The sequence below is a fragment of the Oncorhynchus keta genome, unplaced genomic scaffold, assembly GCF_023373465.1.
Source record: "Oncorhynchus keta strain PuntledgeMale-10-30-2019 unplaced genomic scaffold, Oket_V2 Un_contig_2333_pilon_pilon, whole genome shotgun sequence".
NCBI classification, from domain to species: domain Eukaryota; kingdom Metazoa; phylum Chordata; class Actinopteri; order Salmoniformes; family Salmonidae; genus Oncorhynchus; species Oncorhynchus keta.
The window spans coordinates 1-55,151 of NW_026283324.1; the positions used below are offsets into that span (position 1 = coordinate 1).

The 55,151-nt window shown below is 45.6% G+C and overlaps 4 protein-coding genes across 6 annotated transcripts; 1 reads left to right on the forward strand and 3 right to left on the reverse strand.

Annotated features, from left to right (window-relative positions):
* Nucleotides 1-2,534: 2,534 nt before the first annotated feature.
* Nucleotides 2,535-3,809, reverse strand: LOC118381653 (acyl-CoA desaturase-like). The gene is made up of 3 exons (XM_052505352.1): nucleotides 3,770-3,809; nucleotides 3,341-3,601; nucleotides 2,535-2,701 (listed from the first exon to the last, which is right to left on the reverse strand). Exons 1-3 carry the CDS (start codon nucleotides 3,804-3,806, stop codon nucleotides 2,535-2,537), a joined length of 465 nt encoding a protein of 154 aa, XP_052361312.1. The 5' UTR covers nucleotides 3,807-3,809.
* A 12,553-nt stretch (nucleotides 3,810-16,362) lies between these two features.
* On the reverse strand, nucleotides 16,363-52,157 carry sec31b (SEC31 homolog B, COPII coat complex component). 3 transcript variants are annotated; one of them, XM_052505349.1, is made up of 27 exons: nucleotides 51,991-52,157; nucleotides 50,770-50,885; nucleotides 50,286-50,409; nucleotides 49,971-50,166; nucleotides 48,532-48,627; nucleotides 47,883-48,023; nucleotides 45,482-45,624; nucleotides 44,844-44,943; nucleotides 44,175-44,336; nucleotides 43,070-43,222; nucleotides 40,588-40,821; nucleotides 39,841-40,008; nucleotides 39,512-39,644; nucleotides 38,956-39,134; nucleotides 37,727-37,853; nucleotides 37,158-37,303; nucleotides 36,806-36,979; nucleotides 36,096-36,272; nucleotides 35,525-35,768; nucleotides 34,624-35,043; nucleotides 32,594-32,638; nucleotides 27,033-27,082; nucleotides 26,524-26,685; nucleotides 21,173-21,292; nucleotides 20,947-21,018; nucleotides 18,503-18,701; nucleotides 16,363-16,972 (listed from the first exon to the last, which is right to left on the reverse strand). In XM_052505349.1, the coding sequence occupies exons 2-26, from the start codon at nucleotides 50,846-50,848 to the stop codon at nucleotides 18,522-18,524; spliced, it is 3,825 nt and encodes a 1,274-aa protein (XP_052361309.1). In that variant the 5' UTR covers nucleotides 50,849-50,885; nucleotides 51,991-52,157; the 3' UTR covers nucleotides 16,363-16,972; nucleotides 18,503-18,521. The 3 variants fall into 3 exon arrangements, with proteins under 3 accessions (XP_052361309.1, XP_052361308.1, XP_052361307.1); XM_052505348.1 differs by lacking the exons at nucleotides 16,363-16,972; nucleotides 18,503-18,701; nucleotides 20,947-21,018; ... (1 more) ...; nucleotides 26,524-26,685; nucleotides 27,033-27,082 and having other exon boundaries at nucleotides 32,505-32,638; nucleotides 35,525-35,716; nucleotides 35,753-35,768; XM_052505347.1 differs by lacking the exons at nucleotides 16,363-16,972; nucleotides 18,503-18,701; nucleotides 20,947-21,018; ... (2 more) ...; nucleotides 27,033-27,082; nucleotides 51,991-52,157 and adding an exon at nucleotides 51,555-51,769 and having other exon boundaries at nucleotides 32,506-32,638.
* On the reverse strand, nucleotides 18,664-20,939 carry LOC127921725 (uncharacterized). Its single transcript, XM_052505351.1, has 3 exons — nucleotides 19,706-20,939; nucleotides 18,809-19,496; nucleotides 18,664-18,778 (listed from the first exon to the last, which is right to left on the reverse strand). Exons 1-3 carry the CDS (start codon nucleotides 20,069-20,071, stop codon nucleotides 18,702-18,704), a joined length of 1,131 nt encoding a protein of 376 aa, XP_052361311.1. The 5' UTR covers nucleotides 20,072-20,939; the 3' UTR covers nucleotides 18,664-18,701.
* Nucleotides 27,364-30,320, forward strand: LOC127921724 (mucin-4-like). The gene is made up of 6 exons (XM_052505350.1): nucleotides 27,364-27,400; nucleotides 27,439-27,552; nucleotides 28,047-28,160; nucleotides 28,789-28,940; nucleotides 29,437-29,702; nucleotides 29,740-30,320. Exons 2-6 carry the CDS (start codon nucleotides 27,500-27,502, stop codon nucleotides 30,145-30,147), a joined length of 993 nt encoding a protein of 330 aa, XP_052361310.1. The 5' UTR covers nucleotides 27,364-27,400; nucleotides 27,439-27,499; the 3' UTR covers nucleotides 30,148-30,320.
* Nucleotides 52,158-55,151: the final 2,994 nt, after the last annotated feature.

Below are 55,151 nucleotides of genomic sequence, written 5' to 3' on the forward strand. Positions count from 1 at the left end.
TTACTCTGTATAAGTATTCAGACCCTTTACTCTGTACTTTATAAGTATTCAGACCCTTTACTCTGTACTTTATAAGTATTCAGACCCTTTACTCTGTACTTTATAAGTATTCAGACCCTTTACTCTAAGACCCTTTACCCTTTACTCTAAGATTTAGATGCACTATTGTAAAGTGGCTGTTCCACTGGATGTCATAAGGTGAATGCACCAATTTGTAAGTCGCTCTGGATAAGAGCGTCTGCTAAATGACTTAAATGTAAATGTAAATGTATTTGGGGAGTTTCTCCCATTCTTCTCTGCAGATATTCTCAAGCCCTGTCAGGTTGGTTGGGGGAATGTCTCTGCACAGTTATTTACAGGTCTCTCCAGAGATGTTCGATCGGGTCCAAGTCCGGGCTCTGGCTGGGCCACTCAAGGACATTCAGAGACTTGTCCCGAAGCCATTCCTGCGTTGTCTTGGCTGTGTGCTTATGGTCATTGTCCTGTTGAAAGGTGAACCCTAGCCTCAGTCTGAGGTCCTGAGTATTCTGGAGCAAGTTTTCATCAAGGATCTCTCTGTACTTTGCTTTGTTCATCTCTGCCTCGATCCTGACTATTCTCCCAGTCCCTGCCACTGAAAAACGTCCCAATAACATGATGCTGCCACCACCATGCTTCACAGTAGGAATGGTTCCAGGTTTCCTCCAGACATGATGCTGCCACCACCATGCTTCACCGTAGGGATGGTTCCAGGTTTCCTCCAGACATGATGCTGCCACCACCATGCTTCACCATAGAGATGGTTCCAGGTTTCCACCAGACTTGATGCTGCCACCACCATGCTTCACCGTAGGGATGGTTCCAGGTTTCCTCCAGACATGATGCTGCCACCACCATGCTTCACCGTAGGGATGGTTCCAGGTTTCCTCCAGACATGATGCTGCCACCACCATGCTTCACCGTAGGGATGGTTCCAGGTTTCCTCCAGACATGATGCTGCCACCACCATGCTTCACCGTAGGGATGGTTCCAGGTTTCCTCCAGACATGATGCTGCCACCACCATGCTTCACCGTAGGGATGGTTCCAGGTTTCCTCCAGACATGATGCAGCCACCACTATGCTTCACCGCAGGAATGGTTCCAGGTTTCCTCCAGACATGATGCTGCCACCACCATGCTTCACCGTAGGGATGGTTCCAGGTTTCCTCCAGACATGATGCTGCCACCACCATGCTTCACCGTAGGGATGGTTCCAGGTTTCCTCCAGACATGATGCAGCCACCACTATGCTTCACCGCAGGAATGGTTCCAGGTTTCCTCCAGACATGATGCTGCCACCACCATGCTTCACCGTAGGGATGGTTCCAGGTTTCCTCCAGACATGATGCTGCCACCACCATGCTTCACCGTAGGGATGGTTCCAGGTTTCCTCCAGACATGATGCAGCCACCACTATGCTTCACCGCAGGAATGGTTCCAGGTTTCCTCCAGACATGATGCTGCCACCACCATGCTTCACCGTAGGGATGGTTCCAGGTTTCCTCCAGACATGATGCTGCCACCACCATGCTTCACCGTAGGGATGGTTCCAGGTTTCCAGGGCTGTCATGTGCCTTTTACTGAAGAGTGGCTTCTGTCTGGCCACTCGACCATAAAGGCCTGATTGGTGGAGTGCTGCAGAGATGGTTGTCCTTCTGGAAGGTTCTCCCATCTTCACAGAGGAACTCTGTAACTCTGTCAGTGTGACCATCGGGTTCGTCGTCACAGCCCTGACCAAGGCCCTTCTCCCCCGATCGCTCAGTTTGGCCGTGAGGCCAGCTACAACTAGAGTCTTGTTGGTTCCAAACTTCTTCCATTTAAGAATGATGGTGGACACTGTGTTTAAGGGGACCTTCAATGCTGCAGGGATGTTTTGGTACCCTTCCCCAGATCGGAGCCTCGACATAATCCTGTCTCAGAGCTCTAAGGACAATTCCTTCGACTTCATGGCTTGGTTTTTGCTCTGACATCATGCACTGTCAAATGTGGGACCTTATATAGACAGGTGTGGGTCTTTCCAAAAATCATGTCCAATCAATTGAATTTACCACAGGTTGATTCCAATCAAGTTGTAGAAACATCTCAAGGATGATCAATGGAAACAGGAGGCAGCTGAGCTAAACTTTGAGTCTCATAGCAAAAGGTCTGAATACTTATATAAATAAGTATATATATAGCAAAAATATCCCAAAACCCGTTTTCGCTTTGTCATTATGGGGTATTGTGTGTACACAAATATATTTCAACCCAATTTAGATTAAGGCTGTAACGTAACAAAATGTGGATAAAGTCAAGGGGTCTGAATCCTTTCCAAAGGCACTGTAAATTAGCATAATTTGAATGAACATTCTACATTACAGCCTGATCTCACGAGCAGCTCACATTCTGAGTGCATGCAGTCGTCTGCTTGACCAGGCTAACAGAATGATACTTCGGGAAAGTTTGTTCATCATAACAATGGAAGAGGTTTTTGTGTTTGTACCGCTATTGTCTGTCTTCTGATGTTCAACCCGGTTCAATAAAGGTGAAGTGGGAAAGACCCATGTTGTACCTGAAAGGCCATGGAGTTGGCAGTGGCAAGGAAGATTCTGAGAGGTAACGAGGCCTTGTACGACCTGTGGCTCCATAGCCGGTGAGCCCCCGCAGTCACTCCTAAAGCACTTGTTAAAAAGCAAAACACAACTGTGTGGAAAGAGAGAGAACAAAGAAGATAGAGGAACAGAATATGGTCAGATGACAACAGCTCCTCGCGCAGAATCATTTGCATGATAAAAAAGAGGAGACACGACCATAAACATGAATAGCATCAGGTGGCAGAGAATGGGTTCTGTACTCTCTGGTTTTCCTAAAAACATTCATTCATTCGTTTGCCATCTAATCCAGAAAAAGGGTCTGCTATTCCATAACAGAGTATAAACGAGCGATAGTGAATAATAATATACACCGTCAAACGGAGTGGAAGGTTTCACAGATTAGAATGTCTCTTTTCCATAGAATCATTCATTTGGAGTTTATCTCCGGGATACAATAATCATATTTGGAGTAAGAGTTTTTTTTGTATGAATGCATAATAACAATTGTTTCTAGAACCTTCTACATGTCTGGTTATGATAGTATTACATTTGCAGAGAAATGACAACCATCCGTGTTCACCAGCAGGGGAGAGAAAGAGGCAGGGAGTTTGCGCTACGCAGCACTGAAGACTGGAGAATCCAGCTGTGCTGTGTGCCCAATCCGAGGTGAACATTAACTACGCCATAAAAACAATACGAAAACTCAGTTCATTTGAAATAACAAGTGGGTTAGCTTTATCATACTTACACCAAGCCCAGGTCAAAACATGAGCAGATGGGACGAGGGTGATGCCGTACACGGCTCCAATGTGCAATAAAGTCATCAATATGATATTTCTCCACACGATTATCATTGAAGGTTTAGGACCTTCTTTCTCTTTGTACGTTTCATCAAACACATCATCTCTTTTTGTCGCCGATTCTGCGAGCACATCACCGTTCCTGTGTCTCCCCGGACCCTCGATCTCCGTGTCAGTCATCCTCGCCGTGATTTTGTTGATGAATGAAACTGGCAACGGAAAGCAGACATTTTGTTACCTTCAAAATAACGAGACAACACAACAGTCATAAAATAGTGGCGTGAATGTGAATTAAATGTAATGTTTCTGCAGAAATTGACATTTGTAACTAATGTCACTCGAAATTGTGGTTAAACGTTGCACGATGGTGACAAAACCTGTCTGTTGCTGGGTGGTGATGCTGAACACTGGCATCAAGACACCGCGTACATTAGTTGACTAATGTTGGATGAAACATCCCCGTATTATATTACATTAAAAATCAAACGTACCTTATGAAGACGACTTATGTTAATTGATGCGAACAAATATGACAGAATCCAGTTTCAAATGGTGGTAAACGGCACTGAATTGAAAATAATATAATAACACTGTGATGACCTAAGTTCCAGTGTTGCTGAAGCCGTTTACCTTGCTAGGTGCTCCGGGGTTTGGAGAAGATATTTGCGAGACTGTAATTGGACAAGCTGGGTTTGATACCACCTTTCTCGACTCGTTTCATTGGTTGCCCTGTTATCTGATGTTCACGTTGTTATAAGAACTTGTTAATAGAATATTCTCATAATTTACATAATAATATACTACAGTCTGGTTTTCATGTCTATGCATAGTCACATGTACAAATTACCTCGACTAATCTGTACCCCGGCACATTTACTCGGTACCGGTACCCCCTGTTTCATAGCCTCGTTATTGTTATTTTATTGTGTTACTTTTGTTTGTTTTTGTTTTGTTTTGTAAATATTTTCTTAACCATTTCTTGAACTGCACTGTTGGTTAAAATAGCTTGTAAATACGCATTTCACGGTAAGGTCTAAAAATGTTGTATTCGACGCATGTGACAAATACAGTTGAATATTGGATGGAGAAAGTGTTGACTTACTTTAGTCACATCTAATTAATACGATATTGATCAATAATAATCTATTGTACAGGTTTACACAAATATTTTAGATGTTTTATTGGATTGTCACTCTAGAAATGTAATGCAATACTGCAGTAGCCCATGCTAAAAACATCAAACGGTTGGTTTGGATCATCAGTGATAGCGACACTGTCAGCATGATGGGACTATCTGCAGCCATTAGATAGTAGATAGGCTACAGTCGTTCCTCCGCTCTCTGCTTCAGCTTTGCCATGTGTTGTTACTACGTCTCTAGTGCTGTGCTTCTCACACCTATATGATGAATTCCACAGGAAGCCTCTGAATGTCACACCACATTTCAGTGGTTTCGGTGGTTCATGCGCTTGGTGATAATAGGCATGTCTTTAATGTGCTTGATTCATTCATCATATCTTTTTTTTATATCACCACTTTCATTCAAACACTTAAGAAAGAGGAGAAGAATGCTTTGTCCATTGATACAGCCACACCCACACCCACACGGTTGCCCTGCAATGATGGGAATGCAGTGAGAGATGATGTCTAAGATTGCTTGATTTGGGCCGGAGCTGTCCCGACGAGCTCCGTACCCGGACACATTTTCTGGTAATTGCAAACCAGCTCCTCTATAAAACTAAGTAGCATGTCGCCGGCGCAGATTCACACACCGAGGCAAAACACGGTGATCAAAACGGAATGGAAGGCGGGATCTGTATTGAATATCAATGAAAATTGGGCATTCATTTCCTGATTCCGCTTTGTTGAAATTGATTTGCCGCTCGTCTGTGAAACTATGCATGACTGTAGGCTGTTCCAGATTGTGCCGATTGAAAATGCGCCAGCCTGAATGGCATGGTGTCAAATTAGGGTTTTTAAGGTCATGAAAGGTAATTGAAATGAGTTGAATAATTTTTGTTAATATAATTAATTAATGAAGGCACACTTTTAAATATGATCAATCACTTACAAATCAACATATCAGCCATTACCGGAAGGACCATTCATTGCGTGACTGTTGTACGCTGCGCATACGTGTGAGAGTATGAGTGGTCTGTTGCCGGAGGAGAGAGAGCGCGGCAATTCAGCAGCAGGTATAACATAATGACAGACAACAGACTAACTACCCTGAACTCAAATATAAACGCAACATGAAACAATTTAAAATATTTTTTACTGAGTTGACAGTTCATATAAGAAAATCAGTCAATTGAAATACATTCATTAGGCCCGAATCCGAATCTATAGATTTCACATGACTGGGAATACAAATATGCAACTGTTGGTCACAGATACCGTGTGGATCAGAAAACCAGTATCTGGCAGTGGCGCAACAAGTCCCCACCACATTCCCCCATTTTATCATTGGAATGTGATACAAACCAAGGAATATGTGTGCTTTAGGACCATGCAGACGTTTGGAGTGTTTATATTATTTTTATTATTATCTGTCTGGATTTTACAAAAAAAATATATATATATATTTGTGCATAGTTTACATAGACTTAGGTTGGAGTCATTAAAACTAGATTTTCAACCACTCCACAAATTTCTTGTTAACAAACTATAGTTTTGGCAAGTCGGTAAGAACATCTACTTTGTGCATGACACAAGTAATGTTTCCAACAATTGTTTACAGACTAATTATTTCACTTATAATTCACTGTATCACAATTCCAGTGGGTCAGAAGATTACATACACTAAGTTTAAACAGCTTGGAAAATTCCAGAAAATGATGTCATGGCTTTAGAAGCTTCTGATAGGCTAATTGACATAATTTGACTCAATTGGAGGTGTACCTGTGGATGTATTTCAAGGCCTTCCTTCAAACTCAGTGCCTCTTTGCTTGACATCATGGGAAAATCAAAAGAAATCAGCCAAGACCTCAGAAAAAAATTGTAGACCTCCACAAGTCGGGTTCATCTTTGGGAGCCTTTTCCAAACACCTGAAGATACCACGTTCATCTGTACAAACAATGGTACCAAGTATAAACACCATGGACCACGCAGCCGTCATACCGCTCAGGAAGGAGACGCGCTCTGTCTCCTAGAGATGAACATACTTTGTTGCGAAAAGGAAGGTACAAAAGTATCCATATCCACAGTAAAACAAGTCCTATATCGACATAACCTGAAAGGCTGCTCAGCAAGGAAGAAGCTACTGCTCCAAAACCGCCATAAAAAAGCCAGACTACGGTTTGCAACTGCACATGGTGACAAAGATCGTACTTTTTGGAGAAATGTCCTCTGGTCTGATGAAATTAAAGTAGAACTGTTTGGCCATAATGACCATCGTTATGTTTGGAGGAAAAGGGAGAGGCTTGCAAGAACACCATCCCAACCGTGAAGCACAGGGGTGGCAGCATCATGTTGTTGGGGTGCTTTGCTGCAGGAGGGACTGGTGCACTTCACAAAATAGATGGCATGAGGGAGGAAAATGATGGGGATATATTGAAGCAAAATCTCAAGACAATAGTCAGGAAGTTAAAGCTTGGTCGTGAATGGGTCTTCCAAATGGACAATGACCCCAAGCATACTTCCAAAGTTGTGGCAAAATGGCTTAAGGACAACAAAGTCAAGGTATTGGAGTGGCCATCACAAAGCCCTGACCTCAAGCCTATAGAACATTTATGGGCAGAACTGAAAAAGGGTGTGTGAGCAAGGAGGCCTACAAACCTGACTCAGTTACACCAGCTCTGTCAGGAGGAATGAGCCAAAATTCACCCAACTTATTGTGTGAAGCTTGTGGAAGGCTACCTGAAACATTTGACCCAAGTTAAACAATTTAAATGCCAAATACCTACCAAATACTAATTGAGTGTATGTAAACTTCTGACCCACTGGGAATGTGATGAAAGAAATAAAAGCTGAAATAAATCACTCTCTTCTATGATTCTGACATTTCACATTCTTAAAATGAATTGGTGATCCTATCTGACCAAAGACAGGGAATTTATACTAGGATTAAATGCCAGGAATTGTGAAAAACTGAGTTGAAATGTATTTGGCTGAGGTGTATGTAAACTTCCGATTTTAAACTGTATGTCCCCCCACTTCTAAAACCAATGTTGTGCCCCTTGTATCTGGTGTGACCACCATTTACCTAATGCAGCAAGACACATCTCATTCTCATGGAGTTGATCAGGCTGTTGATTGTGGACTGTGGAATGCTGTCCCACTCCTCTTCAATGGCTGTGCAAAGTTGCTGGATATTAGCGGGACCTGGAACACGCTGTCATACACATAGATCCACAGCATCCCAAACATGCTCAATGGGTGACAAGTCTGGTGAGAATGCAGGCTATGGAAGAACAAACACAGTTTCAGCTTCTAGGAATTGTGTCCAGATCCTTGTGACATAAGGCAGTGCATTATCATGCTGAAACATGAGGTAATGGCGGCGGATGAATGGCACGACAATGGACCTCAGGATCTCCTCACGGTATCTCTGTGCATTCAAACTGCCATCAATAAAATGCAATTGTGTTCATTGTCCACAGTTTATGCCTGCCCATACCATAACCCCACCGCAACTATTGGGCACTGTGTTCACAACGTTGACATCAACAAACGGCTCGCCCACACCACGCCATACACGTTGTCTGACATCTGCCTGGTACAGTTGAAACCGGGATTCAAGGTCAAGACCCTGGTGAGGACGACGAGCACACAAATGAGCTTCCCTGAGACGGTTTCTGACATTCAACTGTCCAGGTGGCTGGTGGCTGGTCTCAGACGATCCCGCAGGTGAAGAAGCCGAATGTGGAGGTCCTGGGTTGGCGTGGTTACACATGGTCTGCGGTTGTGAAGCCAGTTGGACGCACTGCCAAATTCTGGAGGCAGCTTATCGTAGAGAACATTAGATTCTGTAGCAACAGCTCTGGTGAACATTCCTGCAGTCAGCATGCCAATTGGACACTCCCACAAAACCTGAGACATAATAATAAAATAATAAATAATATGCCATTTAGCAGACGCTTTTATCCAAAGCGACTTACAGTCATATGTGCATACATTCTACGTATGGGTGGTCCCGGGAATCGAACCCACTACCCTGGCGTTACAAGCGCCATGCTCTACCAACTGAGCTACAGAAGGACCACATTGACATTGTGTTGTGTGACAAAACTGCACATTTTAGAGTGGCCTTTTATTGTCCCCAGCACAAGGTTCACCTGTGCAATGATCATACTGTTTAATCAGCTTCTTGATATGCCAGATCTGTCATGTGGATAGATTATCTTTTATTTCAGCTCATGAAACATGGGACCAACCTTTTACATGTTGCAGTCATATTTTTGTTCAGTGTAGATAGCCAATTCAAAACAACGTGTAGCAGTTATCTCGCTAGTTAATTATAACTAAGCATTAATGTCGTTGTCACCTTTCCACCCGCACTAGCCTTATTAAATCTGCACCGTTGGAAAACTGGGATTACCCTGTATTAAACCGTAGCCGTGGAATTGCGACAACAAAAAATGGTAAGAATTGACAAATGACTTGGTTGGTGGTACCCTAACTGGGGAGAACAGGCTCATGGTAATGACTGGAGTGGAATCAATGGAATGGTATCAAACACATCAAACACCTGGTTTCCATAGTTTCCAGGTGTTTGATGCCTGGATGACCAGGGATGTTGTCTGTTTAGTGAGTCCTCCAGATCAGAGGCTGAAGGGATGACCAGGGATGTTGTCTGTTTAGTGAGTCCTCCAGATCAGAGGCTGTAGGGATGACCAGGTATGTTGTCTGTTTAGTGAGTCCTCCAGATCAGAGGGGCAGGTATGTTATCTGGGATCCAGATCCAGGGTAGGGATGACCAGGTATGTCTGTTTAGTGAGTCCTCCAGATCAGAGGCAGTAGGGATGACAGGTATGTTGTCAGTGGTCCTCCAGATCAGAGGTTGACCTCTGTTTAGTGAGTCCACCAGATCAGAGGCTGTAGGGACGACCAGGTATGTTGTCTGTTTAGTGAGTCCACCAGATCAGAGGCTGTAGGGATGACCAGGTATGTTGTCTGTTTAGTGAGTCCTCCAGATCAGAGGCTGTAGGGATGACCAGGTATGTTGTCTGTTTAGTGAGTCCACCAGATCAGAGGCAGTATGGATGATGTTCTCTTGATAAGTGTGCGAATTGGACCATTTTCTATCCTGCTAAGCATTTCAAATGTAATGAGTACTTTTGGGTGTCAGGGAATATGGTATGGAGTAAAAAAGTACATAATTTTCTTTAGGAATGTTGTGAAGTAAAAGTAAAAGTTGTTAAAAATATAAATAATAAAGTACCCCAATAAACAACTTAAGTAAGTACTTTAAAGTATTTTTTACTTAAGTACTTTTCACCACTGCAGGATAGCCACTGGGTGTGTAGACTTTTGTTCAAGCCCTGCTCTAACCACATTGTAGCCTAAACATCAGCTGCTCAACAGGACCTTGATAAGCAGACTTGGGTATTTCAGGGATAGATCAAAAGTCAAGCCTGAACACCCAGGAGGTCTCCAGATGGAGTGTTTACCACATGTTGACAACATGCGACTAAGAGTGCAGGTCTACTTTGTGGAGGTTAAGTGCCTTGATCAATGGCACAACGGCCTACAGGGGATCAGACACCGTGTCAAACACTGTGACATCAGCTCAGGGATTCGATACAGCAACCTTTTGGTTACTAACACAATACTCTAACCACTGGGCTAGTTGCTAAGGGCTTGTAAGTAAGCATTTCACGGTAAGGTCTACCTACACCTGTTGTATTCAGCATTTCACGGTAAGGTCTACCTACACCTGTTGTATTCAGCATTTCACGGTAAGGTCTACCTACACCTGTTGTATTCAGCATTTCACGGTAAGGTCTACCTACACCTGTTGTATTCAGCATTTCACGGTAAGGTCTACCTACACCTGTTGTATTCAGCATTTCACGGTAAGGTCTACTACACCTGTTGTATTCAGCATTTCATTCAGCATTTCACAGTAAGGTCTACCTACACCTGTTGTATTCAGCATTTCACGGTAAGGTCTACAACACCTGTTGTATTCAGCATTTCACTGTTGTATTCAGGTCTACCTACACCTGTTGTATTCAGCATTTCACGGTACAGGTCTAGTCTACACCTGTTGTATTCAGCATTTCACGGTAAGGTCTACTACACCTGTTGTATTCAGCATTTCACGGTAAGGTCTACTACACCTGTTGTATTCAGCATTTCAAGGTAAGGTCTACTACACCTGTTGTATTCAGCATTTCACTGTAAGGTCTACCTACACCTGTTGGCATTTCTAGGTCTACTACACCTGTTGTATTCAGCATTTCACCTGTTGTAAGGTCTACCTACACCTGTTGTATTCAGCATTTCACTGTTGTATTCAGTAACCTGTTGTCATTTCACTGTGAGGTCTACACCTGTTGTATTCAGCATTTCACTGTAAGGTCTTCTACACCTGTTGTATTCAGCATTTCACTGTGAGGTCTACTACACCTGTTGTATTCAGTCACTAGGTCTTCTACACCTGTTGTATTCAGCATTTCACTGTAAGGTCTACTACACCTGTTGTATTCAGCATTTCACTGTGAGGTACAGGTCTAGGTCTACTACACCTGTTGTATTCAGCATTTCACTGTGAGGTCTACTACACCTGTTGTATTCAGCATTTCACGGTAAGGTCTACTACACCTGTTGTATTCAGCATTTCACTGTAAGGTCTACTACACCTGTTGTATTCAGCATTTCACCTGTTGGTAAGGTCTACCTACACCTGTTGTATTCAGTCTACTACACCTGTTGTATTCATTTCACTGTGAGGTCTACTACACCTGTTGTAAGGTCTACTACACCTGTTGTATTCAGCATTTCACTGTAAGGTCTCTACACCTGTTGTATTCAGCATTTCACTGTGAGGTCTTCTACACCTGTTGTATTCAGCATTTCACGGTAAGGTCTACTACACCTGTTGTATTCAGCATTTCACTGTAAGGTCTACTACACCTGTTGTATTCAGCATTTCACTGTGAGGTCTACTACACCTGTTGTATTCAGCATTTCACTGTGAGGTCTACTACACCTGTTGTATTCAGCATTTCACTGTAAGGTCTACTCTATTCAGTCTACTACCTGTTGTATTCAGCATTTCACTGTAAGGTCTACTACACCTGTTGTATTCAGCATTTCACTGTAAGGTCTACTACACCTGTTGTATTCAGCATTTCACTGTAAGGTCTACCTACACCTGTTGTATTCAGCATTTCACTGTGAGGTCTACTACACCTGTTGTATTCAGCATTTCACTGTAAGGTCTACTACACCTGTTGTATTCAGCATTTCACTGTAAGGTCTACTACACCTGTTGTATTCAGCATTTCACTGTAAGGTCTACTACACCTGTTGTATTCAGCATTTCACTGTAAGGTCTACCTACACCTGTTGTATTCATTTCACTGTGAGGTCTACTACACCTGTTGTATTCAGCATTTCACTGTAAGGTCTACCTACACCTGTTGTAGGTCTACTCAGCATTTCACTGTAAGGTCTACTACACCTGTTGTATTCAGCATTTCACTGTAAGGTCTACTACACCTGTTGTATTCAGCATTTCACTGTAAGGTCTACCTACACCTGTTGTATTCAGCATTTCACTGTGTAAGGTCTACCTACACCTGTTGTATTCAGCATTTCACTGTAAGGTCTACCTACACCTGTTGTATTCAGCATTTCACTGTAAGGTCTACCTACACCTGTTGTATTCAGCATTTCACTGTTGTAAGGTCTATTCAGCATTTCACTGTGAGGTCTACTACACCTGTTGTATTCAGCATTTCACGGTAAGGTCTATCTACACCTGTTGTATTCAGCATTTCACGGTAAGGTCTACTACACCTGTTGTATTCAGCATTTCACGGTAAGGTCTACTACACCTGTTGTATTCAGCATTTCACGGTAAGGTCTACCTACACCTGTTGTATTCAGCATTTCACGGTAAGGTCTACCTACACCTGTTGTATTCGGCGCAAATACATTTTTATTCGATTTACTTAACAGATCCACGGCTGTTCTATCTTTGTCTTTGAGACCAAAGCTCTCAGTAAATTGCAAGTGGAGGGTTCCCTAAAACCCAAAGCTGGCTAGAGCTCTAGGAATCATGTCTGGGTAGGACTATGAATGTAGATATTATCTGCTCCCCAAATGGCACTCTATTGCCGATATAGTGCTTAACTTGACCAGGGCCTTCTTTTCAAAAGTAGTGCACTATATAGGGAATATGGAGCCATTTGGGATATATACCATATGACTCTGACACACCCCAACAACACAATAAGACTGTGTTCATTTCCCATTGGTGAATGTAGGATAATTACATATGCATTGTTTTTGATGGAGGTTATGGTTACATCACCTCGTCAAGAAGAGGTTACTTTAGGTCATAATGGCACGAGGGCGGTTCACCTGGTAAAATCACCCGCACAAACAGTTTACGTCGTCTGATTCAAAACAACCAATCAGCAGCATTTCTTCAACATGTGTTCCCCTCTGACCAATCCTACGACATGCCTGCAAATTGAGTGAAAACCTTAGCAAGGCATCACGTCTGAAGTAAAAGAAAAAAAAGAATCCAAACTATAAATTACGGTCATTCCTATATGAGCTCATTGCGACGTCCCTACCCTAAACCCGAACCGTACCTATAATTTACATTCCCCTTGGATGATAGTGGCACAGATGGAACAATGAGCCAGATCTTTCACTGGCTGTATACATGTGAAGAAACCGGTTGGCGTTTCCACTCACTACCAAATATGGTGATAAGAGGAACCCCAATAGCCGGCTGTGGGAGAAGATGGAGCCAGATGGATTTTGGCCTACAATCTGCACATTTTCTCATCGATGAAACATTTGATCTCCATATGGTTTTCTGTTTCCAAAACTAGAGTCTGTAACAAACATAGTAGATGTAGATGTAGATTTTACGCTTTGCCAAATGTTTAAAAAAATTGCGTTGTTTAGTTGTGCAATAGCGAATTGTGTTATTGTACACGTACTCTTCAGAGTAGGCGTTCCCTTAACAGAAATATGCAAATAAACTCTAGAACACGCCAATAGGATCTCACTAGCACGTGCTTGGCTCTGCCCACCTCCTTCCTTGTTCCGCCCACTATGATTAATTTGCTCCCACTAGAAAGGACAGGTTCTGGTATATCTTGGGTTAGTTATAGAAATCTTTGATAGTGGGGTGACGTGTTCCCACCTTAAAACCTCCAGATTGGTTGTATGGCGATAGCTGAGTTTTGGCGCCATCTACCTGGCAAGACACAACATGACAAGGCAGAATATTTGTAGTGTCACGGTCTCGTAATTGGGTGATTCTGTAACGGAAAAAATAATAATAATAAAAACATTTAAAAAAAAGATTCTGTAACTACGGGCATTTCCATGTCCTCAGGTCAATTTTGGATATTTTATTTAAAAAAAAAATATATATATATCTATATATTCCTTATATGTTAAGTTCACACTACAAGCAGTTCCACACTGCCAGGTTCCACACTGGTTGGTTCCATGCTGTTGGTCCGCTCCATACTCACCACTCAGTTCAGCCTGACCTGCTGTTGTTAAGTCTCTCGTGCCATTCATTCATTCACCTCCTCTCCTGTAGACCCACATGTACATCAGCCTACTCTGCTGATGTATCAACCTTAAACAATCATAAATCCCTTTATACACTTTCTGCACTAAACATGGACACGTCCTTATTTATACAAGTCTGAATTATTATTATTCTTTTATTTCAAAACAAAATATATACAGCAAAGGATGGCAATGTAAGCGTCAATGGATTGGATAAATATTTTTGTGCAACAAATAATGAGCAGTGGGTGAGGTACTTCAATGTCTTCTGTTACCACATGATGTTCTCTGTTAGCTCTCTCTGGTCAACCTGTTTAACGGACTGACATCTCTTCAACCAACCTATAGTACAGAACTAAAGTAATACACAACAGGGTTTAACATAGTAAATTACATGACCAAAAGTATGTGGACACCCGCTTGTTGAACATCTCATTCCAAAATCATGGGCATTAATATGGAGTTGGTCCCTCCTTTGCTGCTATAACAGCCTCCACTCTTCTGGGAAGGCTTTCCACTAGATGTTGGAACATTGCTGCTATAACAGCCTCCACTCTTCTGGGAAGGCTTTCCACTAGATGTTGGAACATTGCTGCTATAACAGCCTCCACTCTTCTGGGAAGGCTTTCCACTAGATGTTGGAACATTGCTGCTATAACAGCCTCCACTCTTCTGGGAAGGCTTTCCACTAGATGTTGGAACATTGCTGCTATAACAGCCTCCACTCTTCTGGGAAGGCTTTCCACTAGATGTTGGAACATTGCTGCTATAACAGCCTCCACTCTTCTGGGAAGGCTTTCCACTAGATGTTGGAACATTGCTGCTATGACAGCCTCCACTCTTCTGGGAAGGCTTTCCACTAGATGTTGGAACATTGCTGCTATAACAGCCTCCACTCTTCTGGGAAGGCTTTCCACTAGATGTTGGAACATTGCTGCTATAACAGCCTCCACTCTTCTGGGAAGGCTTTCCACTAGATGTCGGAATATCAATACGGGGACATGCTTCCATTCAGCCACAAGAGCATTAGTGAGGTCGGGCACTGATGTTGGGCGATTAGGCCTGGCTCCCAGTCCGCGTTCCAATTTTTCTCAAAGGTGTTTGATGGAGATGAGGTCAGGGCTCTGTGCAGGCCAGTCAAGTTCCCCCACACAGATCTCGACAAACCATTTCTGTATGGACCTCGCTTTGTGCACGGGGGCATTGTTATCATGCTGAAACAGGAAAGGGCCACAAACTGCTGCCACAAAGTTGGAAGCACAGAATTGTCTAGAATGTCATTGTATGCTGTGGGGTTAAGATTTCCCTTCACTGGAACTAGGGGTTTCCACTGCTCCAGCTCTCAAACATTTGATTTAGCACATTAGATCGACAAATATTAAGTACATATGTAATCATAGGCCACTCCCAGTGAGAACAAAACACTACAATGGATCAGCTTTGGTGTGATCATTTCGTGCACAACCCCCCTGAAAAAGAACAAGGTGGTGTGGGAAGGTCGTTTCTATGGCTACGCACAATTAGAAACTAAATATAGGATGAAACAGGTTACATAAGAAATGTCTAATTGCTTATTAAAACAGGGGTAATGTCTAATTCCTTATTAAAACAGGGGTAATGTCTAATTCCTTATTAACACAGGGGTAATGTCTAATTCCTTATTAAAACAGGAGTAATGTCTAATTCCTTATTAAACACAGGAGTAATGTCTAATTCCTTATTAAAACAGGGGTAATGTCTAATTCCTTATTAAAACAGGGGTAATGTCTAATTCCTTATTAAACACAGGAGTAATGTCTAATTCCTTATTAAAACAGGGGTAATGTCTAATTCCTTATTAAACACAAGGGTAATGTCTAATTCCTTATTAAAACAGGGGTAATGTCTAATTCCTTATTAAAACAGGGGTAATGTCTAATTCCTTATTAAACACAGGAGTAATGTCTAATTCCTTATTAAAACAGGGGTAATGTCTAATTCCTTATTAAAACAGGGGTAATGTCTAATTCCTTATTAAAACAGGGGTAATGTCTAATTCCTTATTAAAACAGGGGTAATGTCTAATTCCTTATTAAAACAGGGGTAATGTCTAATTCCTTATTAAACACAGGGGTAATGTCTAATTCCTTATTAAACACAGGGAATTACTAATTCATGATGAAAAATGGGGAAATAGGAATTCATTATTAAACAGGGAAATCGTCAACAACAACAAAAATAGGGGGAGTGTAGCGTACGCACCACTTACAATTCACACAAATATTTCAAGATATTTATTCATGGGTTTCTTTGCCATAATTCATATTTCAGTCGATAACTGCCACGTTCTTCAATCAGCATGAAATGTCAAGTGTAACCACGCCAAAGCTGTTTACAGTGGTATGCTCATTACATTTTATACACAACAGAAGCCAGCACACTATAAACAGGGGGCGAAGCCAACAACCAGAACACACACACAGTTCTCATACAGTATCTCAATCACACAAGCTAGCTGACAGCAGTGGGCCGCTCTATAGTGACTGTAACGGGGACTGACTATAAAAAAAAACATCCAGCAACTCCACAAGAATCATCAAATTACATTCTGTTGTTGCATAGCTCTGGACCAGGGCGTAATGTGCAGCCTCTGACACCGCTGAGGCAACAAGCTGCACGTAACACCCTGGATCAGAGCTAGTTGTTGCAGTGCTTTGGCCTGAAAACATAAAATTAAGAGATGGCCCACTGGTCTGTAGAGCCCACTGGTCTGTAGAGCACACTGGTCTGTAGAGCACACTGGTCTGTAGAGCACACTGGTCTGTAGAGCACACTGGTCTGTAGAGCACACTGGTCTGTAGAGCACACTGGTCTGTAGAGCACACTGGTCTGTAGAGCCCACTGGTCTGTAGAGCACACTGGTCTGTAGAGCACACTGGTCTGCACACTGGTCTGTAGAGCACACTGGTCTGTAGAGCACACTGGTCTGTAGAGCACACTGGTCTGTAGAGCCCAGAGCCCACTGGTCTGTAGAGCACACTGGTCTGTAGAGCCCACTGGTCTGTAGAGCCCACACTGGTCTGTAGAGCACACTGGTCTGTAGAGCCACACTGGTCTGTAGAGCCCACTGGTCTGTAGAGCCCACTGGAGCACACTGGTCTGTAGAGCACACTGGTCTGTAGAGCACACTGGTCTGTAGAGCACACTGGTCTGTAGAGCACACTGGTCTGTAGAGCACACTGGTCTGTAGAGCACACTGGTCTGTAGAGCACACTGGTCTGTAGAGCACACTGGTCTGTAGAGCACACTGGTCTGTAGAGCACACTGGTCTGTAGAGCACACTGGTCTGTAGAGCACACTGGTAGAGCACACTGGTCTGTAGAGCACACTGGTCTGTAGAGCCCACTGGTCTGTAGAGCACACTGGTCTGTAGAGCACACTGGTCTGTAGAGCACACTGGTCTGTAGAGCACACTGGTCTGTAGAGCACACTGGTCTGTAGAGCACACTGGTCTGTAGAGCACACTGGTCTGTAGAGCACACTGGTCTGTAGAGCACACTGGTCTGTAGAGCACACTGGTATGTCAGTGAATAAAGTAACAATGTCAGCGCTGTGGTACAGTATGCATTACAAAAGTGTATATAACTCAGTCACTCTTCCTAACTATTGTAAAAATCAGCTGGACGTTGTGTGGTTTGTTAAGGAAAGATGAGGTAGGAAGGTGGACAAAAACAACCTTGTTCTCAGTCTTCCCTTAGTTGGATGAGTTACCATGTTCAGAACGACTGACAGCCAGAGAATCCAAGACCACATTGTTCAGAGACATTTGCGTATATCTTTCTCCACTCTCAAACATATGACATTAAAAATCCTCAGCGATCTTTACAATCCTCCCACATCAGTAACCCCCACCTCTTTAATATTTAACATCCGGTATCTTCCCATCGAAAAGCTAAAAGGACTCAACTTCTTTAGTATTATTGGGTGTTTTGCTGTTGATAACCACCACAGTGACTCGTCTTCTCAGAGAGAAGAACAGCTCGTCATCAGCCAAGTCAGAAACCTTTCAATGAGTCGGCTTTAGTCAAGCCAAAACCACACATCTGCAATCATGTTTTCTTTTCTTCTTTATCAAAGCACATTTCAACAGCTGAAAAATAAATAAATATCTAATCTATAACATTGTGATCCATCCATATGATAACACTGAAGGCTGTTTTATCTTGGTGTGTTTTTGAGTGTTCCAAATGGCACTCTACTCCCTATATAGAGCACTACTTTTGACAAGAGCCCTCGGGGCCCTCAATAGACCCCTCGGGGCCCTCATAAATCATAGGGCCCACAGGGCCCGTAAAGAGCCCATAGGGTCTGGTCAAAAGTAGAGCATTATAGGAAATCAGGTTTATTCTAGAAGCCTGCCTTGGTGTGGGATCAGTGGTCAGACGCCCAGCTTGTTGGCGATGGTCATGACCACTTTGAGGATGGGCATGAAGGCTTGGATCTCGCTGAAGTTGCTGCTGGTGACCACAGCAGTGTGGACCTCTAGGCCACGCTGGTAGTTGTGGCCCGCCACACAGCGGCTGATCTCATGTAAACCCCCCAGGATGTTGTTAGACAGCTACAGGATGAAGGGAGAATTTAAAGTTACTATAGGCATGTACACATTTCCTTCGGGTCTGTTATGGAGTGGACTAACTTGACTGGGTCTGTTATGTAGTGGAGCACCATGACTGGGTCTGTTATGGAGTGGAGCACCATGACTGGGTCTGTTATGTAGTGGACTAACTTGACTGAGTCTGTTATGTAGTGGAGCACCATGACTGGGTCTGTTATGTAGTGGAGTAACATGACTGGGTCTGTTATGTAGTGGAGCACCATGACTGGGTCTTATGTAGTGGAGCACCATGACTGGGTCTGTTATGGAGTGGAGCACCATGACTGGGTCTGTTATGGAGTGGAGCACCATGACTGGGTCTGTTATGGAGTGGAGTAACATGACTGGGTCTGTTATGTAGTGGAGTAACATGACTGGGTCTGTTATGGAGTGGACTAACATGACTGGGTCTGTTATGGAGTGGACTAACATGACTGGGTCTGTTATGGAGTGGACTAACATGACTGGGTCTGTTATGGAGTGGACTAACATGACTGGGTCTGTTATGGAGTGGACTAACTTGACTGGGTCTGTTATGGAGTGGAGCACCATGACTGGGTCTGTTATGTAATGGACTAACATGACTGGGTCTGTTATGGAGTGGAGCACCATGACTGGGTCTGTTATGGAGTGGAGCACCATGACTGGGTCTGTTATGGAGTGGAGCACCATGACTGGGTCTGTTATGGAGTGGAGCACCATGACTGGGTCTGTTATGGAGTGGAGCACCATGACTGGGTCTGTTATGGAGTGGACTAACTTGACTGGGTCTGTTATGGAGTGGAGCACCATGACTGGGTCTGTTATGTAATGGACTAACATGACTGGGTCTGTTATGTAGTGGAGCACCATGACTGGGTCTGTTATGGAGTGGAGCACCATGACTGGGTCTGTTATGGAGTGGAGCACCATGACTGGGTCTGTTATGGAGTGGAGCACCATGACTGGGTCTGTTATGAGTGGAGCACCATGACTGGGTCTGTTATGGAGTGGAGCACCATGACTGGGTCTGTTATGGAGTGGAGCACCATGACTGGGTCTGTTATGAAGTGGAGCACCATGACTGGGTCTGTTATGGAGTGGAGCACCATGACTGGGTCTGTTATGGAGTGGAGCACCATGACTGGGTCTGTTATGTAGTGGAGCACCATGACTGGGTCTGTTATGGTGTGGAGCACCATGACTGGGTCTGTTATGTAGTGGACTAACTTGACTGGGTCTGTTATGTAATGGACTAACATGACTGGGTCTGTTATGGAGTGGAGCACCATGACTGGGTCTGTTATGTAGTGGACTAACTTGACTGGATTAAAATGAGAACTAACTGACATCATGGTACAGGAGTCGCATTAATACAGAATTGTGTGATTTTCACGCAGAAAAGAAAGATGATAAAACGAATAAGAAATATCTTGCTGCGTTTTGAACAGCAAATCTAAAATGCTTCTTATTGTAATATCTGCTCTGCATCAGACTAATTTTGTGCTTCAGTTGCACTTCTCCCCTCAGATGAGACTTCAGGAAACGGCATTCTAATATATAATAATAATATATGCCATTTAGCAGACGCTTTTATCCAAAGCGACTTACAGTCATGTGTGCATACATTCTACGTATGGGTGGTCCCGGGAATCGAACCCACTACCCTGGCATTACAAGCGCCATGCTCTACCAACTGAGCTACAGAAGGACCACCACTGGGTCTGTTCTATCAGCAGACAGCGCTCTGACTGATGTGTAGCTACTTTTCCGTGTAGCCAACTTTTCTCTGGTAAAATACAAGATTAACTTCAAGCAAAACATTGGGAAATGTAGCTGGCTACATTCTCTCTCTATGCTAAACAGAAATATGATGGCCATGTATCGTTTTTGTAAAAAAAAAAAAAAGTGCTTTTTAATTGTAAACTCATTTACTTGTGTGGCTGCCAGCCAAATGGCGTTCCACTTCTGTTGTCTTCTGATGAAAATGAAGCTTTTTTGTGCCAGAATGTGTTGCACTAATGTATTTTCTGTGAAGGAAAACTATAGTTACATGTCCCTGATCACTCTATTGAAGCAAAAAACTAAAAACAGCCGACTTTCAATCTAAAACGCAGGTGAAATGTTTTAAAAACAGATTATTTTTTTGAAGGTGTGTGTTTTGAAACAGCAGATTTGTGAACTCTTAAGGCTGGGGCCCTGTGGTAGAGTATCTGCTCCGTGTTCTCACCATTTGCTCTCTCAGCTTGTCATACAGGTACCCAAGGCGTTTCGATGCATCGTCAAGTTTCCTTTTTGTCTGCTGAGGAAAATAAATAAATAAATATATTGAATATTAGGATGTCAGACTCGAACAGCAGCACCTTCAGAATGGCTCTGTGTGTCTTATGCAGATAGACGGGTAGAAGTCTTTTGAATCACAAGAGCCGATACTACCGTCTTGTGTAAAGACTTACTGGGTCTTGTGCGGCTAGCTGGCAGCGTTGTACCAGGCTGTCGAAGGTCTGCTTGAGGACCATGTGCTCTGCAGGGATCTCTCTCTGCTCCACCCTCTCAGCCGGCAGCGCCTGGAGGAGCTGAAGGGACACACTGGGGTTAGAGGTCTGTCTACCTATAAGTAACTGGTAGCCTGACTTTAGGGGTTAGAGATCTGACTACCTATAAGTAACTGGTAGCCTGACTTTAGGGGTTAGAGGTCTGTCTACCTATAAGTAACTGGTAGCCTGACTTTAGGAGTTAGAGGTCTGTCTACCTATAAGTAACTGGTAGCCTGACTTTAGGGGTTAGAGGTCTGTCTACCTATAAGTAACTGGTAGCCTGACTTTAGGAGTTAGAGGTCTGCCTACCTATAAGTAACTGGTAGCCTGACTTTAGGAGTTAGAGGTCTGTCTACCTATAAGTAACTGGTAGCCTGACTTTAGGAGTTAGAGGTCTGTCTACCTATAAGTAACTGGTAGCCTGACTTTAGGAGTTAGAGGTCTGTCTACCTATAAGTAACTGGTAGCCTGACTTTAGGAGTTAGAGGTCTGTCTACCTATAAGTAACTGGTAGCCTGACTTTAGGAGTTAGAGGTCTGCCTACCTATAAGTAACTAGTAGCCTGACTTTAGGGGTTAGAGGTCTGCCTACCTATAAGTAACTGGTAGCCTGACTTTAGCGGTTAGAGGTCTGACTACCTATAAGTAACTGGTAGCCTGACTTTAGGGGTTAGAGGTCTGCCTACCTATAAGTAACTGGTAGCCTGACTTTAGGGGTTAGAGGTCTGTCTACCTATAAGTAACTGGTAGCCTGACTTTAGGAGTTAGAGGTCTGCCTACCTATAAGTAACTGGTAGCCTGACTTTAGGGGTTAGAGGTCTGTCTACCTATAAGTAACTGGTAGCCTGACTTTAGGAGTTAGAGGTCTGACTACCTATAAGTAACTGGTAGCCTGACTTTAGGGGTTAGAGGTCTGTCTACCTATAAGTAACTGGTAGCCTGACTTTAGGGGTTAGAGGTCTGTCTACCTATAAGTAACTGGTAGCCTGACTTTAGGAGTTAGAGGTCTGCCTACCTATAAGTAACTGGTAGCCTGACTTTAGGAGTTAGAGGTCTGACTACCTATAAGTAACTGGTAGCCTGACTTTAGGGGTTAGAGGTCTGCCTACCTATAAGTAACTGGTAGCCTGACTTTAGGGGTTAGAGGTCTGCCTACCTATAAGTAACTGGTAGCCTGACTTTAGGGGTTAGAGGTCTGTCTACCTATAAGTAACTGGTAGCCTGACTTTAGGAGTTAGAGGTCTGCCTACCTATAAGTAACTGGTAGCCTGACTTTAGGAGTTAGAGGTCTGTCTACCTATAAGTAACTGGTAGCCTGACTTTAGGGGTTAGAGGTCTGCCTACCTATAAGTAACTGGTAGCCTGACTTTAGGGGTTAGAGGTCTGCCTACCTATAAGTAACTGGTAGCCTGACTTTAGGGGTTAGAGGTCTGCCTACCTATAAGTAACTGGTAGCCTGACTTTAGGGGTTAGAGGTCTGCCTACCTATAAGTAACTGGTAGCCTGACTTTAGGGGTTAGAGGTCTGACTACCTATAAGTAACTGGTAGCCTGACTTTAGGGGTTGACTACCTATAAGTAACTGGTAGCCTGACTTTAGGGGTTAGAGGTCTGCCTACCTATAAGTAACTGGTAGCCTGACTTTAGGGGTTAGAGGTCTGCCTACCTATAAGTAACTGGTAGCCTGACTTTAGGGGTTAGAGGTCTGCCTACCTATCTTTAGGGGTTGAGGTCTGACTACCTATAAGTAACTGGTAGCCTGACTTTAGGGGTTAGAGGTCTGTCTACCTATAAGTAACTGGTAGCCTGACTTTAGGGGTTAGAGGTCTGCCTACCTATAAGTAACTGGTAGCCTGACTTTAGGGGTTAGAGGTCTGTCTACCTATAAGTAACTGGTAGCCTGACTTTGAGGTCTGCCTACCTATAAGTAACTGGTAGCCTGACTTTAGGGGTTAGAGGTCTGCCTACCTATAAGTAACTGGTAGCCTGACTTTAGGGGTTAGAGGTCTGCCTACCTATAAGTAACTGGTAGCCTGACTTTAGGGGTTAGAGATCTGACTACCTATAAGTAACTGGTAGCCTGACTTTAGGGGTTAGAGGTCTGTCTACCTATAAGTAACTGGTAGCCTGACTTTAGGGGTTAGAGGTCTGTCTACCTATAAGTAACTGGTAGCCTGACTTTAGGGGTTAGAGGTCTGCCTACCTATAAGTAACTGGTAGCCTGACTTTAGGGGTTAGAGGTCTGTCTACCTATAAGTAACTGGTAGCCTGACTTTAGGGGTTAGAGGTCTGCCTACCTATAAGTAACTGGTAGCCTGACTTTAGGGGTTAGAGGTCTGCCTACCTATAAGTAACTGGTAGCCTGACTTTAGGGGTTAGAGGTCTGCCTACCTATAAGTAACTGGTAGCCTGACTTTAGGGGTTAGAGGTCTGCCTACCTATAAGTAACTGGTAGCCTGACTTTAGGGGTTAGAGATCTGCCTGCCTATAAGTAACTGGTAGCCTGACTTTAGGGGTTAGAGGTCTGTCTAGCTATAAGTAACTGGTAGCCTGACTTTAGGGGTTAGAGGTCTGACTACCTATAAGTAACTGGTAGCCTGACTTTAGGGGTTAGAGATCTGCCTGCCTATAAGTAACTGGTAGCCTGACTTTAGGGGTTAGAGATCTGCCTGCCTATAAGTAACTGGTAGCCTGACTTTAGGGGTTAGAGGTCTGCCTACCTATAAGTAACTGGTAGCCTGACTTTAGGGGTTAGAGATCTGACTACCTATAAGTAACTGGTAGCCTGACTTTAGGGGTTAGAGATCTGACTACCTATAAGTAACTGGTAGCCTGACTTTAGGGGTTAGAGGTCTGCCTACCTATAAGTAACTGGTAGCCTGACTTTAGGGGTTAGAGGTCTGCCTACCTATAAGTAACTGGTAGCCTGACTTTAGGGGTTAGAGGTCTGCCTACCTATAAGTAACTGGTAGCCTGACTTTAGGGGTTAGAGGTCTGCCTGCCTATAAGTAACTGGTAGCCTGACTTTAGGGGTTAGAGGTCTGCCTGCCTATAAGTAACTGGTAGCCTGACTTTAGGGGTTAGAGGTCGGCCTGGCAGGCCTTTAATAAGAAAGTAAATGGCAGCCTGACTTTAGGGGTTAGAGGTCTGCCTACCTATAAGTAACTGGTAGCCTGACTTTAGGGGTTAGAGGTCTGTCTACCTATAAGTAACTGGTAGCCTGACTTTAGGAGTTAGAGGTCTGCCTACCTATAAGTAACTGGTAGCCTGACTTTAGGGGTTAGAGGTCTGTCTACCTATAAGTAACTGGTAGCCTGACTTTAGGGGTTAGAGGTCTGCCTACCTATAAGTAACTGGTAGCCTGACTTTAGGGGTTAGAGGTCTGCCTACCTATAAGTAACTGGTAGCCTGACTTTAGGGGTTAGAGGTCTGCCTACCTATAAGTAACTGGTAGCCTGACTTTAGGGGTTAGAGGTCTGCCTACCTATAAGTAACTGGTAGCCTGACTTTAGGGGTTAGAGGTCTGACTACCTATAAGTAACTGGTAGCCTGACTTTAGGGGTTAGAGGTCTGCCTACCTATAAGTAACTGGTAGCCTGACTTTAGGGGTTAGAGGTCTGCCTACCTATAAGTAACTGGTAGCCTGACTTTAGGGGTTAGAGGTCTGCCTACCTATAAGTAACTGGTAGCCTGACTTTAGGGGTTAGAGATCTGACTACCTATAAGTAACTGGTAGCCTGACTTTAGGGGTTAGAGGTCTGTCTACCTATAAGTAACTGGTAGCCTGACTTTAGGGGTTAGAGGTCTGGTCTGCCTGACTACCTATAAGTAACTGGTAGCCTGACTTTAGGGGTTAGAGGTCTGTCTACCTATAAGTAACTGGTAGCCTGACTTTAGGGGTTAGAGGTCTGCCTACCTATAAGTAACTGGTAGCCTGACTTTAGGGGTTAGAGGTCTGCCTACCTATAAGTAACTGGTAGCCTGACTTTAGGGGTTAGAGGTCTGCCTACCTATAAGTAACTGGTAGCCTGACTTTAGGGGTTAGAGATCTGACTACCTATAAGTAACTGGTAGCCTGACTTTAGGGGTTAGAGGTCTGTGGTAGCCTGACTTTAGGGGTTAGAGGTCTGTCTACCTATAAGTAACTGGTAGCCTGACTTTAGGGGTTAGAGGTCTGCCTACCTATAAGTAACTGGTAGCCTGACTTTAGGGGTTAGAGGTCTGCCTACCTATAAGTAACTGGTAGCCTGACTTTAGGGGTTAGAGGTCTGCCTACCTATAAGTAACTGGTAGCCTGACTTTAGGGGTTAGAGGTCTGCCTACCTATAAGTAACTGGTAGCCTGACTTTAGGGGTTAGAGGTCTGCCTACCTATAAGTAACTGGTAGCCTGACTTTAGGGGTTAGAGGTCTGCCTACCTATAAGTAACTGGTAGCCTGACTTTAGGGGTTAGAGGTCTGCCTACCTATAAGTAACTGGTAGCCTGACCTGACTTAACTAGCCTGACTTTAGGGGTTAGAGATCTGGGTTAGTTAGAGATCTGCCTGCCTATAAGTAACTGGTAGCCTGACTTTAGGGGTTAGAGGTCTGTCTAGCTATAAGTAACTGGTAGCCTGACTTTAGGGGTTAGAGGTCTGACTACCTATAAGTAACTGGTAGCCTGACTTTAGGGGTTAGAGATCTGCCTACCTATAAGTAACTGGTAGCCTGACTTTAGGGGTTAGAGGTCTGCCTACCTATAAGTAACTGGTAGCCTGACTTTAGGGGTTAGAGGTCTGCCTACCTATAAGTAACTGGTAGCCTGACTTTAGGGGTTAGAGGTCTGCCTACCTATAAGTAACTGGTAGCCTGACTTTAGGGGTTAGAGGTCTGCCTGCCTATAAGTAACTGGTAGCCTGACTTTAGGGGTTAGAGGTCTGCCTGCCTATAAGTAACTGGTAGCCTGACTTTAGGGGTTAGAGGTCGGCCTGGCAGGCCTTTAATAAGAAAGTAAATGGCAGCCTGACTTTAGGGGTTAGAGGTCGGCCTGGCAGGCCTTTAATAAGAAAGTAAATGGCAGCCTGACTTTAGGGGTTAGAGGTCAGGCTGCCAAGTCTTTAATAAGAAAGTAAATGGTATCCTGAATTTAGGGGTTAGAGGTCAGGCTGCCAGGCCTTTAATATAAAGTAAATGGTACTGGGTTAGGTTGGCACTAGTCTCATGCTACCAGAAATCCCACTGTATTCTGGCTCCAGAACTGGGCATGGAGAAACACAGAAGAGGTTGTCACTGACCTGTACGCTGGGCTCCTGAGGGGCCCCTGGGGGGAACTGCTGCGTGCGGCTGGGGTCGTGGCCCTGCTGTCCTTGGGGCTGATGATGATGACCCTCCATGGGGAAACCCCCCATAACAGGGGCGGTGATGGGAGCCGGAGGGGTGTAGTTGTCTGGGACAACCTGAGACGCAGACAGAACACAGATTCACACACTGGCAGGTTTATTATTACAGACATAAAAGCTTCACCTACTGGTTAACATACAGCTAAGATCTTACTGCATGTTTAAACACATGAAAGTACTGAAATAGCAAAGACCCGTCTACAACATCTGGAGAACAAGGATTCACTGAATACTGGTTTACATACAACTAAGATTGTAGCTATTAACATTTCCAAGATGGTCTACTGGTCCTGGACTGGGTTGGACAAATTGGAACTGGTCCACATTTCTCCAGTCTGAGCTAGTCCATGTTATCAGAGAGGATGGGGAATCCGGTATGAAGGTCATTTATCCAGAGGAGATACCTTTTTCTTCCTAGAACCCCCTCGTACTGCTGGTGGGTCATTCCATCCATCTTGTCCTATAGATAGTGAAAGATTAATATAATAGTCAGCCACAAAACACCTGATGCTTTTTAAGAATCCAGACAGCAGCCAAAGCCAAGAGCCTAGAGACCTGGAGATCCATGGAAAGTTCTGGGACATTAAGCTGAGCAGGGTTATTTCTCAATCTCTTAGGAGGATAAATTAGTCTTAAAAATCACTTTCAACTCTGAAAAACAAAAAAAGGTATTTCCACTTGAGTAGCAACAAACAGGTCACTTCAACAGACAGCAGGCCACGGCCAGGCAGCAGGTCACTTCAACAGATAGCAGGCCACGGCCAGGCAGCAGGTCACTTCAACAGACAGCAGGCCACAGCCAGGCAGCAGGTCACTTCAACAGACAGCAGGCCACAGCCAGGCAGCAGGTCACTTCAACAGACAGCGGGCCATGGCCAGGCAGCAGGTCACTTCAACAGACAGCGGGCCACGGCCAGGCAGCAGGTCACTTCAACAGACAGCAGGCCACAGCCAGGCAGCAGGTCACTTCAACAGACAGCAGGCCACGGCCAGGCAGCAGGTCACTTCAACAGACAGCAGGCCACGGCCAGGCAGCAGGTCACTTCAACAGACAGCAGGCCACGGCCAGGCAGCAGGTCACTTCAACAGACAGCAGGCCACGGCCAGGCAGCAGGTCACTTCAACAGACAGCAGGCCACAGCCAGGCAGCAGGTCACTTCAACAGACAGCAGGCTACGGCCAGGCAGCAGGTCACTTCAACAGACAGCAGGCCACAGCCAGGCAGCAGGTCACTTCAACAGACAGCAGGCCACGGCCAGGCAGCAGGTCACTTCAACAGACAGCAGGCCACAGCCAGGCAGCAGGTCACTTCAACAGACAGCAGGCCACAGCCAGGCAGCAGGTCACTTCAACAGACAGCAGGCCACAGCCAGGCAGCAGGTCACTTCAACAGACAGCAGGCCACGGCCAGGCAGCAGGTCACTTCAACAGACAGCGGGCCACAGCCAGGCAGCAGGTCACTTCAACAGACAGCAGGCCACGGCCAGGCAGCAGGTCACTTCAACAGACAGCAGGCCACGGCCAGGCAGCAGGTCACTTCAACAGACAGCGGGCCACGGCCAGGCAGCAGGTCACTTCAACAGACAGCGGGCCACAGCCAGGCAGCAGGTCACTTCAACAGACAGCGGGCCACGGCCAGGCAGCAGGTCACTTCAACAGATAGCAGGCCACAGCCAGGCAGCAGGTCACTTCAACAGACAGCAGGCCACAGCCAGGTAGCAGGTCACTTCAACAGACAGCAGGCCACAGCCAGGCAGCAGGTCACTTCAACAGACAGCAGGCCACGGCCAGGCAGCAGGTCACTTCAACAGACAGCAGGCCACGGCCAGGCAGCAGGTCACTTCAACAGATAGCAGGCCACGGCCAGGCAGCAGGTCACTTCAACAGACAGCGGGCCACGGCCAGGCAGCAGGTCACTTCAACAGACAGCGGGCCACGGCCAGGCAGCAGGTCACTTCAACAGACAGCAGGCCACGGCCAGGCAGCAGGTCACTTCAACAGACAGCAGGCCACAGCCAGGCAGCAGGTCACTTCAACAGACAGCAGGCCACGGCCAGGTAGCAGGTCACTTCAACAGACAGCAGGCCACAGCCAGGTAGCAGGTCACTTCAACAGACAGCAGGCCACGGCCAGGTAGCAGGTCACTTCAACAGACAGCAGGTCACTTCAACAGACAGCAGGCCACGGCCAGGCAGCAGGTCACTTCAACAGACAGCAGGCCACGGCCAGGCAGCAGGTCACTTCAACAGACAGCAGGCCACGGCCAGGCAGCAGGTCACTTCAACAGACAGCAGGCCACGGCCAGGCAGCAGGTCACTTCAACAGACAGCAGGTCACAGCCAGGCAGCAGGTCACTTCAACAGACAGCAGGCCACTTCAACAGACAGCAGGTCACAGCCAGGCAGCAGGTCACTTCAACAGACAGCAGGCCACTTCAACAGACAGCAGGCCACAGCCAGGCAGCAGGTCACTTCAACAGACAGCAGGCCACGGCCAGGTAGCAGGTCACTTCAACAGACAGCAGGCCACAGCCAGGCAGCAGGTCACTTCAACAGACAGCAGGCCACAGCCAGGTAGCAGGTCACTTCAACAGACAGCAGGCCACGGCCAGGCAGCAGGTCACTTCAACAGACAGCAGGCCACGGCCAGGCAGCAGGTCACTTCAACAGACAGCAGGCCACAGCCAGGCAGCAGGTCACTTCAACAGACAGCAGGTCACAGCCAGGCAGCAGGTCACTTCAACAGACAGCAGGTCACAGCCAGGCAGCAGGTCACTTCAACAGACAGCGGGCCACAGCCAGGCAGCAGGTCACTTCAACAGACAGCAGGCCACGGCCAGGCAGCAGGTCACTTCAACAGACAGCAGGCCACAGCCAGGCAGCAGGTCACTTCAACAGACAGCAGGTCACAGCCAGGCAGCAGGTCACTTCAACAGACAGCAGGCCACGGCCAGGCAGCAGGTCACTTCAACAGATAGCAGGCCACAGCCAGGCAGCAGGTCACTTCAACAGACAGCAGGCCACGGCCAGGCAGCAGGTCACTTCAACAGACAGCAGGCCACAGCCAGGCAGCAGGTCACTTCAACAGACAGCAGGCCACGGCCGGCAGCAGGTCACTTCAACAGACAGCAGGCCACAGCCAGGCAGCAGGTCACTTCAACAGACAGCAGGCCACAGCCAGGCAGCAGGTCACTTCAACAGACAGCAGGCCACAGCCAGGCAGCAGGTCACTTCAACAGACAGCAGGCCACAGCCAGGCAGCAGGTCACTTCAACAGACAGCAGGCCACAGCCAGGTAGCAGGACACTTCAACAGACAGCAGGCCACGGCCAGGCAGCAGGTCACTTCAACAGACAGCAGGCCACGGCCAGGCAGCAGGTCACTTCAACAGACAGCAGGCCACGGCCAGGCAGCAGGTCACTTCAACAGACAGCAGGCCACAGCCAGGCAGCAGGTCACTTCAACAGACAGCAGGTCACGGCCAGGCAGCATCACAGTGCAGTTAGATTGGACACACTGACTGACAATAACACATTATTGTTGTTGCATTATCTTCACTACTTGGTATAGTACTGTGGTAAATTTACATTTTTTAGTACTCAAATATCAAACTTAAAACAGATATTTCAGTATTAAATGAGTAAATGTAAATCACCAACAACAGTGATTTAGCATGGATTATTTCACTACATCGTTACATTGTTTGTTATAAATCAAAGACCGGCTCAACACGTTCCTGTAAAATCATGTGACGGCACAAGACCTTTCTACATGTCTGCATTAACACAGTCTTATCCCACCATATCTAAACCTAGCCCTGTCTTATCCCACCATACCTAAACCTAGCCCTGTCTTATCCCACCATACCTAAACCTAGCCCTGTCTTATCCCACCATACCTAAACCTAGCCCTGTCTTATCCCACCATACCTAAACCTAGCCCTGTCTTATCCCACCATACCTAAACCTAGCCCTGTCTTATCCCACCATACCTAAACCTAGCCCTGTCTTATCCCACCATACCTAAACCTAGCCCTGTCTTATCCCACCATACCTAAACCTAGCCCTGTCTTATCCCACCATACCTAAACCTAGCCCTGTCTTATCCCACCATACCTAAACCTAGCCCTGTCTTATCCCACCATACCTAAACCTAGCCCTGTCTTATCCCACCATACCTAAACCTAGCCCTGTCTTATCCCACCATACCTAAACCTAGCCCTGTCTTATCCCACCATACCTAAACCTAGTCCTGTCTTATCCCTCCATATCTAAACCTAGCCCTGTCTTATCCCACCATATCTAAACCTAGTCCTGTCTTATCCCTCCATATCTAAACCTGGCCCTGTCTTATCCCACCACATCTAAACCTAGCCCTGTCTTATCCCACCATATCTAAACCTAGCCCTGTCTTATCCCACCATACCTAAACCTAGTCCTGTCTTATCCCTCCATATCTAAACCTAGCCCTGTCTTATCCCACCATATCTAAACCTAGTCCTGTCTTATCCCTCCATATCTAAACCTGGCCCTGTCTTATCCCACCACATCTAAACCTATTCCTGTCTTATCCCACCATATCTAAACCTAGCCCTGTCTTATCCCACCATATCTAAACCTAGCCCTGTCTGCATTAACACAGTCTTATCCCACCATATCTAAACCTAGCCCTGTCTTATCCCACCATATCTAAACCTGGCCCTGTCTTATCCCACCATATCTAAACCTAGTCCTGTCTTATCCCACCATATCTAAACCTAGTCCTGTCTTATCCCACCATATCTAAACCTAGTCCTGTCTTATCCCTCCATATCTAAACCTAGCCCTGTCTTATCCCTCCATATCTAAACCTAGCCCTGTCTTATCCCACCATATCTAAACCTAGCCCTGTCTTATCCCACCATATCTAAACCTAGTCCTGTCTTATCCCTCCATATCTAAACCTAGCCCCGTCTTATCCCACCATACCTAAATCTAGCCCCGTCTTATCCCACCATATCTAAACCTAGCCCTGTCTTATCCCACCATATCTAAACCTAGCCCCGTCTTATCCCACCATACCTAAACCTAGCCCTGTCTTATCCCACCATACCTAAACCTAGCCCTGTCTTATCCCACCATATCTAAACCTAGCCCTGTCTTATCCCACCATATCTAAACCTAGCCCTGTCTTATCCCACCATATCTAAACCTAGCCCTGTCTTATCCCACCATATCTAAACCTAGCCCTGTCTTATCCCACCATATCTAAACCTAGCCCTGTCTTATCCCACCATATCTAAACCTGGCCCTGTCTTATCCCACCATATCTAAATCTAGCCCCGTCTTATCCCACCATATCTAAACCTAGCCCTGTCTTATCCCACCATATCTAAACCTAGCCCTGTCTTATCCCACCATATCTAAACCTAGCCCTGTCTTATCCCACCATACCTAAACCTAGCCCTGTCTTATCCCACCATATCTAAACCTAGCCCTGTCTTATCCCACCATATCTAAACCTAGCCCTGTCTTATCCCACCATATCTAAACCTAGCCCTGTCTTATCCCACCATAGCCCTGTCTGCATTAACAGTCTTATCCCACCATATCTAAACCTAGCCCTGTCTTATCCCACCATAGCCCTGTCTGCATTAACAGTCTTATCCCACCATATCTAAACCTATCCCTGTCTGCATTAACAGTCTTATCCCACCATATCTAAACCTATCCCTGTCTGCATTAAGTCTTATCCCACCACATCCAAACCTATCCCTGTCTGCATTAACAGTCTTATCCCACCATATCCCTGTCTGCATTAACAGTCTTATCCCACCATATCCAGACCTATCCCTGTCTGCATTAACAGTCTTATCACACCATATCCCTGTCAGCATTAACAGTCTTATCCCACCATATCCCTGTCTGCATTAACAGTCTTATCCCACCACATCCAAACCTATCCCTGTCTGTCACTCTCACTGTCACCTTCATCATCGTCAACAAGGGGAGTACTCAGCCAAGGGAAGTATCCTGAAAGTTAAACAAGGGGGATCAGCTCAATCAGAAGCATTTAGAAATTAACGTTATTCACGTCTCAAATCTCACTACACATGATTTAGTATTTATGAAAGAGACAAGTGTTAAAGAAGGAATGGTGGATTCTTGTTTAAGCATAAATGAATAAAGATATGATTAAAGATGACTATCATAACAGATAAACAGTGATGTTACAGGCCTGTGTCCCAAATTACACCCCATTCCCTTTATAGTACGAGCCCCAGTCAACAGTAGGGTCCTACCGACCGTACGATCCCCGGTCAACAGTAGGGTCCTACTAACGGTACGAGCCCCAGTCAACAGTAGGGTCCTACCGACCGTACGATCCCCGGTCAACAGTAGGGTCCTACCTACGGTACGATCCCCGGTCAACAGTAGGGTCCTACCTACGGTACGATCCCCGGTCAACAGTAGGGTCCTACTAACGGTACAATCCCAGGTCAACAGTAGGGTCCTACCGACCGTACGATCCCAGGTCAACAGTAGGGTCCTACTGACGGTACGAGCCCAGGTCAACAGTAGGGTCCTACTGACGGTACGAGCCCAGGTCAACAGTAGGGTCCTACCGACCGTACGAGCCCAGGTCAACAGTAGGGTCCTACTGACGGTACGAGCCCAGGTCAACAGTAGGGTCCTACCAACGGTACGAGCCCAGGTCAACAGTAGGGTCCTACCGACGGTACGAGCCCAGGTCAAAAGTAGGGTCCTACCAACGGTACGAGCCCAGGTCAACAGTAGGGTCCTACCGACCGTACGATCCCAGGTCAACAGTAGGGTCCTACTGACGGTACGAGCCCAGGTCAACAGTAGGGTCCTACTAACGGTACGATCCCAGGTCAACAGTAGGGTCCTACTGACCGTACGATCCCCGGTCAACAGTAGGGTCCTACTAACGGTACGAGCCCAGGTCAACAGTAGGGTCTTACTGACGGTATGAGCCCAGGTCAACAGTAGGGTCCTACTGACCGTACGAGCCCAGGTCAACAGTAGGGTCCTACTGACCGTACGAGCCCAGGTCAACAGTAGGGTCCTCCTGACCGTACGAGCCCAGGTCAACAGTAGTGCACTACACTGACCGTACGAGCCCAGGTCTACAGTAGGGTCCTACCGACCGTACGATCCCCGGTCAACAGTAGGGTCCTACCGACCGTACGATCCCAGGTCAACAGTAGGGTCCTACTAACGGTACGAGCCCAGGTCAACAGTAGGGTCCTACCGACGGTACGAGCCCAGGTCAACAGTAGGGTCCTACCGACGGTACGAGCCCAGGTCAACAGTAGGGTCCTACCGACGGTACGATCCCAGGTCAACAGTAGGGTCCTACTGACGGTATGAGCCCAGGTCAACAGTAGGGTCCTCCTGACCGTACGAGCCCAGGTCAACAGTAGTGCACTACACTGACCGTACGAGCCCAGGTCTACAGTAGGGTCCTACCGACCGTACGATCCCCGGTCAACAGTAGGGTCCTACCGACCGTACGATCCCAGGTCAACAGTAGGGTCCTACTAACGGTACGAGCCCAGGTCAACAGTAGGGTCCTACCAACGGTACGAGCCCAGGTCAACAGTAGGGTCCTACTGACGGTACGAGCCCAGGTCAACAGTAGGGTCCTACTGACGGTATGAGCCCAGGTCAACAGTAGGGTCCTACTGACGGTATGAGCCCAGGTCAACAGTAGGGTCCTACTAACGGTACGAGCCCAGGTCAACAGTAGGGTCCTACTGACCGTACGAGCCCAGGTCAACAGTAGGGTCCTACTGACGGTATGAGCCCAGGTCAACAGTAGGGTCCTACTGACCGTACGAGCCCAGGTCAACAGTAGGGTCCTACTGACGGTATGAGCCCAGGTCAACAGTAGGGTCCTACCGACCGTACGAGCCCAGGTCAACAGTAGTGCACTATACCAGGCATAGGATGGCATTTGGGAAGCAACACATGAATTGCATCATGGTCAGTACCTGTAGGAGGAGGAGCAACCGACGGAGCAGAGAAGGACTTGACGGCCGGGGCTCCAGGACCTCCTTGTGGGTACCCAGGTCCCAGGGGTGGGTACGGACCAGAGGGGGGACCTGCAGGTGGGCCCTGGCTGTGAAGGTGAGACCCCCCTGGTGGGTACATGCCGACGGGGGCCCCAGGCTGCTGGTAGCTGGGTGGCATGGGGCCTGAAGGGAGCGAGGTGGGGGTGAAGCCTGACGGAGGTGGCCCTGGGCTGGGCATGGTGGGGAGGCCGCCAGGGGCAGAGAACGGAGGCAGGGGGGGTCCAGATAGACTGGAGCCTGGCATAGCAGGTCCTGGAGGGAAGGCAGAGAGGCCGGGGCCACCTAGTCCTGCAGACATGGGCTGCTGTTGTGGCTGGAATGGCTGGAGTGGAGAGAACCCTGAGCAGACAGGAGACAGACATGTTACATCAAGACCAGTCTGGAGTAGTGTCTGGCAGGTGACAGAGTAGTACCTGGTTCAGCAGGGCACAGCTTGTATATTACGTTCAGATTGAAACATGTTTGTTCTACATAATATATTTCTATGTCACATACACAAGTACAGTGCTTCTACACCTGCATTGCTTGCTGTTGGGGGTTTTATGCTGGGTTTCTGTACAGCACTTTGAGATATCAGCTGATGTACGAAGGAAGGGCTTTATAAATACATTTGATCTGATACAGTGAAATGCCTTTCTTACAAGCTCCAAACCCAACAATGCAGCAATCAATATCAAATGTAGCACTAAAAATAACAGTGTGGAACAAAAACACAGGATAGAAAAACAACCAGATGAAGTCAGTAAGTATCCTACACACAGGGTCAGCTCCAGACATAACACCTGCTGAACACGGCCCTGGACGGAGGGCGCGTGCCTACCTGGGGCAGTGGCAGGATGTTGAGGGTAGGCTGGCCGTAGTCCTGTACGTGGCAGCCCACTAGGTGGAGGAGCAGGGGAGGAGGGTGGCAGACCGCCATACGAAGGAGGAGGCGGCCCTCTGGAGAGAGCAGCAGCTTGAGGAGTGAAGACTGTCGTCATAGGAGGCTGGCCACCCACTGACATCACAGGAAGAGGAGGCTGGCCACCCACTGACATCACAGGAAGAGGAGGCTGGTAGGGCCCCTGGAGAGGAACATCATTTACACACAGCCGGCGTCCCAAAAACGGCACCTTATTCCCTTTATAGTGAACTACTTCAACAGTAGACTGGAACGCAGCCACAGAAACACACACGAGAGAATAACAATATACCAAGCTGATGTTTCACACCATGAACTCTAGCAACTGCTATGATATCTTCAAGTGGAGATTAGATTCATCGATGTATACATCAATGGAAATACATCTGTTTACTTTGTGTTTTATAGTCCTCAATCTTTTGTGTGTTTATTGTTGCATTCTCAAGGCTGAGGCAAAAGTGTCAAATAAAACGCATTCATTCCTAAATACCGGTGTCTGTGCCGGTGGTTGTGCTTGGACGGGGACAGCAGGGGCCTGAGCGGGGGCAGGGTCGCCCCCAGTCACCCTGACTCTGTTGTAAGGGAACGGTGGGGGCTGCTGCCCCACTGCAGCTCCTCCCTCTCCCTGGGCGTGGAACAGCCGGTCTCTCATCATCATGATGCAAGCCTGCAGGAGGACAAACACCACAGAACAACAACAGTTATAATAGTACTGGAAATATGTCAAACAGTGTGATGTGTCAGCCTGCCCGAAGGGGGTCAACTATAAACCAGGGAGTTAGCAGGCTAACTTACCCATTTCAAGCTTATCAAAAAAACATTATAATAATAAATCATAATATTTAGGCATGGTTTTATTGACTCAACAGCCAAGAACACATGGATGTTTAGCTTTGTTAATGAACCAGAAAATGTGTAATAATTTCTGGTTGTTTATCGTAGTAAGCTGGTTAACTCATTGATCCTGCTCTGCAGTACAGCCCTCTGGAGTAACAGATGGAGGGACCAACCCCTTTCTGGACCACAACAACATTAAAGTTCTCTTTCATCAGGCAAGATCAACGAAGCACAACTTGCATGTTAAAATGCAGGTCTGAACAGGATCCCAGGAGAGAGAAAACATGGGGTATTTGAAGCACGATGACACGTTTACATCATTTCCTGGTTGATAAGGTATCTGAAGAGGAGTGGGAGGTTTACCTGGTCTGAGGTGTCTGGCAGGTAGGACAGGGCTGTAGCCAGGCTGCCTTGTGATGCTAGGAGACCAGCGTAGTGAGTCAGCTTGTCAGCCAGGACAGGACTCTGTACAGCCACCTCGCTGTTCCTCAGACGCTCAACAGACTTACGCAGAACCATCATCTTCTCTACCAAGTCCTGGCGGTCAATCACACAGACGACATAATGTTACCACCTGGTTACTACCACGTCAATAGAGATGGTATCTGTGGCCAGTTATCACATCATCATAACGCTTGGGTTCACTTGGAAAAGTGACTTCCATGGTTAAATTAAGGATAAATATATAGATAGATATAAAAAAACGATTTCTTACCTCTAAAACCAGGGGAGATGAGCAGTCCCTCTGCAGGGCCCAGCATTCCACTAGTTTCTCAATGTTCCCAGAGCAAATGTAACAGAGACATGCCTGCAGGCAGCGTTTCTCTGTCCTCTCCCCCTCCAGACGCGACCCCAGGGTCTCTACAGTACCAGGAGAGGGTGGGAGAGCAAGGAAGAGAGGGGAGAGAGGAGGAGAGGTTAGATAGAAGATGTAACAGATCAGTTATAGTCCAACCAGGAGAAAGGGAGGGAGGGGTTAGGAACAGGAAACAGAAGAGCTACACAGCACAGAGATCAGTTATAGTCCAACCAGGAGAAAGGGAGGTGAGGGGTTAGGAACAGGAAACAGAAGAGCTACACAGCACAGAGATCAGTTATAGTCCAACCAGGAGAAAGGGAGGGGAGGGGTTAGGAACAGGAAACAGAAGAGACCATCAGGTACAATCAGGTCTCTCTTCTGAAATAGATTTCTAGTGACTTGCAGAAATAAGCACTGAACTCAAGGTAAAAACAAGTCGGGGTTTACTGATGCCTTTGTTACGATCCTCAACATCTTGTTCTTACCACACAGATGAGCAAACTCTTTGGGGTGAGCGTAGGTCAGGAGAGCAGCGAGAGCCTCCTTCCAGTTCTCCAAGGCACAGCTCTGCACGATGTCTCCCCAGTTCTGGGTCACCACGGATGAGATCAGCTGAGGACGGTCGACAGTAAACTTAACCAGGTTGTATGTATTCATGCTGACTCAGTAAAATCAGATTATTTTGCACTGTTGATATAAAATAACTATATTCTGAACTAAACTAACTTTGCTAGCTAGTAATCAAGTCATACAAATATGATATAAATCAAAATAGCCGTGAGGGTAAGTCCCAAATGTCCCCCCGTCTTACCATAGAGATGCTGTTCCTCCCCCAGGTATGTGTCTTACCATAGAGATGCTTGCATAGACATGCCCTCTGTCTTCCAGGAATGTCCCCCCTGTCTTACTATAGAGATGCTGGTCCCCCTGTCTTACCATAGAGATGCTGTTCCCCCTGTCTTCTGCTCCCCCTGTCTTACCATAGAGAGGTCTTACCATAGAGATGCCCCCCCGTCTTACCATAGAGATGCTGTTCCTCTGCTCGTCCAGGTGTCCCCCCGTCTTACCATAGAGATGCTGTTCCTCTGCTCGTCCAGGAATGTCCCCCCTGTCTTACTATAGAGATGCTGTTCCCCCTGTCTTACCATAGAGATGCTGGTCCCCCCTGTCTTACCATAGAGATGCTGTTCCTCTGCTCGTCCAGGTGTCCCCCCTGTCTTAGCATAGAGATGCTGGTCCAGGAATGTCCCCCCTGTCTTACTATAGAGATGCTGTCCCCCTGTCTTACCATAGAGATGCTGGTCCCCCCCTGTCTTACCATAGAGATGCTGTTCCTCCCGTCCAGGTGTCCCCCCGTCTTACCATAGAGATGCTGTTCCTCTGCTCATCCAGGTATGCCCCCCTGTCTTACCATAGAGATGCTGTTCCTCTGCCATCCTGTCTTACCATAGAGATGCTGTTCCTCTGGTCCAGGTATGTCCCCCTGTCTTACCATAGAGATGCTGTTCCTCTGCTCGTCCAGGTATGTCCCCCTGTCTTACCATAGAGATGCTGTCCCCCCTGTCTTACCATAGAGATGCTGGTCCCCCTGTCTTACCATAGAGATGCTGGTCCCCCCTGTCTTACCATAGAGATGCTGTTCCCCCCTGTCTTACCATAGAGATGCTGGTCCCCCCTGTCTTACCATAGAGATGCTGTTCCCCCCCTGTCTTACCATAGAGATGCTGTTCCTCTGCCCGTCCAGGTATGTCTGCTGGGTCCTCTGCAGTAGCTCCTGTCCTCCACTGATCGCCAGCAGGATGGCCTCAGCGTAGCGCCCCTCGTTCAGACACAGGTCCACCGCTCCCTCAAAGTTTCCCACCAGCAGAGCCTGGCTGATCAGACCATCTGCATCTAATACAACAGGAGCATAAAGCAACTGAATGAGATACGGGAGAGTTACAGTCATACAAAAGGGCCAGTTACCAGGACAACAGATTCATATTAAGACAAAAAAAAAAGAAAAAAAAAAGATTTTACGTTGAACATTCTTTTTTTTATTTCGGGAAACCAGTTTATTTAACAGATTTCACAGGAAGGCAAGCTGAGAACAACTTCTCATTTACATTTGGATAGGCCAAGATAATCCTTCTAATTTAAGATTTAGATGCAAATTGTATTTGTGATGTTCCTGGATGTTATAAACCAGTCCGTACTGTTTAGATTTCACAGGAAGAGAGAGCTGAAGTCACATCCAACTGCTGTGATACTGAAGGGAAGACGAGCAGTACCTGCTGAGACAGGGATCGGGAAGCTGATCTTCTTCTCCTTGTCTTGTGGTGGGATCTGACTGAAAAAGTCAGAGGGCGAGGATGAACCCGGAGTCTTGGTGGAGTCAACCTCATCCCCGGATTCTTCTGACCTCTGGAAACGAAACGAGGACAACGTACTTTTATGGAAGGTTGGTGGCAGGATTCATGTTGTTAAGAAAAGAGACCACATATCAGTTCTGAAACTCGTCACTGCCCTCTAGTGGACGGTGGAAGAACAGCAGTCTAGATGAGAAGTAGGACTACTATAAAAGAGAATGGGCTATGTAGAGGTTTGTTCCTGGACTGACCTGAGTAGAGAGAAGCTGTATCTTCTCAGCCAGATCGTTGGCATCCACTCCATGTCCGTTAGGCTGCAGGTTCTTCCCCAAGCAGGTGGATATCTTTCTCTCTAAATCCTCTTTGCTGAAACCCAAAAGTCTCAGGAATTTGACCCGGGCTTCATCTTCAAAGTTGACCTGCAAACATCAGGAGGCGGACAACATTAGAAACCTAAACAACCCTTGCAGAACTTGTGTTCATCGTATGTTGGTCTTGGCTCCCGAGTGCCTTTCTATCCAAATACATTGTACAGAGAAGCCTACTGTTCATGGAACTGCATCATCTCCATAGGTGTTCTGTGAGTCCTACTACTGTCCAGTCAGAAGGACAGACGGGGACACAGATAACTACACTTTTTACAAACATTTAGGCAATTAAGCAACTTTTCTACTTTAACGAGGGTCAGATGAATTCATGGATACCATTTTAGCATGCTAACAGTTCCAGGAGACTTCCAGTCATTGTGCTAACGCTAGTTAGCAATGGCTCCTGAAACTACCTTCAAAACTGCATGCAGAGGCAAAAAATGGTATCCATGAGATCATATGACTCTGGGTGAGGAGAAAAAGGGATTAAATGACAAAAATGTCACTGTCTCCATAATGTTACATTGTTTGACCCTGGGGTATGTAGAAAAGTTGCTTAATTGCCAAAATCATCCATTATTCCTTTAAAAATGAACCTTTCGTGCCACTGTGCAGTGTCATAACACCTACCAGGAGAAACCTCCATATGTCCTGTTCAGAGTCTGTGGGGGCCTTGTGGATCTTGGCCTGGCAGTAGTCTGACAAGGATCCAGATTGCAGAGCAGCCTGCAGCTCCCTGGAACGTTGGAGGAGCTCTGTTTCCGTGGTGACCTGGCTCACAAACACCTGCCTGGGGACAGGGACGGGCTGTGGGCTCTGGACTGGAGCCTTAGGACTCTCAAAGGTGATCAGCTTCCCACCAAACTACAAGGAGAAGAGGATGGGGGGGTACTATTACTATGATGCAGTTATAATACATTGTAAGACTTGTCATAAGCACGTACTGTCCCTTTAAGAGTAGAGCGTGACCAAAGAGAAGCACTTTACGTCATTCCTAAGAATAGACTTTAACCGTGTGTTTCCACCATAATCCGCAGGTCGTCATGCCTAAGAATAGACTTTAACCGTGTGTTTCCACCATAATCCGCAGGTCGTCATGCCTAAGAATAGACTTTAACCGTGTGTTTCCACCATAATCCGCAGGTCGTCATGCCTAAGAATAGACTTTAACCGTGTGTCTCCACCATAATCCGCAGGTCGTCATGCCTAAGAATAGACTTTAACCGTGTGTTTCCACCATAATCCACAGGTTGTCATGCCTAAGAATAGACTTTAACCGTGTGTTTCCACCATAATCCACAGGTTGTCATTCCTAAGAATAGACTTTAACCGTGTGTTTCCACCATAAGGAAGTACAGTTCCCGCTCAGCCCAGTCAAAACTGTTCGCTGCTCTGGCCCCCCAATGGTGGAACAAACTCCCTCACGACGCCAGGACAGTTGTCACCTTCCGGAGACACCTGCTCTTCAAGAATAGACCCCCCTTTTAAGATTTAGATGCACTATTGTGTGTGTTCCACTGGATGTCATAAGGTGAATGCCACATTTGGTCTGTCATGCCTAATGTAAATAGTCATGCCTAAGAACAGACTTTAACCGTATGTTTCCACCATAATCCGCAGGCCGTCATGCCTAAGAATAGACTTTAACCGTGTGTTTCCACCATAATCCACAGGTTGTCATGCCTAAGATTAGACTTTAACCGTGTGTTTCCACCATAATCCGCAGGCTGTCATGCCTAAGAATAGACTTTAACCGTGTGTTTCCACCATAATCCACAGGTTGTCATGCCTAAGAATAGACTTTAACCGTGTGTTTCCACCATAATCCGCAGGTCGTCATGCCTAAGAATAGACTTTAACCGTGTGTTTCCACCATAATCCGCAGGTTGTCATGCCTAACAATAGACTTTAACCGTGTGTTTCCACCATAATCCGCAGGTCGTCATGCCTAAGAATAGACTTTAACCGTGTGTTTCCACCATAATCCACGGGTTGTCATGTCTAAGAATAGACTTTAACCATGTGTTTCCACCATAATCCACAGGTTGTCATGCCTAAGAATAGACTTTAACCGTGTGTTTCCACCATAATCCGCAGGTCGTCATGCCTAAGAATAGACTTTAACCGTGTGTTTCCACCATAATCCACAGGTTGTCATGCCTAAGAATAGACTTTAACCGTGTGTTTCCACCATAATCCGCAGGTCGTCATGCCTAAGAATAGACTTTAACCGTGTTTCCACCATAATCCGCAGGTTGTCATGCCTAACAATAGACTTTAACCGTGTGTTTCCACCATAATCCGCAGGTCGTCATGCCTAAGAATAGACTTTAACCGTGTGTTTCCACCATAATCCACAGGTCGTCATGCCTAAGAATAGACTTTAACCGTGTGTTTCCACCATAATCCACAGGTCGTCATGCCTAAGAATAGACTTTAACCGTGTGTTTCCACCATAATCCACAGGTCGTCATGCCTAAGAATAGACTTTAACCGTGTGTTTCCACCATAATCCACAGGTCGTCATGCCTAAGAATAGACTTTAACCGTGTGTTTCCACCATAATCCACAGGGTCATGTCTAAGAATAGACTTTAACCGTGTGTTTCCACCATAATAGTCATGCCTAAGAATAGACTTTAACCGTGTGTTTCCACCATAATCCACAGGTCGTCATGCCTAAGAATAGACTTTAACCGTGTGTTTCCACCATAATCCACAGGTTGTCATGCCTAAGAATAGACTTTAACCGTGTGTTTCCACCATAATCCACAGGTTGTCATGCCTAAGAATAGACTTTAACCGTGTGTTTCCACCATAATCCACAGGTCGTCATGCCTAAGAATAGACTTTAACCGTGTGTTTCCACCATAATCCACAGGTTGTCATGCCTAAGAATAGACTTTAACCGTGTGTTTCCACCATAATCCACAGGTCGTCATGCCTAAAATAGACTTTAACCGTGTGTTTCCACCATAATCCACAGGTGCCTCATGCCTTACTGATTAAACATATCGGGGTTCCTCACAATAGGCATTTACTGATGTTATTTACCTTTTGAAATACAAAAAAAAAATGATATAAAAAGCAACAAAAAAGTACATTGCACTTACAGCGAATGAGGCTCCTACGGGCCTACGAACCCACTTGGGGGGCTTCTTCAGCGGAGCGACGAGGGTGGTCTGAGGGGTGGGTTGGGGAACTTGCAGAGGGGGCAGCACCTGGCCTGTCCCAAACGGATCCATGGTGTCAAAGGACGAGGAGATCTGTGGGAAAGCACCACACAAAGACTGCATTCCAATCTAAATATTATGTAAAGGAAAGATAAATGACCAGAGGTCTTTCAATTATTTGTTATTTTTTAACCTTTATTTAAGTCGGCAAGTCAGTTAAGAACAAATTGTTATTTTCAATGACGGCCTGGGAACAGTGGGTTAACTGGTCTAGGAACAGTGGGTTAACTGGTCTAGGAACAGTGGGTTAACTGGTCAGGAACAGTGGGTTAACTGGTCTAGGAACAGTGGGTTAACTGGTCGAACAGTGGGTTAAATGGTCTAGGAACAGTGGGTTAACCAGTCTAGGAACAGTGGGTTAACTGGTCTACGGAAAATTTACTACAACATATTATTCCATAAATGGGTAACTACTTTTGAACAGTCAGAAGTAGGTAACTGGTCTAGGAACAGTGGGTTAACTGGTCCCCTGGAACAGTGGGTTAACTGGTCTAGTAACAGTGGGTTAACTGGTCTAGGAACAGTGGGTTAACTGTTTTAGCATTTAGCAGAACATTCTTATCCAGAACAGTGGACTCCCAGCTGCAACACTGGATTGTGGGTGGTTTCCTTTAGACAGTAAACAGACATGGGTCACAGATAGAGCTGTAAGACAGATGGAACTCTCTAACCCTGATCAGCCCTGCCTGCTGCTACAACCATACCAGGCTTCCTCCCATCACGCAAAATGTTACTACAATCATATCTATTCCATAAATAGTAAACTACTTTTGTCCCCTGGTCAGAAGTAGTGCACTACTTTTGTCCCCTGGTCAGAAGTAGTGCACTACATAGGAAACAGGGAGCCTTTGACGTTTTAGCATTTAGCAGACATTCTTATCCAGAACGACTCCCAGCGGCAACACTGGATTGTGGGTGGTTTCCTTTAGACAGTAAACAGACATGGGTCACAGATAGAGCTGTAAGACAGATGGAGGCTCTCTACCTGATCAGCCCTGCTCTGCTGCTGGGCCTCCAGGCTTCCTCCCATCACGCTGTACACACTGATCCAGCCGTCAAACGAGGCCGCCGACAGCAGCGCTGGGTTCCTGGGACACCACTGGATGTCAAAGCACCACTGGTTGGTCGTTGGTAATTCATAGATCACCTAGAGAGACGGGAGAGAGAGAGATTGGATCACCACGACATTGTAGAAACAGATCACCTAGAGAGACGGGAGAGAGAGAGATTGGATCACCACGACATTGTAGAAACAGATCACCGAGAGAGATTGGATCACCACGACATTGTAGAAACAGATCACCTAGAGAGACGGGGAGAGAGAGAGATTGGATCACCACAACATTGTAGAAACAGATCACCTAGAGAGACGGGGAGAGAGAGATTGGATCACCACAACATTGTAGAAACAGATCACCTAGAGAGACGGGAGAGAGAGAGATTGGATCACCACGACATTGTAGAAACAGATCACCTAGAGAGACGGGAGAGAGAGAGATTGGATCGCCACAACATTGTAGAAACAGATCACCTAGACAACAGAGGCATCTGAAGAAGCCCTGGGCAGGGAAAGATGGCGGGGGCTTTGTGATGGGAGGCCATATGCACCACATGACACCATGAGGTCTTTAGAACAGAGCAGAAAAGCAGGTACCTCTCCAGTGTTTGGGTTCCAGCAGAGGATCCTGTTGTCTTTAGCACTACTGAGCAACAGCTCTGGGTCTGCTTGGCTCCACGCTATGGACAGAAGTCCCCTGAGGAGGAAAAACACCAAGCCTTAATCACCGACGGTCGAGGCTCTCTCTTTTAACTTCAACTATGAAACGACAACAGCCGCCGAGCTAGAAGAACTCATTGTATTTTATTAATCCATTAAAAAAAAGGAAAATGTGAACACCGATAAAAACACAACCAACGACATACAGACAATTAAAGTGGCACAACACTAAAGTATAAAAAAAAATGTAAATAAATGTTTGATTATGTGGATTACTATGGTTAGATATCGGCTGAATGTAAAACTAGAGAGCTGCACAGTTTCTCTCTAGAAAGTGCAGCTCTTTCCTACACAGGGGTGGGGATAGGGTACATTTTACATACCTTCTATGTTTTACTAAATAAGTATAAAGCTATTTTACTGTTATATTGTTATATTGTTGTATACTGCACTGTTGGAGCTAGAAACATGAAGTACTTAGCTCCACCTGCCATAACAGAGACCATATCATCACCATCATCACACATAACAATTCCAGTTAAAGTGATGTGTGGCACAACGTCCCAGAGGCTCACCTTGTGTGGTTCTCCAGGACTTTGAGAGGGGACGTGGCAAAGCGCAGGTCCCACATCTGAATGACTGGCATGCGGTCATCTTCTGAGGCCAGGACCAACTGGGTGGCCACCTCAGGGTGCCAGAGCATCCCTGAACAGTGCATCTATAACACAACCCCACATCAGACCAGAGCATCTACAACACAACACTACATCAGACCAGAGCATCCCTGAACAGTGCATCTATAACACAACCCCACATCAGACCAGAGCATCTACAACACTACATCAGACCAGAGCATCCCTGAACAGTGCATCTACAACACAACACTACATCAGACCAGAGCATCCCTGAACAGTGCATCTATAACACAACACTACATCAGACCAGAGCATCCCTGAACAGTGCATCTACAACACAACACTACATCAGACCAGAGCATCCCTGAACAGTGCATCTATAACAACACTACATCAGACCAGAGCATCCCTGAACAGTGCATCTATAACACAACACTACATCAGACCAGAGCATCCCCGAACAGTGCATCTACAACACTACATCAGACCAGAGCATCCCTGAACAGTGCTTCTATAACACAACACTACATCAGACCAGGGCATCCCTGAACAGTGCATCTATAACACTACATCAGACCAGAGCATCCCTGAACAGTGCATCTATAACACTATATCAGACCAGAGCATCCCTAAACAGTGCATCTACAACACAACACTACATCAGACCAGAGCATCCCTGAACAGTGCATCTACAACACAACACTACATCAGACCAGAGCATCCCTGAACAGTGCATCTATAACACTACATCAGACCAGAGCATCCCTGAACAGTGCATCTACAACACAACACTACATCAGACCAGGGCATCCCTAAACAGTGCATCTATAACACTACATCAGACCAGAGCATCCCTAAACAGTGCATCTATAACACTACATCAGACCAGAGCATCCCAGACCAGAGCATCTATAACACAACACTACATCAGACCAGAGCATCCCTAAACAGTGCATCTATAACACAACACTACATCAGACCAGGGCATCCCTGAACAGTGCATCTATAACACAACATCAGACCAGGGCATCTACGATACTACATCAGACCAGAGCATCCCTAAACAGTGCATCTACAACACTACATCAGACCAGAGCATCCCTGAACAGTGCATCTATAACACAACACTACATCAGACCAGAGCATCCCTGAACAGTGCATCTACAACACAACATCAGACCAGGGCATCTACGATACTACATCAGACCAGAGCATCCCTAAACAGTGCATCTACAACACTACATCAGACCAGAGCATCCCTGAACAGTGCATCTATAACACAACACTACATCAGACCAGAGCATCCCTGAACAGTGCATCTATAACACAACACTACATCAGACCAGAGCATCCCTAAACAGTGCATCTATAACACAACACTACATCAGACCAGAGCATCCCTTAACAGTGCATCTATAACACAACACTACATCAGACCAGAGCATCCCTAACAGTGCATCTATAACACTACATCAGACCAGAGCATCCCTGAACAGTGCATCTATAACACAACACCACATCAGAACAGAGCATCTATAACACAACACTACATCAGACCAGGGCATCCCTGAACAGTGCATCTATAACACTACATCAGACCAGAGCATCCCTGAACAGTGCATCTACAACACAACATCAGACCAGCATCTAGATACTACATCAGACCAGAGCATCCCTAAACAGTGCATCTACAACACTACATCAGAGCAGAGCATCCCTGAACAGTGCATCTACAACACAACACTACATCAGACCAGAGCATCCCTAAACAGTGCATCTACAACACAACACTACATCAGACCAGAGCATCCCTAAACAGTGCATCTACAACACTACATCAGACCAGAGCATCCCTAAACAGTGCATCTATAACACAACACTACATCAGACCAGAGCATCCCTAAACAGTGCATCTACAACACTACATCAGACCAGAGCATCCCTAAACAGTGCATCTATAACACAACACTACATCAGACCAGAGCATCCCTTAACAGAGCATCTACAACACTACATCAGACCAGAGCATCCCGAAACAGAGCATTTTCAACACACCAGAGCATCTACAACACCAGACCATACTCACCCTGTTGCTGTGGTCACCAATCTACTGTACCCATCCGGTTGCAGTGGTCACTAATCTACTGTACTCACTAATCTACTGTACCCACCCTGTTGCTGTGGTCACCAATCTACTGTACCCACCCGGTTGCTGTGGTCACCAATCTACTGTACTCACTAGTCTACTGTACTCACTAGTCTACTGTACTCACCCGGTTGCTGTGGTCACCAATCTACTGTACTCACTAGTCTACTGTACTCACTAGTCTACTGTACTCACCCGGTTGCTGTGGTCACTAATCTTGATGATGGGCTCGTTCTTCCTCAGGTCCCAGACCACTGCTTTCCCACTGGGGTTTGCAGAGGCCAGGATGTGTTGCACCTGTCTGTTCCACGACACTACACTGATATCTTCAGGAGGCTAGGTGGATGGGGAGAGAAGGAACAGCACTGTTACAAATATAGGTATTCCTCCAGGAATTATTGAGTGGAGAAGGTCACGGCACACATTTTAGAGATAAATACATTTTTTTATTTTATTTCACATCAAAAAGCAAAGCTAAAATTCCCAACACTGCCACACTGTGGAAGACTATTGTCACAGGCTATTTCTCTGAGACTTCAGTAATATCTTGATAGGGGGAAGTGTTAGGTTATTTAACCTTCCCATCAGCCCACACATGTTAAAGCCACCACACACCAGACAACACCAGACACACACACAACCAGACCACACACACACAAGACAACAACCACACTGGCTTTCACTCTTACCTCACAAAGCTACAAAAAGGGGAAAACGGTTCAAAATTAAATTAAGACTCATTCCAGGGATTTAAATCACCTGGAATTACCCACCATTTTGATTTAGAGAAGAAGTTGAATGAAAATAGAAGAGAACGGGACAAACTTCCCCCAGAGACATTTACCTGTGACTTTGTCCCGGGTGTCATTGGATTGCTGAAATTGTTCAGATCCCAGATGTAGATCTCTGAATCATTTGCCCCTGATGCCAACAGATTACTCTGTGTGAGAGAGTGAGTGAGAGAGTGTGAGAGTGAGAGAGAGAGTGAGAGTGAGTGAGAGAGTGAGAGAGAGAGAGTGAGAGAGATAGTGAGAGTGTGAGATGAGTGAGGAGAGAGAGAGAGATGAGAGAGTGAGAGAGAGAGAGAGTGGGAGAGAGATAGTGAGAGTGTGAATAGAGAGAGAGAGAGAGAGTGAGAGAGAGAGATTATGAGAGTGGAGAGGAGAGTGAGAGAGAAGTTTAGAGAGAGAGATAGTGAGAATAATACACGTGAGGAATATGAGAGAATAATACACGTGAGGAATATGAGAGAATAATACACGTGAGGAATACGAGAGAATAATACACGTGAGGAATATGAGAGAATAATACACGTGAGGAATATGAGAGAATAATACACGTGAGGAATATGAGAGAATAATACACGTGAGGAATACGAGAGAATAATACACGTGAGGAATACGAGAGAATAATACACGTGAGGAATACGAGAGAATAATACACGTGAGGAATACGAGAGAATAATACACGTGAGGAATACGAGAGAATAATACACGTGAGGAATACGAGAGAATAATACACGTGAGGAATACGAGAGAATAATACACGTGAGGAATACGAGAGAATAATACACGTGAGGAATACGAGAGAATAATACACGTGAGGAATACGAGAGAATAATACACGTGAGGAATACGAGAGAATAATTTAGAGAGAATAATGAATGAAGGAATACGAGAGAATAATACACGTGAGGAATACGAGAGAATAATACACGTGAGGAATACGAGAGAATAATACACGTGAGGACGAGAGAATAATACACGTGAGGAATACGAGAGAATAATACACGTGAGAGAGAATAATCACGTGAGGAATACGAGAGAATAATACACGTGAGGAATACGAGAGAATAATACACGTGAGGAATACGAGAGAATAATACACGTGAGGACGAGAGAACGTGAGGAACGAGAGAATAATACACGTGAGGAATACGAGAGAATAATACACGTGAGGAATACGAGAGAATAATACACGTGAGGAATACGAGAGAATAATACACGTGAGGAATATGAGAGAATAATACACGTGAGGAATACGAGAGAATAATACACGTGAGGAATACGAGAGAATAATACACGTGAGGAATAATACACGTGAGGAATATGAGAGAATAATACACGTGAGGAATATATGATACAGAACATTAGATTGAACATATCCGTTAAGAGTTCATATTAAAAGCTTCATTTAAATGTAATTTAGTAGCCATTTTAAATTGCATGTCAAACTACAAGTGAGAAAAGGGCCAAAGCCTTGACTGGCTGCTACCAGTATTACCTGAAAGGGGTTGAAGTCTAGTGCTCTGACAGGCCCAGTGTGTTTGTCAGACTGTCCTATTATTGCCTCTGCCCCTGGTGTTACGATGGCTTCTGGGCTATACACCGTTACCGTGCCATTATCACTGCCTCCAATCAGTCTCCCTCCCAAACCGTCTTCTCCTGCTCCAAAGTTTACCCACACCAGACTATGGAGCCTAGGGCACAGATATCACAAATCAAAATGTTATAGGTTGAAACGTATGCATTGATACAATAATATATTAACTTGATAACTTGTATAGTATTGGGTTAGCAGGTCATTGTTGTTGCTTACCTGTTAGAAGTAGGTAGGGACCCCTTGAGCTTCATGCCCAGGGAAGGATCGGCAAAATCCACCTGGAATATTTCCAAGGCGGCAGTGGTGTTGAATGACGCATCCAGCTGCTGAGCTGAAGTGCCTGTTCCTCAACAACAACAACAACAGACCAACAAAGAAATCTAATAAATCACAAGAACTCAAGAAGTATATTTATTCAGAATTAAAAGTGAAGCCTGTTATCATCAGTTACACAACTCCTGATTTTTAGAAGCCTGCTCCCAAGTCTGTTTATGCATGCTTGCCAAGTTAGGCAAGTTGGCTAGATGGCATAAACAGATCTGGGAGGCTACTGGCAAGAATGCCTAAACATCTGGAACTATCTACTGTATAAGTGCATGACAGTCCTGATACACAAAACAGTTCTACCCTACCTAAGATTAGATAGAAGGGTTAGAGTTAGTGTAGGACAGGTCTGATACAGGTAACATTTGTGCCCTACCTAAAGCCAGGCAGATAGGGTGGTGGGGGGCAGGGCTCCATGCTGGATGAGCAGTCCTCTGGATCTCTTTCAGCCTCATCTTTACTCTATTGGGCTAGGATGCCTCTATCAAAGTCCTAAAAAAAATGGAAAACAAGCACTTTTAATTACGTTTCAATACTGGGGTGCATTCAGTTCAGTTCAACGTGTGCAGCATTCTTCAACAACTTTTGAGGTCTGTTTGCTTCTGTTTGGTGGGTGTACCCTGATCAATATGGGTGTGACACATTGAGATACATAAATCACCAGTGTGACCATTTGTAGCTAATCGCACAATATTGTGCAGCCAACCATACACAATAGCCCTCTGAGCCACCGTTCTTCTCTTCAGCACCGTTTCCATTGACTAAAACGTTGAACATAGCCAAAAACATTTCGAAATGTTTTTGGCTATGTTGAACAAAGTTTTGTCATATTGAACATACCCCTGACGTTATGACCCCTTGAGTGTATTCATTACGCAAATTCTGTTGCAAAACGTTTCCTCCAAAATGAAAAAGTTTTGCAACGAAAACGAGACATTCTATCGGAAAAACTCAGGTCGGTCTGTCTCAGTTGACTTCGTAAACGGTACAAAGTTTCCGTTGCAAGACGTAAGGAATAAACCCAAGGTAGCCGATTTCTAAACACTACCTACAGCCAACGTTAATAGTTTCTGAATAATCAAAACAACATATTGTAGGGCGTTACAGTAGCTAGCTAGCTGCGTAACATTTAGACATGGTTAATAAACTGAAACAATTTACTAAACGTTAGAAGAATCCATTTCAATCACGTCTCATTGAATCAACAACACGGAGAAGGACGCGAGCCGTTAGATGAAGAGCTGCTGGGTGATGAGAAAACGTTGAGCTGGCTAACATCCATCATTTTGGTTAGCTAGTAATTACACGTCTGTCAACGGCTTTTCTTCGCCGTAACGTATATGTTCTATAAATAGATAGGTAGTTAATGCTGGTTGAGCTATTAGCTATAAACCATCCCTGGTTCAACCAGTTTCTTTAGTTAGCTGACGGTAGCTCGCTAGGCTAGTTACCGATACGTGTCGTTGGCTTCTGCTAGAGCTTGACAGCTAAATCATGCAGACGTGTCGTTCAGTTTATAAATCTAGCTAAAAGCTAGAATAAATATATTCTAACACTATATTGTTAGTACCCCAATATCTTAACGTAAAATACTTACGTCGGAATTTATGATTATCAATCTTTCTAGTTTACAAATGATGTAGAAAACCACCGGGCACTCCCAACGTAATCCTGGATGTTTATCGTCTTCTACGGTGGCCGACATGGTATCAAATATCACAGCAGTCAGTATCTTTGATTAGACCTGTAGCTGTGTTTTGCAATGTTTTCAGTTCAGCAAAGATTGTCTCGCCTCTTCATATGTCAGTAGTTGAAAGTACTGAATATATATTTTTCATTTTTTTTTTCAAAATAGTACTACATTTATAACTATAAATTGTAATTTCCTGATGAACAATGTTGCAACGAGCTTCAACCAGACAAACATACAGTGCCCTCAGAAAGTATTCATACCGCTTGATTTTGTCCACATTTAAATTAAAAAAAAATATACACACAATACCCATAATGAAAACATGTTTTAGACATTTTTACAAATGTATTGAAAATAAAAATACAGATATCTCATTTACATAAATCTTCACATCCCTGAGTCAATACAAATTAGAATCACATTTGGACGTGATTGACAAGTGGTGAGTCTTTCTGGGTAAATCTGTAAGAGTTTTGCACACCTGGATTGTACAACATATAGTTAGTGAGGAAGCCCGATTGCGGGCAGCGGGAGAAGATGGAACCAGATCGATTTTAGCCGATATTCTACACATTTTCTTATCGATGAAACGTTTGATCTCAATACAGTTTTTTGTTCCCAAAACTATATGTTATGAAAAGAGTGGCCTAAGTTTTGCAGACTTTGCCTTTTGTTTAGAAAAAAATGGCGTTGTTTAGAAGGGGCGCAAAGGCGAATTGAGTTATTGCACACGCGCACCTCACAGGGTAGTGGGTCCCTAATGGACATAACGCAGATGTGTGCAAGAACACGCCAATAGGATCTCGCTAGCTCATGCTTGGCTCATTTGTTCCCATTGGAAACGAGAGGGTGTGGTCTATCTTGGTCTACTTATAAAATCTTTGATTCATTGACGTCTTGGTAAGCAACTCTTTCTTCTTATTTTTTTGAGATCGGGTTGGCAGATCGCATCCAACTTTTAAGGTGCATCCCCGCCACCTACTGTAGTGGAGTGTGAGGCCAGTCACAGCCTTTCTCCGCCTTTGTCTTCTTATTCTTCTGTGGGGGTTTGTCGACGGTTGGCATCCAACATGATGGTGCAATACCGCCACCTACTGTACTGGAGTGTGGGCCAGAGACGGAGAAACGAAATCTTACCTGCCAGCCCCATTACTCTTTTTTTTTTTTAAAAAAATAATATTTTAGACTATATCTAATGATATTCTACACAATACACTCTTTAAACTAATTTCCCGTATCCCCTTCTCCCTCATACTAGATCTCAGCCTCTCTTTCCCTCTGATACTGCCCACACTGTGTCAATACACGCTCCACGGTCTCTGTTTCCTGGCAACAATCACACTTTCCTGTTGGATGCTTTCATCCATCACGCTTAAGGTCTTATTCAACCGTCTGTGTCCCACCCTTAATCTTGTCAAAATAGCCTGCTATTTTCTGTCCCTTCCTGCCATCCTCCCCTCTCCGACTTTCCTCGAAATAAATGCCTGCCTTTAGTATCTCTATTCCACTGCTCCTGTCATCTCTACACCATCACTGTCCATATCAGGCTGCTCCTGTCATTTTTGCATATCAGGCTTTAACCTGCTGTCTGCCTCTGCCTTGCTCATCGAATATGTGGACACCTATAAGTACCTAGGTGTCTGGCTAGACTACCAAACTCTCCTTCCAGACCCATATCAAACATCTCCAATCGAAAATCAAATCAAGAATCGGCTTTCTATTCCGCAACAAAGCCTCCTTCACTCACGCTGCCAAGCTTACCCTAGTAAAACTGACTATCCTATCGATCCTCGACTTCTGGCTAGCGAAGTCATCTACAAAATTGCTTCCAACACTCTACTCAGCAAACTGGATGCAGTTTATCACAGTGCCATCCATTTTGTCACTAAAGCACCTTATACTACCCACCACTGCGACTTGTATGCTCTAGTCGGCTGGCCCTTGCTACATATTCGTCGCCAGACCCCCTGGTTCCAGGTCATCTACAAGGCCATGCTAGGCAAAGCTCCGCCTTATCTCAGTTCACTGATCACGATGGCAACACCCATCCGTAGCACGCGCTCCAGCAGGTGTATCTCATTGATCATCCCTAAAGCCAACACCTTATTCGGCCGCCTTTCGTTCCAGTTCTCTGCTGCCTGTGACTGGAACAAATTGCAAAAATCGCTGAAGTTGGAGACTTTTATCTCCCTCACCAACTTCAAACATCAGCTAGCTGAGCAGCTAACCGATCGCTGCAGCTGTACATAATCTATTGGTAAATAGCACACCCATTTTCACCTACCTCATCCCCACAGTTTTTATTTATTTACTTTTCTGCTCTTTTGCACACCAATATCTCTACCTGTACATGATCATCTGATCATTTATCACTCCAGTGTTAATCTGCAATATTGTAATTATTCGCCTACCTCCTCATGCCTTTTGCACACATTGTATATAGACTCCCCTTTTTTCTCTGTGTTATTGACTTGTTAATTGTTTACTCCATGTGTAACTCTGTGTTGTCTGTTCACACTGCTATGCTTTATCTTGGCCAGGTCGCAGTTGCAAATGAGAACCTGTTCTCAACTAGCCTACCTGGTTAAATAAAGGTGAAATAAAATTTAAAAAATAATTGAAACTACAACATTAACATCCCCACTACTAAATGCTTGTTGAGCCAGCACATCAACATCCCCACTACTAAATGCTTGTTTAGCCAGTACATCAACTGCCTCGTTCCCCTCCACCCCCACATGGGCTGGGACCAAGTACATCTTATCTGTATTCCCATGTGTCTAATCCTGCCATGGGGTTTGTAGCACCTCATACAGCAGGTCATGTCTTCTACATGACCTAAAGGACTGAATACTCATTAACACTGCACATGAATCAGAGCAAATAACTACTCTGTCTGGCTTGACTTCCTCCACCCACTGAAAGGCCAACAGTATGGCCATCAGCTCTGCCAGAATACCTGTACTGTGTTTCCTGACTGCCACCCCACATTCCTGCACTACAAATGCTGACCCAGTATGTCCTGTCCTTCCCTGGCTTCCAGATTGGTACCACTAGTGCTCCTT

Excerpts from the sequence above, each read along its gene's own strand:
- LOC118381653 (XM_052505352.1), bottom strand. The coding sequence starts at position 3,806 with ATGCCAGTGTTCAGCATCACCACCCAGCAACAGACAG. Across the intron at positions 3,602-3,769 it reads CACCACCCAGCAACAGACAG|TTTCATTCATCAACAAAATC; the intron begins GTTTTGTCACCA and ends TTCCGTTGCCAG. Across the intron at positions 2,702-3,340 it reads TGTTTTGACCTGGGCTTGGT|TTGTGTTTTGCTTTTTAACA; the intron begins GTAAGTATGATA and ends CTTTCCACACAG.
- LOC127921725 (XM_052505351.1), bottom strand. The coding sequence starts at position 20,071 with ATGATGTCAGTTAGTTCTCATTTTAATCCAGTCAAGTTAGTCCACTAC. Across the intron at positions 19,497-19,705 it reads CCATAACAGACCCAGTCATG|TTAGTCCACTCCATAACAGA; the intron begins GTGCTCCACTCA and ends GACCCAGTCAAG. Across the intron at positions 18,779-18,808 it reads CCATAACAGACCCAGTCATG|TTAGTCCACTCCATAACAGA; the intron begins GTGCTCCACTAC and ends GACCCAGTCAAG.
- LOC127921724 (XM_052505350.1), top strand. The coding sequence starts at position 27,500 with ATGGCCAGGCAGCAGGTCACTTCAACAGACAGCGGGCCACGGCCAGGC. Across the intron at positions 27,553-28,046 it reads GGGCCACGGCCAGGCAGCAG|GTCACTTCAACAGACAGCGG; the intron begins GTCACTTCAACA and ends GCCAGGCAGCAG. Across the intron at positions 28,941-29,436 it reads AGGCCACGGCCAGGCAGCAG|GTCACTTCAACAGACAGCAG; the intron begins GTCACTTCAACA and ends GCCAGGCAGCAG.
- sec31b (XM_052505349.1), bottom strand. The coding sequence starts at position 50,848 with ATGAGGCTGAAAGAGATCCAGAGGACTGCTCATCCAGCATGGAGCCCT. Across the intron at positions 36,273-36,805 it reads TGCCAGACACCTCAGACCAG|GCTTGCATCATGATGATGAG; the intron begins GTAAACCTCCCA and ends GTCCTCCTGCAG. Across the intron at positions 21,019-21,172 it reads AGCTAGCCGCACAAGACCCA|CAGACAAAAAGGAAACTTGA; the intron begins GTAAGTCTTTAC and ends TATTTTCCTCAG.